The sequence below is a fragment of the Salvelinus namaycush genome, chromosome 22 (genome assembly GCF_016432855.1).
Source record: "Salvelinus namaycush isolate Seneca chromosome 22, SaNama_1.0, whole genome shotgun sequence".
Lineage (NCBI taxonomy): Eukaryota > Metazoa > Chordata > Actinopteri > Salmoniformes > Salmonidae > Salvelinus > Salvelinus namaycush.
The window spans coordinates 5,781,425-5,853,513 of record NC_052328.1 but is presented as its reverse complement, the minus strand read 5'-3'; the positions used below and the strand labels follow the sequence as shown (position 1 = coordinate 5,853,513).

General features: G+C 43.4%; 2 protein-coding genes across 7 annotated transcripts; one reads left to right on the top strand and one right to left on the bottom strand.

Moving 5' to 3' along the window:
- The first annotated feature begins 9,767 nt into the window (after positions 1 to 9,767).
- Positions 9,768 to 11,619, top strand: LOC120017888 (trichohyalin-like). Its single transcript, XM_038960844.1, has 2 exons — positions 9,768 to 11,106; positions 11,394 to 11,619. Exon 1 carries the CDS (start codon positions 9,856 to 9,858, stop codon positions 10,903 to 10,905), a length of 1,050 nt encoding a protein of 349 aa, XP_038816772.1. The 5' UTR covers positions 9,768 to 9,855; the 3' UTR covers positions 10,906 to 11,106; positions 11,394 to 11,619.
- A 7,906-nt stretch (positions 11,620 to 19,525) lies between these two features.
- Positions 19,526 to 68,105, bottom strand: LOC120017479 (kinesin light chain 1-like). 6 transcript variants are annotated; one of them, XM_038960254.1, is made up of 17 exons: positions 67,772 to 68,104; positions 51,693 to 51,962; positions 51,021 to 51,251; positions 42,967 to 43,045; positions 42,283 to 42,511; positions 41,359 to 41,446; positions 40,411 to 40,512; positions 39,592 to 39,765; positions 38,653 to 38,752; positions 35,080 to 35,132; positions 34,762 to 34,829; positions 34,392 to 34,500; positions 32,707 to 32,715; positions 32,195 to 32,353; positions 23,273 to 23,403; positions 22,171 to 22,231; positions 19,526 to 21,393 (listed from the first exon to the last, which is right to left on the bottom strand). In XM_038960254.1, exons 2-17 carry the CDS (start codon positions 51,936 to 51,938, stop codon positions 21,319 to 21,321), a joined length of 1,914 nt encoding a protein of 637 aa, XP_038816182.1. In that variant the 5' UTR covers positions 51,939 to 51,962; positions 67,772 to 68,104; the 3' UTR covers positions 19,526 to 21,318. The 6 variants fall into 6 exon arrangements, with proteins under 6 accessions (XP_038816182.1, XP_038816181.1, XP_038816184.1 ...); XM_038960253.1 differs by having other exon boundaries at positions 42,967 to 43,048; positions 67,772 to 68,102; XM_038960256.1 differs by lacking the exon at positions 32,707 to 32,715 and having other exon boundaries at positions 67,772 to 68,101.
- Between the last annotated feature and the right edge of the window lie 3,984 nt (positions 68,106 to 72,089).

The following is a 72,089-nucleotide window of genomic DNA, read 5'->3' as shown; positions in this document are numbered from 1 at the left end:
GGGATAATGGCGGGGACGCATCTTGATGGGTCGAGCATCACCTGTGTCGATCTCATGCTGCAGCAGATGAGTCTGACCCACCTCTTCCTCACTCAGCGCAAAGCTGTCTCTGAATTCAAACAGCCACTGCCACAACCGTTCCTGCTGCTCGGGGTCAAGACCAACACAGGTCCTCCCCCATATCTCCCTCACTGTAGACGGTGTCCTCTCCTTCTCCCATCTGGGGTAGCTGGGCTGGGGGGGTGTGGCCCGGGCTCACAGAGGGCTTTGTCGTGGAGGTAGCTGGGAGAATGTAACACACAGCCGTAGGTGACAGGGGGGCTGGGGAAAGTCACACACAGATGTGGGGGGGGGGGGGGGGCAGGCAGCCATGAGTCTCTGCTGCTTTAACTGTTGGAGTAAAGGGTATGTTGGGTTGAGTGAATGTGACATTAGGGGGGGCCATGGTGACTGCCGGCCCTCCCTGGAAGCTCAGTGTGCCCCCATTTAGGTCTAACTGGCAGCCTGTGCTCCTAAGAAAGTCCAACCCCAGTATGCAAGGGTCCTGCACAGCCGCCACCCACACAGGATGACGCACAGACCTGCCCCCTACTGTCAGAGTCATTATTCCCTTCCCTTTCATGGGTGCCAGCTCACCTGTGACTGTGCGGAGCTGCACAGTTGTGGGCTCACACTGAGTCCAACCTGGCACAATATCTGGCCTCACCAGGGTTACTGTGGACCCAGTGTCCACCAGGGCAGAGCAGGGCACCCCCTCCACAGTGACAGGGACATGACAAATGTCCACAACACAGGTCCGGCCCACCACAACAACAGGCTCCATCCGCTTGCCCTCGTCTGCTTCTGGGGGAAGTGGAGCCTTGCTTCCACCGTCTGTGCCGGTGGGCTCCTCCTGAAGAAGATGGTGGTTGGGATAGAAAGCCAGGGGTCCGCACTACCCGGTCTATGTGGACCCCGAGCCGTTTCCCTGAGCTGTGGGGGACATGGGGCAATCCCGGCGCAGATGGCCTGGCTGGCCACAACCCCAGCAGACCCTGGGACCAGGGCGTGTGTTTCGTGCCGCCTGTAGCGACACAGCACGAATGAGTTCTGTCATTTCAGCCACCCATGCAGGCTTTTCCGGCTCCGGGCTGCTCTGCCCCCCAGCTCGCACAGAGGGTCTGTCTCCCTGCACCCCCACCAAAGTCCCAGCTGAAGCCCCAGCCCACACCAGCTCCCTCTCCAAAGCCATCTCCAAGGCTATCTGCAATGACTCAAGATGAGCCAGCTGGGTCTGTATGCGCCGCTCCGTAGGAGAGAGCGCCTGTATGAACTGGTCCCGTGCTAGCTCGCTCTGCACGGAGGGGGGCATGTGAGCATGTGCCCGCCGAGAGAGGCTCTCAATGTCATTAGCTAGCACCCGTAGAGGCTCTCCAGGCTGCCTGCATCTATTACTCAGTTTCGGAGCACAGTAGCCCGGGCTGTACACACTGTCCATAGCGCCTCCTCAGTGCTCCCACTAAAGCACCATAATCACGTCTGTCCTCGGGGCTAATCAATATCAAACAGGCCAGAGCTTCATCAGTGAGGCATAAAGCCAACTGCAGTGCCCTATCTTCATTCGACCACCCCCTAAAATGAGCTAACAGTTCAAACTGAGCATGAAAAGCTTCCCAATCCGCCTTACCGGAATACTTCGGGGTCTTAACAGATACGGACGCAGCCGGGAACTGGGCGCCGCCATGTTTGTTTACATCCTGAGCCCCAGATTCCTCGTCCCGCCGGGTTGACGTCACCCCTTCGGTCCGCCAACCAGAATCCACGCGAAGCACAGTTGACGAAGGACTCATGCCGGCTTCAGCCGCCATCACTCTAACGTCCTCCCTCAAGCGGCCTCTGGGCTCCGATGCCCTGGCGATCTCCTCAGCCAGCTGCTCCGACGTCCATGCACACGCACCTCCTTGGCCATAATTGTCCCCTACCTCCACCTTCACTTTCGGGTTTCCTCAAAGCATTTTCAACCCCCGTTCTCACCTACGGTAGCTAGCCATAGAAGTCCACTAGCTAGCTGGCTAACTTTTATCAACGTTTTTACTTCTGACACCAATGTAATGACCTGACTAGATCATAAAGGAACAATTGTCCAGACAGAGGGTTGAGTTTACGAATTGACGGTTTATTAACCCAACTTTACACAGGCTACTGTTTGGCCGTAGCCCACGCCAAATAAACGAAAGATACCCCACAAGCCAACCGTGACCTTCTCTTGTGAAGCCCAGACGTAAGAGAGAGAACAATGGCTAAACCTGGTCTTAACTTCCAATGCTCCATCCCCCTGCCCAACCCCCCTCCACGCCACTCCGCCAACCACCAGGATGCCCGGCATCAGAACATTCCAAGCATCCCCGTGATTGGCAGATAGCAGGTTGATTGGCATGTCGGACCCCGCGAACACTGGCAAGTACAACACAACCCACTAATAGCCTACCACATAACATACCGCTGTCTGTGCGGGTCGCTACAATACTATTTAGCTACCTACATTGATTGATTAATATTCTTATGTAGTGATGTAACCTCCACAAACTACTGGTGTATTCATTAGTCGGATTCCGTTGCAAACGTTTTTGTGTTGCAGTTTGCAACGGAAACAGTTTACTCCAAACATAAAACACTTTCCAAGGACACGTTCAGGTAAGTCCCTCCCCGTTTTAGTTCCGTTTGGTTCCTAGAAAGTAAACGGCTTCCGTTGACAAAACGTTTGCAACAGAAAATGTTTTGCTGCAAATCAGACTAATGAATACACCTCTGGACTAATGGCTCTTTCAATGTGTTCTGCTAAACAGGTTGGACACCACAGGAGGACAAGAACCTGTTATTCTGGGAATGGAAGTACGGCAAGGGTACTCCCTCTATCCCCTTTGACAGCGTACCCTTCATGTTTATCAGACACAAACTGATGGGATGCCACAGGGGCCAGGCAAAGTGTGGATTCAAGAAGAGGCAGGAACTTGAGGATCAAAGGGTGCTACTATTTATGATATTCTGAAATGGCTTTTAAGTGTTCCATGTAGCTACAGATTGTTACACCAGATAATGTGATCTAACAAAATATTTTTGGTATCCGTTACTGGGAGTTACAGGTTAGATACCGTTTGGTGTAGCACAGAGAATTTTCCACCAACCTTATATTGGCAATGCTGTCTTCATCCTTAAGTCTTTGGTTAGATCACATTATCAGGTGTAACAATATGTAGCTAGGATGTATTTTGCATCTAAACCTGAATCGAATTCATTAGGGCACACTATGGAAAAGCGTTAAAAAGCATTGTGCAACTGAAAACGTAAAGGAGCTTTTCTTATTGGAGTAGAGGTTGTCCCTCCCTATTTCATTACATGTTCTTCCATATGGTGCCTAATGAATACGACCCTGGTTCCATCAATGCTTCTATGTGGTTGACCAATCTCAACAACCACAACCAATCTCAACAATTCCATTCTTACCTACCACTAATTTTCTCCAAAATCCTCCAAAAGTTCTACAGCTGCACCATTGAGAGCATCCTGACTGGCTGCATCACAGCTTGGTATGGCATCAGCTTTGTATCCGCAAGGCGCTACAGAGGGTAGTGCGTACGGCCCAGTACATCACTGGAGCAGTGCTACCTGCCATCCAGGACTTCTATACCAGGCGGTGTCAAAAGAAGCCCCTAAAATGATCAGACTCCAGCCACCCATGCCATAGACTGTTCTCTCTGCTACAGCACGGCAAGCGGTACCAATGCAACAAGTCTTGAACCAACAGGACTTTGAACCGCGTCTACCCCCAAGCCTTAAGACTGCTAAATAGTTAATCAAATAGCTACCCAGACTATCTGCATTGACCCTTTTTGCACTAACTCTTTTGACTCATCACATACGCTGCCGCTACTGTTTATTATCTATCCTGTTGCCTAGTCACTTTACCCCTACCTATATGTACATATCTACCTCAATAACCTCGTACCCTTGCACACACGGTTGAGGAGGGTTATGTGCTGTCCCCAGTCCACCTGGCCTTGCTGCTGTTCCAGTTTCAACTGTTCTGCCTGCAGTTATGGAACCCCTACCTGTCCCAGACCTGCTGTTTTCAACTCTTAATGATCGGCTATGAAAAGCCAACTGACATTTATTCCTGATTATTATTTGACCATGCTTGTCATTTATGAACATTTTGAACATCTTGGCTCTCTCTAATTCTCTCCTTCTCTCTTTCTTTCTCTCTCTCGGAGGAACTGAGCCCTAGGACCATACGTCAGGACTACCGGGCATGATGACTCCTTGCTGTCCCCAGTCCACCTGGCCTTGCTGCTGTCCCAGTTTCAACTGTTCTGCCTGCGGTTATGGAACCCCTACCTGTCCCAGACCTGCTGTTTTCAACTCTTAATTATCGGCTATGAAAAGCCAACTGACATTTATTCCTGATTATTATTTGACCATGCTTGTCATTTATGAACATTTTGAACATCTTGGCCATGTTCTGTTATAATCTCCACCCGGCACAGCCAGAAGAGGACTGGCCACCCCTCATATTTCCATCAAACAAGCTCTCCAGACAGACCCAGCCTCGGTGCAGTGGAAGATACAGTATTTCCTCAAAATACCCAGTGTCACTGACCACAAGGGCCATCCTATTGGAAAGGTATTACTATGTTATTACTATACTATGACCATGGGATCTATTGCATTGGACTCTCTTTAGGCTACATAACTAGTGTCTGTATGTCTGTTCGGTAGACAGATGTAATAAAACCTTGATCTCTTAAAATTCCCTGTGGAATACAAGTATCTGACCCTGTAACAGTGGTTAGGGGTATTTTCTCCCTACTTAACAAAAGCCACTCTCTCCTCGTTCCCTCAGGGTGCAGATCAGATGGACGACAGGGTCAAAGGTTACATCCGAGCGTTGGTGCAGCAGGGGGTGAGGAAGGTGAAGGAGGTAAAGAACCAGATGGTCCAGTACGTGTGGACGGAGCTGTTCCGAGACACGACCCCGCTGAGGCGCTTCTTCCCCACAGAGAAAACCATCCATGCCGTCATGGCTCAGGTCATCGCAGAGGAACACTACAGCAACATAGACCTGGTCAACCTGCTGGTGAGAAGGCTGTGCTGCACTCCATCATTCCCACCTATTCATCAGATATTTGGATTGTCTTCTGAGATAAGGCCATTGGGGCTTGTGGTGTTAGCTGTATGTTTTCAATGCAATTTATGAACAGTTTGTATGCACCCTCTTTGAAACACTTGTTTAAAGGGGCATTTTACTGACTATTGTTTCATTAGTCTACTTTTTTATATAGTCCCAAAACATTCTGCATGTCAACATTCATGCTTTCAGTATATATTGCTTTCAGTCTCCTGATGCCCAAAATCAAGCAAGTGAATATGTTGGGTAAGGATAAACCGACAGTTGTGCTGAGCACATGAGGAATTGATACGTTATATTCTTCTAGAATCAATGAGTAAATATCAAGAATTGAAATGACAATTGAATCGTTTCCAAAATCCCAGTCTGTAGCTTTCAGTTTGGATGATTGTGTGTCAGTGCCTGTTTCTGTGCATGATAGAAAGAGACTTGACAAGCCTTTATTATACAATTCAGGAACGCACATGCAGAGTTTTCCACGGATTCAAGAAAAATGAAAATTCATAACAGCTTTGTGGTACGTTATCCTTACATGGGAAGAGCAGAAAGCCACTGAAAATGTTGTCATCCAGACCAGAGCCTGGAGTCTTTCCAGAGACTCCTTTCACCACCAACAAGGCTGTGTTTACTAATTGATCTTTTCACATCAGATCTTTTTCAGAACTGATCTGATTGGTCAAAAGACCAATTAGTGAAAAAAAGATCAGAACTGGGCTGCCTGTCTAAACGCAGCCAGAGTCACTAATTTGGATACATAGTCATTGCCTCCATTGCGATTGTATTTATATTTTAGTAATTTAGCAGACGTTCTCATCCAGAGTGACTTACATGAGCAATTAGGGTAAAGTGCCTTGCTCAAAGGGCAGACAGATTTTTCACCTAGTCGGCTGATTCTAACCAGAAACCTTTCTATTACTGGCCCAACGCTCTTAACCGCTAGGCTACCTTGGCTGGGCCTGGCTGCAAGTGGGTGAGCCCTCCAAGGCCCACCCAATTGCTGCACCCCTGTACAGTCATGTGAAATCCATAGATTAGAGACTAATGAATTCATTTCAATTGACCTCCTTATATGGACTGTAACTCAGTAAATTCTTTGAAGTTGCGTTCATATTGGCCTTCCGATTGGCGCAGCGGTCTAAAGCACTGCATCTCAGTGCAAGAGGCGTCACTACAGTCCCTGGTTTGATTCCAGGCTGTATCACATTCGGCTGTGATTGGGAGTCCCATAGGGTGACAATTGTAAAAATTCTGTAATGTTGCAATTATGCATTCATGCAGGAGGAAATGCAATGATTGCGCTAGTGCATATGCGTGAAAGTGGTCTGCACATTATCCTCGGAGATGCCAAACTCGGGAAAAGTGTCCCCCATATGACGTCACAGTGATGTCATAATGAGTGGAGAAAAAACACCTGCATCAGAGACAGTGCAAAGGTTTTCATACTCTGCCACATCCTGAAGAGTTACCTTGTTGTACAATGTCTACCATTTACTACTGGAATCTACATTGAATTTACAACATGTACAGTTTTTCTTATGAATACATTTCTTTGTTGTTGTCCCATAATTTTCACTGAGCAAAAATGAGTTAATGTCAACGCAAAATTGATTGTGAGGACGAACAAAGGTACTTTTTACATAGTCCTATGTGCATCCCAAATCAACCCTATAAAGTACATTATCGGCCATGGTCAAAAGTAGTACACTATGTAGGGAATAGGGTCCCATCAGAGGACAACCACTCATGATGCATCATGGACAGTAGCTGTGAAGTGATACACATTGCTACAGTGTGGTTTTTACTATGTTTATGAGCTGACTAGTACTAAATATACTGTATTTCAAACATAGAAATGGATAAATTGGTTTATAGGCCTATGTGGCTCTGGTGTTTGCTGTCTGTCAGGGTGGGTGTGGTCTCCCATGGCACCACATTACATCACAATTGTGATGTCATAAATGATTGTATTCTGATATGATGACAGCCTAAATGGTTTGACATAGCGTTACTCTCATATTACGGCAACACTTACAAGTTCAATTCAGGGTCAAAATCATTTCTATATTTTGGATGGTTATTTTTGAAGTGATTGGTAAGTAGTTGTGACCACTTGTGATTTAGTGTGAAAAGGCCTACTTTGTGACACAATTTAATTTAGATGATTTAAATAATAATATTTTGAAGCCATATTGTATCTTTTTCAGGATTACTGTAATTGAAGGAACTATGGGAAAGTTCTCCTTCCCAAGGCTCATCATAAGAATGGTTAGAATCTCTTATCTCTCACCACCCTCATAGTCAAAACTCCAGTGATTTAAAATCATCACTTTGACATATAGGCCTATGAGCTTTTCTAGGATTGAAAATAACAAACTTGTATCACGATAACCTCATTACTGACTGCATGTTTGTCATCATTTTCATTTCTAGCCATGGGCAAATCGGACTGCACAGGACGATTTCTGCACAGAAACTACTGAACTCCACAGGCCCAGAACACACCAGCCTCACAACTCCTCACAACTCCCCAGCCTTAATGTAAGTCCCATCTGCAGGCTAAATCTACGACCCACTAAAGTGGTCCAGACTAATCATGTATGGCCAATCAGTGTAAACTTTGTACTAACTACGGCTTGATCTAGTGTCAACATTATACCTTATTGATATTGTATATCAATGAAATACAATGGAAGGCACATAATAATCCAATGAGTATAATAAAATATACCATGTTCTATTCTCAATATCCCTACTGCCCTAAAGGTGTGTAGGCAGGGCAAGGAGAACACCGATTCAACCCAGAAGAAGAGGAAAAAGAAGAGGCTAAATGAGAAGGGAACCCAGGTTGAACTAGGCATGCGGGAGGATATCCATGACCTTGACCTCGCCCATTGGAGATTGGCTAGACAGACATGGAGAACTGAGCGAGGAAACATGAGGGAGATTAAGGCGCTGTATGGAGAAATATTTAGGCTGCACCAACTCTTGGAGGAGGTAACAAGAGCAGTTTTCTTAAATCAGACTTTCATATAAGTAGATATACTATAGTTGATTTAGATGTTCCCAATCCTGACACACAGAAATGAGATCTAAATAGATAGAATAGTTGAATAAGAAGGCAAGATAAAAACTGAACACTGGAAGTATTCAGAGGAAGGTCTGCATTCTGCACTGGTAGTATTCTCAGGAAGGTCTGCATTCTGCACTGGTAGTATTCTCAGGAAGGTCTGCATTCTGCACTGGTAGTATTATTAAGAAGGTCTGCATTCTGCACTGGTAGTATTCTTAAGAAGGTCTACATTCTGCACTGGTAGTATTCTCAGGAAGGTCTGCATTCTGCACTGGTAGTATTCTCAGGAAGGTCTGCATTCTGCACTGGTAGTATTCTCAGGAAGGTCTGCATTCTGCACTGGTAGTATTATTAAGAAGGTCTGCATTCTGCAATGGTAGTATTCTTAAGAAGGCATGCGTTCTGCACTGGTAGTATTCTTAAGAAGGTCTGCATTCTGCAATGGTAGTATTCTTAGGAAGGTCTGCATTCTTAGACAAAAGTTGAAAAAGAATGGAAGAATTTCTGAATTGGAATGATTCCAAAAGTTCATTTTCCTAATAGGCTAATATACAGTAATAAAACATGTTTTCTCTATGATATTTATTACCCATACACATGTAATTGTTTTAAGATGGTAATAACAATCACCATCAAGCTTTTAAGTAATACAAATGTGTCTGTCATCATACAGATTGGGCTGGATAAAGGGGTGATCAAGCAGCGCTCCACCTCCTCCATTCTTTGTCCCGTCTCCCCGACACTGCCAGCTTTCCCCTGGTACAACCTCCATAGGTACCTCGCCAACAGCCAATCGGAGCCTGACCAGCATGCTGCCGGCACCCAGAAGGACCCATCTAAGAAACACTCAATCTTTCCCCCTCTGGCCACACAGAGCTGCACCTCCCCTGATAAATGGCCTCCTTCTCAGTTCAAGACGTCACACCCACACGCTTCACACCGATTTGCTGTCCCATCCCACCCCCTGGCTTCCGGCCCTCCTGCCCGGATGAGACAGACCCATCCGCATGTCCACCCCAGATCCTCATTGACTGGCCAGGAAAAGGTTAAGGATGAGGTCAACAGGCCAGAGATTGCATCGCCTGAGGAATTGTCTGAGGAAGTTCAACGGAGAGGCGCAGAAATTGCGAATATGTATAAAGCACAGCTGAAAGAGAGGATGGCCCAAAAGAGAAAGGAAGAGATTCTGAAGAAAGGGGTAAACAACGATGACAAGAACGATGACACTGAGGCCTCCTGCTCCTCTGCAGTAAAACACTCCAATACCCCTGCCACAGCCCCCGAGCGCCCGGCCAGCCCAGACGCCACGCCAGTGGCCGCCCGAAAGGACACTCAGGGGGACACCCAGCAGGACCTGGCAGAGGTTGTGAATGTGCTCAAGAGGCAATCATCTGATCTATACCTGCCTGACGACGTTTGTGAGGAGTCACTCACGTGGAAGTCCATTTACGAGGAGCTGTGCCCGCTCGCTCACAGGGTGAACACAGAAGCTGACTACATCAAGGCGCTCCGCGTCATCACTGAGAAGGCTGTGACTCCCTAGTGCTCGTCTGAGGATGATGTGTCTCAGAGTGTGAGTGAGGTCACAAGTCAGGAGGGGAGTAGTGAAAGTGAGGAGAGCATGAGTGGACAACAGCAGAGATGTCTACACCGGGAACCTTATGGTGAGAGGGACAGGAAGGAGATTGATAGTGGTAAAATGGAAGGGAGATATGCAACCGCCAATGCAATGTCTGTGATGGTGAGCCGAGGGAGAGAAGAACTTAATGCCATGAGCTATGCAGACAGGATCAAATATTTCAAGGACGAGGCTAAGAGAAATGAAGAGATGATGAAGATTGAAAGGAGGAAGGAAAAAGCCAGGGACGAAGAGCTCAAAAAGTGGGAAAAGAGACAGAAGAAATTGAAGAAATTGAATGAGGAGGAAAGGAAAAGGACAGAAAATATGGAAAAAAACAAGTTAGAGGAGCAGAGGAAAAGGGAGAAGGCAGAGATGAAACTAAAGATCGAACATGAGAAAAAGAGACAAGAGCAAGAGAAAAAAAGAGAGAAAAAAGAAAGAAAGAAGCAGGAGATGCAACAGAAGGCCCGTGCAAAAGAAGAGAAAAAGAGGGCAGAGGAAGAGAAAAAGATGGAGGAAAAGAGGGCAGAGATGTTGAAAAAGATTGAGAAACAGAGGATGGAGGAGAAGAGGAACAGGGAAAAGGAGAGAATGAAGGTGTTGGAGATGCAGCAAAAGGCACGAGAGAAAGAAGAGAAGAGGAGGAAAGAGGAACAGAAAAGGAGATTGAAGATACAGCAGGAACAAGAGAAGGAGGAACAGAAAAGGCAGACAAGGATACGGGACGAGGATAAGAAGAGAGCAGAGCTTCAAAGAATAAAAGATCACGAGGCCAGGTTCAAGATGGAGATGGAGAAACTGTATGAGAGAGAAGAGAGGAATGCACAGATTGAAAGAGAAAAGAGGCGTGCGCTGTGTCAGAAAAAAGGGCAGACACAGAGAGCAAAACAGGTGGTGGCATACGAGGTCACAGCGTCTACATCTGACGCCTCTGTGCGGAGGGAAGAGAGGGAGCAGCGTCCAGAGACCGCTCCCGCACAGTCTGCGAAGAGGAGAACAAGGAAGAAGCAGAAGAAAGCGGCGGACGAGGCATTGACAACTTTTGAGTAGATGACAAAAGAAAATACTAACAAAAAAAATGAGAAAATAAGCAAAAGGAGGAAAATATTATAAGGAAGCCAGACATGAGGGTGAAGAGGAGGAAACATGAGAGAGGAGGAAGGGAGACCAGAGTGGTTTATCAGGAGGTCAGTAGAAGATACAGAATTCAAGTTCTGATGGACAGAATCAGGAAGGACCATGGGATAAAAGGTAAATGAGATTAGTAGTAAAGAGCTGAGTGGATCAAAAGAAAGTAATGGAAAACACAAGATAAACAGAGGTGAAAACATTTTATAAGAGTAAAAGAGAGGAGATTGAACTAGAATTCCGATGGACATATGGCCAAAATAACTATCTAAATAACTAAGGATGAGCAGAAAAGGAGAAGACCAAGAGCACAGGAAAAAGAGCCAACAGACATGTCAAAAAGAACTGAAGTCTGCCTCTTCTACTTCTCTTTTAAAGTTGCTTTGGTTTCCTTTTGTCCTCTTTCCAAGCCTGTTCAAGTCTGAGATAGATGAAAGAGCAGCCAAAGAACAGATCTGTTGAAGCATCAATAGGAAAGGATGTAAGGGAGGGAGGCAGGAAGAGGAAAACACAGAAGAGCAGATGAGGTAAGTGCTTGGGCTTGTGATGAGAGGATAGGGGCTCCAGAACTGGGGTTCATGATTGAAAATTCTCAGACAAATGTATTACTGTGAATCCCATTCGTTCAATGACTGTTTGATTCATTCCTGACGCGATATAATTGTTTTACAGGAGCACTCTATGTTCTGCTTCCATGTGGATTGACAGCATTGCTTTCATGAGCTCCTGGAGGACACCATGGAGGAAGAGGGTCTATGATAGGCAGTTTGCCATGGCCCTAAATGGGCTTTTGGATGTTAATTCTTCCTGCTTTATATCATACAACTTTACAATAAAAATGAATTGCACGCATCAGCCTTTTCTGTTTGATTGTGATCAGTGCAGTAGTAGTAAGATTGGTGTAAACCCAAGGAATATTCTGGCAGTAGTGTTCAGTTGGTATAAAATAGTGTGATAAGAAATGATCAACATCTTATGAAAACAATATGGAGATGGAAATATCAAAAGAAGTGTTGCATTTACTTAGTAATAGCTATTTCTCCCTCATAGAGAATGGTGTCCTTGTTGTGATCAGTCCATCGACAAATGCATGTATGCGCGCACACACACCCACAGAGAGTTAGTCATGATTTCCCTGAGTCATCAGACTCTGGTGAAGGTTTCTTTGCATATTGAGCAGTCTGTGTTGTATCCTTGCCGGACTCATCTATAACAATCTCGAAGGCCGCCTCTTCTTCTACCCTCTTCACTTTCTCCCCTTTCGCTGCAAGGATTTCCTCAGGGGAAATCTCAGGGGAAATTTTTCCTTTAGGGAAAAAAACATGAATAATAAATAAAAAATATTCAGGAATAATACTCGTCTTAAGGAGGCTACACACTTCATGCAAACAGAGCGAAGGAGCATCGTATATAGTTTGTTCCAAAACTCAAGTACCTACAACTGTGTGAGAAAATGATGCTGCATTTGCGTGAAGTGTGTAGGGCCCTTTAGTCCACACAAACGTTACAGCCTATTAATACGGGATTCACTTATGACTGCAGTTCCATTTCTCTTCTGTGCAAATCACTATCAATAGGGGAAATGAATATCCTTGTGGCCAAAAGTTCTGAGAATGACACAAATATTAATTTCCACAAAGTTTGCTGCTTCAGTGTCTTTAGATATTTTTGTCAGATGTTACTATGGAATACTGAAGTATAATTACAAGCATTTCATAAGTGTCAAAGACTTTTATTGACAATTACATGAAGTTGATGCAAAGAGTCAATAGTGGCAGTGTTGACCCTTCTTTTCAAGACCTCTGCAATCTGCCCTGGCATGCTGTCAATTAACTTCTGGGCCACATCCTGACTGATGGCAGCCCATTCTTGCATAATCAATGCTTGGAGTTTGTCAGAATTTGTGGGTTTTTGTTTGTCCACCCGCCTCTTGAGGATTGACCACAAGTTCTCAATGGTTCAAACAGCTAAACTGAACGAGCTCAACTATGAGCTTCAGGGAAAAGACAAAGACTTGGCACACATGATCAGCGCTGCCGATGCCTTTAAGGCCAAGGTGGGGGGTGTGGGCCTCTCAGCTGAGGAATGGATGGCTGGTGCACTTCTCAAACCTGGAGAAAATGTCGCAAAACATCGGAAACGTAATTTCCCCCCGCAATCATTTTGTGCCCAACTGGAGAAACTGGCATCCGAATTCAACAGCCGTTTTCAGGAGTTAAATGACATAGGGCAGGTTGTTGCATTTATCTCAAATATTTTCCTCCCCATTGAGATTGAGGAGGTGTCCGCCAAATTCCAGTAAGTATTTGCTTTACCAATCGGAGTTGACATGGAGATAATTGAATTGCAAAATGACATCGAGTTGAAAACAAGCTCAAGAGACAGTGACATTTGAGGTCTTGTAAACACTGGAAAGTGTCCCCTCCTTTCATCCTGCGCACTTAAGGTGAAGGCCCACTTTTAATCAACATATCTCTGTGAGATGAAAAATAATCAAGTCAAAGAACAGGTCTTGTCTAACTAATAGACATCTCACAGACAGTGTCAGACTTGCTGTGTCGAACTGTGAGCCAGACTACAGAGCACTTGCTGATCGTGTGCAATCACAGCCGTCACATTGAATGTGTGTGTGGGGAGGGGATCTCATCCACAGCCATCAGAAGGAGTGAGTATTGCCAGTTTGAAATCTGTTGTAGGCTATATCGTTTACAAAAGGATATGATCTGTGTTGTGTGTTGTTTAAAAAGGGGAAATGAAACAGTACTGTACATGATTGGCTTAAGCCTGTAATTGACTGATTATTGAGGTAATGAATGGTATTAGGGCAGTGATTTGTATGAAAATATTTTTTGAATGATGTTATTGATGTTGTTATATTTTGAATGCTAGTTGCACTTACTTGAGTATTTTGAAGTGTCTTGAAATATGTTTAAAAAGTGAAACAGGACTGTACATGGCTTCGGCCTGTAATTGACGGATTATTGAGGTTATATATGAATGATTAATGAGTAGTAGGCCTGTGGAAATATTGAAAAATGTAATATGACTGTCATAAAATGTTGAATGATAGTTGCACTTCTGATTATACTATTTGTTTGTGCTTGTGACTGACAGGTAACACAATAAAGAATGTCAAAGTGGAAATACATTGTGGCCTTGTTTTTTCGTAAGTGGTAGATAATGGTTTAGTTTTGGACTTGGGATGATATTTTAGGGTTGAAAAGGTTGGTGACCACTGGTTTAAACCATTTATTTCTATGTGATGGTGCTGTCCACTCAGTAGTGCTGAATTTTGGCATAGATTTTCCTTTGTACTTCCTAATGTCCGCCATTTGTTTGCCATGCGTCCTTGATAAAAAATATCCTATGCCTTAATTCCAATGCATTCTATTTATAGCATTGTTTACTTTTGTCAGCCAGCTGTTTAGAGCACTCATTGCTTTGGTTTCCAGGTGCACACAGGTAGAATACTGGTGTTCTCCGTGCCATTTTTTAGTCAGCTGTTAGAGGTCATTGCTTTGTTTTTTCAGGTACGTGCGGGTACTGGTGTTCTTTGTGCCATCCGTGGCCAGAAGTTGTAGACTGTTTATTTAGCTTTATTATTTTCTATCAATATTTGTTTTCTTTCCTGGATCAGCTGATGATGGTCGACAATATCACTAGACAACTAACCTACAGCTGGACATCAATGCACATCCAATCCATCCAAAAAGTAGGCTATGTGTTAGTGACAGTAGGCCTATAAGGTGATTATTTTGGTTAGAAGAGTTTAAAGTTCGGTTAGAAGCATTAGATTTTGCAATGGCATAGGCCTACATTATTTTGGATTTGTGTGCCCATGAGAACTGTTTTCACAGCGAAACATAATTAAATGTTACTTAGGCATTGTTACACTTACGGTGCATTTTCTGAGATCTCCAAGATCCATGATTCGTACAGGGTTTAAGTTCAATGTCCTAATTAAATTGTTAAATCCTTAATAATGACAAAGAACACTGTCATAAATGTCATTCATGTATGGAAAAAAGGTAGAGTTTTATGTCACATGATCTGTGAAGACAGCAAGCATTAACTCATGAATTTTGGACAACTCATGAACTAGGGTCTTAAACATGTTTTGATTCAACTCAAGTTTTATCTTGAATGTAGGCTACCTGTTCTGCGTGTGTTCATGTGTGTAAACTTGCCTAGGTTGAGATGGTAGGCTACCGGCAGTGTAGGCCTAGTGGAGGGTAAACGCAAGTAAACGCCGTTTACCTTTTTCAGAAAAATGGATTGAAATTATAGGGAACGCTACATTTTTTACCGCGACCAGCAATCAGTTTACCCACCTATTTTCACTGGCCTATATGAAGTTCATGGTAATACATATTGTAGCCTAGTCTAGTAAATTAGGGTGAATCTCCCGTTTTTCCCGGCAACTTTTCAGGCTACAAAAAAGGTACATTTGTCAGCAAGACGCATCAATTCATGTAGGCCTAATCAATGGCAATCGTTGAATGTCATTAGGCACACTTTTTGGTGTTTTGTAACAGATGTCTGTTTCCATTCATCAAATGGCGCAAGTATGCATGTGGCTTCGATGCTGGAATTACACTATATATATACAAAAGTATGTGTACACCCCTTCCAATTAGTAGATTTGGATATTTCAGCCACACCCGTTGCTGACAGGAGGCCAAACCCTCCCCTAACCCGGACAATGCTGGGCGCACTGCCCCATGGGTCTCCCGGTCGAGGCCGGCTGCGACAGAGCCTGGACTCAAACCCAGAGTCTCTAGAGGCACAGCTAGTACTGCGATGCAGTGCATTAGACCACTGCGCCACTCGGGAGGCCAAGCCCACTACTGTTGTGTCGTCTGCAAACTTGATGATTGAGTTGGAAGCATGCATGGCCACGCAGTCATGAGTGAACAGGGAGTATAGGAGGGGGTTGAGCACGCACCCTTGTGGGGATCCAGTGTTGAGGATCAGCGAAGTGGAGATGTTGTTTCCTACCTTCACCACCTGGGGGTGGCCCGTCAAAGTCCAGGACCCAATTGCACAGGGCGGGGTTTAGACCCAGGTCCTCAAGCTTAGTGATGAGTTCGGAGTGTACTATGGTGTTAAATGCTGAGCTGAAGTCGATGAACAGCATTCTTACCTAGGTATTCCTCTTGTCCAGATGGGATAGGGCAGTGTGCAGTGTGATGGCGATTGCATCGTCTGTGGACCTATTGGGGCAGTATGGAAATTAAGGTGGGTCTAGGGTGGCAGGTAAGTTGGAGGTGATATGATCCTTGACTACTCTCTCAAAGCACTTCATGATGACAGAAGTGAGTGCTATGGGGCGATAGTCATTTAGTTCAGTTATCTTTGCCTTCTTGGGTACAGAAACAATGGTGGATGAAGCATGTGAGGACAGCAGACTGGGATATGAAGAGATTGGAGTACTCTGGAGTACTTCTCCTGTCTTATCCGGTGTCCTGTGTGAATTTAAGTGTGCTCTCTCTAATTCTCTCTTTCTCTCTCTCGGAGGACCTGACCCCTAGGACCATGCCTCAGGACTACCTGGCATGATGACTCCTTGCTGTCCCCAGGCCACCTGGCCGTGCTGCTGCTCCAGTTTCAACTGTTCTGCCTGCGGCTATGGAACCCTGACCTGTTCACCGGACGTGCTACCTGTCCCAGACCTGCTGTTTTCAACTCTCTAGAGACAGCAGGAGCGGTAGAGATACTCTTAATGATCGGCTATGAAAAGCCAACTGACATTTACTCCTGAGGTGCTGACTTGTTGCACCCTCGACAACTACTGTGATTATTATTATTTGACCATGCTGGTCATTTATGAACATTTGAACATCTTGGCCATGTTCTGTTATAATCTCCACCCGGCACAGCCAAAAGAGGACTGGCCATCCCGCATAGCCTGGTTCCTCTCTAGGTTTCTTCCTAGGTTTTGGCCTTTCTAGGGAGTTTTTCCAAGCCACCGTGCTTCTACACCTGCATTGCTTGCTGTTTGGGGTTTTAGGCTGGGTTTCTGTACAGCACTTTGAGATATCAGCTGATGTAAGAAGGGCTATATAAATACATTTGATTTGATTGAATATGTCCGTAAACACACCAGCCAGCTGGTCTGCGCATGCTCTGAGGACGCAGCTAGGGATGCCGTCTGGGCCGGCAGCCTTGTGAGGGTTAACACATTTAAATGTTTTACTCACGTTGGCCCACGGAGAAGGAGTGGGGGGGGGGTCGTAGTCCTTGGTAGCGGGCCACGTCTGTGGCACTGTATTATCCTCAAAGCGGGCAGAGAAGGTGTTTCGTTTTTATGGAAGCAAGACGTCGGTGTCCGTGACATGGCTGGTTTTCTTTTTGTAGTCCGTAATTGCCTGTAGACCCTGCCACATACGTCTCGTGCCTGAGCCGTTGAATCACGACTCCACTTTGTCCCTATACCGACATTACGCTTGTTTGATTGCCTTGCAGAGGGAATAACTACACTGTTTATATTCGGCCATATTCCCAGTCATCTTTCCATTTTTAAATGCAGTGGTTCGCACTTTTCAGTTTTGCGCGAATGCCGCCATCTATCCACGGTTTCTGGTTAGGGTAGGTTTTAATAGTCACAGTGGGTACAACATCTACAATGCACTTCCCTAACTCACCGAATCAGCATATAAATCAATGTTATTCTCTGAGGCTGTCCGAAACATTTCCCAGTCCGCGTGATCAAAACAATCTTGAAGTGTGGATTCCGATTGGTCAGACCAGCGTTGAATAGTTCTAGTCACGGATACATCCTGTTTGAGTTTCTGCCTCTAGGACGGTAGGAGCCAAATAGAGTCGTGGTCGGATTTGCCGAAGGGTGGGCAGAGGAGGGCCTTGTATGCATCGCAGAAGTTAGAGTAGCAGTGATCCATTGTATTGCCTGCACGAGTGCTACAATCAATATGCTGATAGAATTTAGGTAGCCTTGTTCTCAAATTTGCTTTGTTAAAATCCCCAGCTACAATAAATGCAGCATCAGGATATATGGTTTCCAGTTTGCATCGAGTCCAGTGTAATTCCTTGAGGGCCGTTGTGGTATCGGCTTGAGGAGGGATATACACGGCTGTGAAAATAACCCAACGAGAATTCGTGGTCCTCATTTGATTGTAAGGAATTCTAGGTCAGGTGAACAAAAGGACTTGAGTTCCTGTATGTTGTTACGATTACACCATGAGTCGTTAATTATGAAGCATACACCCCCGCCCTTCTTCCCAGAGAGATGTTTATTTCTGTTGGCGCGACGCATAAAGAATCCCGGTGGCTGTACCGACTCCGACAACATATCCCGAGAGCCATGTTTCTGTGAAACAGAGAATTTTACAATCCCGGATGTCTCTCTGGAAAGCAACCCTTGCCCTAATTTTGTCTACCTTGTTATCTAGAGAGTGGACTTTGGCGAGTAATATACTCGGAAGCGGTGGGCGGTGTGCACACCTTCGAAGTCTGACTAGGAGGCCGCCCCATCTACCTCTTCTGCGGCGACGTTGTTTTGGGTCGGCCTCTGGAATCAAATCAAATGCCCTGGGTGGTGGTGCGAACAAAGGATCCTCTACGGGAAAGTCATATTCCTGGTCGTAACGTTGGTAAATTGACGTCGCTCTGATATCCAATAGTTCTTCCCGACTGTATGTAATAACACTTCAGATTTTCTGGGCTAACAATGTAAGAAATAATACATAAAAACAAAGTACTGCATTGTTTCCTAAGGACTAGAAGCGAGGCAACCATCTCTGTCAGCACCGTCTTGCTCACTAATACCTACGTGTTTCAAGCAGACCACCATAGTCTCTGTGCGTCAATACATCACCATGAGAACATTGCCAACATTTATTTTTTCTTTGATACGTTCTTCTGTCCTGCACCTGATAAGTTGGATGTGCATATTGTCGATTCTTTTTCAATCAAAGGATCTGAACATAAGACATTGCAAGTGTTATCAGTTTTGAAAATATAAAGTACTGTACCACTTGCATCTGGAAAATGTACCAAAGTGATTAAAAAAACGTATATTCTAAGGCATCTTTTTAACCCAGTAGGCCTACACCACCTGACTCCAAGGGTGAATTGTAAAACCTAGTCAATTACAAAAGTATGTAGCTGACAGACAGTGATTTGATTATTATCTAATTATATTAGAGATGATCTGCAGGGTGTGAAAAAAATTATATAGTTCAATCCCATCAGATGAAATCAACATTTCTTTGTCACATGCTTCGTAAACAACAGGTGTAGACTAACAGTGAAATGCTTATGTCCTTACGGACAATGCAGAGAGAAAAATAATAACTATTGGAATGAATACACAATGAGTAACAATAACATGCTCTTGCTCTGTTATATTACATTGTAGATACACAGGGTACCAGGTGAGCCACCATCGTGTCAACGGTTATCCCACACTTAGCTCACTAAGTCCTCTATCCAGCTTCATAGTACACCCCTCAGGTGTCTGCCAGTCGAATACACGTCACTTTCTAAAATGTAATATAACAGAGAGCAAGAGAGTTAGGCACAATGGGCAGGGGAACACATTTTTATTGGTAGACAGAAAAGCAGAACCGACAGTGGAAAAGACCGATGTACAGATGACATATCCAGTATAACATGTAAGAACCAAAATAGATACAAGACAGACAGAACCTTACTAGAGCAGATGCATTGCAGCATATTGTTCAGCTGTACCTGAATGGCTTTTAAGTACAAAAGATGAATCGTTTAAATATGGAGAGTAGATAGAAAGAAGCCTTACATCTCACAAACCCTGATTATGAAAAGTGTGGAGAGATATCTGTCAAACTACTATGCAGATACCCAATATGTACCAGTGTTAAAAGGACAACAAAAACAAAGTGTTGAACAAGGTCGTATTCATTAGGGCACACTGTTTCAAAACGTTTCAAGACTTTGTTGTAACGTCAAACGAAAGTGTTTCCTTTTGTACATTTTCAGATAGCTCATAGATAATTTTCTCGGCTACCAAACCTCCCAGTTTGACAGTTTTAAATACCCATGGGGGCCCAGTACAAACAAAATATGTTAATAAATAAAATGTTGCACTCACTACTGTATGTCGCTCTGGAGAAGAGCGTCTGCTAAATGAGTCAAATGTAAATCAAAAGATAGAGACCCATCCAAGAGTTGTGCAAAAGTATCACTCCCAAAAATAATCAGTATGATACATTTCTAAATGTGTGTATATAAGTAACTCCAATTTAAACCATACTCTTAAGAGAGTGCCTGCTGGTGGTGATCATAACATCAGACAGTAAATTCAATGAGCTCATTCTGGGTGGAGCCATCCTGTGAATTCACCGAAATTTTCAAGCATCTTACTTCAGAACACCCATGGCACCAGCGGGTGGCAGCAATGTGCTTAACATCACCCCTGTTATCTATGGCTACTTCCCAAATGGCACCCTATTCTCTATTTAGTATGCTACTTTTGACCAAGGCCCATAGGAGGGCCCTGGTCAAAAGTAGAGCACTATGTAGGGAATAGCGTGCCATTTAGGACACCCTCCTATACTAGTCACACAGTATTTCATTTTATTCTCCCTATTATCCAAAGCGTTCTACCAACACCCTGTCTCCCTAGGAATCTCAATAGGCAACTAAAGGGTTAATAAATCTTAAGGTTATGTAAATCCTGCCAGAATGACAGCAAACCAATCTGTTTTTGTTTTACAAGGTAAAAATGCAAAACAATTTGCAATGTTAAAACAAGGAATAGCAGCACAGGAATACTAAAACCAAAAACGGTAGGATTCATCACAATTAAACAACAAATGTAACTAAAGCGTGTACACACACACACACCTATAGTTATTTACTAAGGATATACAGGAAACATTTCACAAGAGGTGTGTTTCTTGCTGGGTAGTTTCCCAGTCTGATCCCAATAGCCTATAGGGACACACGCCTGTCTCAGGAAATGCCCTGTTTTTAATGTGTCCCATAGCCAACATGCCCTGTATACCTCTAGCCCAGAAAACATTCCCTCACTGGTGGAGGGTGGCAGGGGGGTCTTTGGGAGCAGGTCCCGATTACTGAGAGGGAGAAGCGGGCATGTCTTTGGGGACCAGAGTATCTGAAAGAAACAGGCAACTGCATCTTTGGGTTCAAGGCTCAGAAGACTTTAGAGCAACATGGATGTGTCTTTAGGGCAGTGGTTATGGTAGCCGAGATCGAGGTGTCGCTGTATCTTTGGGCTTCTGGCTCTGGGAGCTGAATTGGCGTAGTAGCTAGATGTTTCTTTGGGGCAGTGGTTATTATGGTGGGCTGAGACAGGAGTAATGTGTTGCTCATTTCTCAGTTTCCGCTGTACAGATCTACAGTGCTGGAGCTCAGGCCACGGCTCTCCTTTAGCCTGCTGATGCCTGGACCCTGAGAAAGAAAGAGAGACAAGAGGAGTTAGAGAGAGGGGCGCATCAATATATGCATCATAATTAAAGGAAAGAAGCTACCACACAAATAAAATAACATTTTATTTATCACATGCGCCGAATACAACTGGTGTAGACTTTACAATGAAATGCTTGTTTACGAACCTTTCCAAACAAGGCAGAGTTTTAAAATTAATGATAAAAAAATGAAATAGTAACTAACATAAGAGGTATAAAATAAAATACACACGAATGGAGCTATATACAGGGAGTACCAGTACCAGATTAATGTATAGAGGTACGAGGTACTTAGAGGTAGATAGTGTATGTACATGAAGGCAGGGTAAAGTGACTAGGCATCTGGATAGATAAGAGTAAAATAAAGAACAGAGTAGCAGCAGCTAATGAGTGTAAAAGTGTGTGTGTGCTAATGTATTGCATATGTATGTTTGTTTGTGTTGTGTCTGTATGCATGTGTGTGCGTATGTGTTGTTTGAAAGTGTGAGGGATTTGTGTGGGAGTGACAGTGTGTGTGTGTGTATACAGATAGTTCGGGTACCATTGGTTGACTATTTAGCAGAAACTGTCTCGGAGCCTGTTGGTCTGAGAGCCGATGCTCCGGTACCATTAGCAGGACGGCGAAGTATACAAAGAATCACTTTTATTACGAACATCTCAGCCTCACTGCTTTCATACCTTAATATATGCATATTACTGTAGCAGTCATATGGATCCCTCATTTCTACATCCCACGGAGCTACTAGACAGGGTCTCTTACCTGGAAGCCATCTAGGTCGCTGGCCTTGTTCAAGTAGTTCAGGGAGGCAGCTCTCTTCATGCTGTTGGAACACCCCCCAAAAAAGTTATTTTAAATGTAACCTTTATTTAACTAGCCAAGTCAGTTAAGAACAAATACTTATTTACAATGAAGACCCACCGGGGAACAGTGGGTTAACTGCCTTGTTCAAGGACAGAATGACAGATTTTCTCAAGCCAGACTTTTGCTAGGACTGTCTGGGAGTGGTCTGAGTCATGGACAAGCCTAGTGGGAGGGATATTTAACCTGAAAACTAGCGGTTATTGGCAGAGGATTGAAACTCTGTTATTGGTCTATTATTATGGTCTACTGTTGGTGACGTCGCCTGGCAAACCAAAACTCCTTGCCACCAAAACAGGCAGAAAATCCAGGTGGTCTTTTCAAACAGGGCTATCACTAAAAGGGCGTCATCATTGTCACAGTATTATTCCAACACAGAAAAATCATGTTTTTGACTACACTGGGCCTTTAAGAACAGCAGACCTGGGTTCAAATACATGCATGTTTAAGTATTTGTATTTTAAATACTTGTGTATTTTTGTTTTTTCAAATAATGTGTCTAAATCAACTACTTCTATTTGAAAGTATTTTCTAATAAGTTCCCATAAATAGCTTACTATTAGAAACTACTTTCAAATACTTGTTTCCAAATACATTATTTCAAATACCCCTAGGATGAAAAAGACCTGGGTTCAATTGCATGGAATATTTGTGTATTTCCAAATATATTAAACTACTTGCATTTAAAAAAAAGTTGAAATATCCAAATGTGAAAGTAATTGAAATAGTATTTGAACCCAGGCCTGAAGGACACAAGAGGTTGTTTGTGATCTGAGCAGGTGTCTGCTTGTGATCTGAACAGGTGTCTGCTTTACCAGATTTTGTCATGTTAATGTGAAAAGTATGTTTCAGCTTTGCCAAGCATCTTGACAGTTTTTTCCCATGACTTTCATCGAGTTCTTTTCATTAGGCACCAAACAGATGAAGTTGGACTATGTCCATTGCAAAATGTCTTCTGCTGTGTGCCCTAAAGAACACGACTCGGTGACGGTGTTGTTCTTACTTGGTGCTGGTTCTGGTTGGTTCTGGAGGTCCATTGCCCTGTAGTTTTTTCACTAGTAGCTCGCTGCTTCTACGCAGGACGTCCCTTAGCTTCCCTAGGGAACCACTGCGCTGTAGCGCCCCACTACCATCCTGTAGATACACCCACATATCAATGACCCTACACATACTGTACACATATACAATCAAAACCAATCAGTAAACACGAAGACAACCACACATCAGGGACCCTATATACATATTAAAATTACACAATCAGCGCAAATCAGTAGACCTGCAGAAAACCACAGCTCATTAAGCTAGCAGGCACTTTCACAATCCACAACCCAATCCACTCACTCCACATTGATTAAATAGATGTGGCATTACTGGGTTATCAGTTATTTTGTGTTCATTTCAGATTGAAGTTGACATGAATACGCTTGTGGCATAGGCCAATTAGTATTTCCTGTAGGCAGGGGATCCTTTTTTTATTTTTTTAAACGTGGCCATCTTTATGGAATAGAGGTAAAAGGTACACAAGTAGAAGAGGTGTATGAATGTTTATTTCACTATAGAAGTGGTCTACAGTGGGCTCCACCTGTCAATCCATGCATCACTTTCATCCAGACGTGTCTGTCCCACATAACAGGTCCCTCTGGATCCAAACCAGACTTTGGTAGCATCTTTTGAACTGGACACTTTTCACAGCACTTCGATATAAAAGTGATTTTCATAGCATTTTCACTAACCCTAACCTCAGTCTCGTAACCTGCTACGATAATTCTACTAACCTGCTGCGTACATTTTCATGACCAGGAAGATGTGCAGAGAGAAATGACACCTCACAAATTAAAAACTTTATTTGGGAATACCAACAAGCATTGATGCAACAATCACAATGCAAGAAGAAATGGTAAACATTATGCAGTCCTACATTCTAAGATGGTGCTTATAGAGCTTGCCATGGAGTTTACTTCTGCCCTAGGAAACAGAAGTTCACACTATATAACATCAATTACAGGCAACTTTAATAATTAATCAGCATTCCACTATAACAATAATAATGTCATAATTACATGATGAACATTGTCGTTTCTCTCCCTCTTTTTCAGTGTTGCTTGCATTCTTAAAAGTATGCTTTAGGGTTAGGAATGGCAAAGGACATTTCAAAAGCCTGTGTGATGAGTGCCTTATCAAATCCATAAAATATCATTACTACATTTACGCATAATATGGAAATTAGATTACATTCAGTTAGTTAAACACTTAAGATAATGATCTTAAAACAGCACTGACTATGGGTTTTGCGGTTCTAAAAGAGGTCTAGTCAAAATGGACAATGTTCACCTGTAATGAACTGTGTGATGTAAGGGGTAGGGAAGGCAACATATTAAAACACACAAATACACACATGCAATGATTCATATGTTTCCTCAAAATGGCAACACTAATATGTCCTATAAGTCGCAACACCAACATATTCAAAGGCAATATGAAGCAGGCAATGAAGAGCCCACGTGGTCACTAACTTGCCCTTGGTCTCAGAGGTTAAAAAAAATCTCATTTGAAGGCAACAGATGTGCTGTTGCTTCGAAACAGGGATGTTTTGGTAACGTTACATGTTGGTTCTGTTACAGTAGCCTTTAACCAGATAATGTGCCACTATTCCCTTTTTGAAATGTAACCTATGCACGGTAAACAATAGGCCTACAGTATGTAAAATGCTATGCATCAAAGGAGGGAGAGCAGTCTAGCCAAGAAGAACTCGAGCTCTAGGGAAATTGAAGGTGACAAGGACAGTTTGCTTATAAAGCTGCTGTATTACACAGGCTGAAAATGCTGCAGTGTGTTTTAGTCCATCAAGACAAACAGGCAGCGGTTACTATAAGACCACATATTGGTAGTATAGTAGGTTGACATACCACCGCCTTCTTCGGCAGTCAATACACAGCAAGCATAATAAAAGTTGTAAATAAGAAGAAAAACACTCAATTAAAAATGAATAGGAAAAAAATATATAAAAAGAGGATAAGTTTGAAACCCCAGCATCCCCACTTTTGTCAGAGTTAGCCAACCTAACATACCAAAGTCATAAGCATTTATTACAATACAGTACCTTTTTAAAACTGCTCAGGCATATGGTTACACTTCAAAATGATGAAATTAACTTTAAGGAAGCAAATTCATATTTTAAGATACAGGCACCAAGTCTGTCAACTGCAGACCCCAAGCCATTTTGTATTTGATCACAGACTATTTTCACCTGCCAGCTGCTTACAGTCCTGGGAGTGTGCGTGTACGCTATAGAAGGCAAAGCCACTCCAACACAAATACAGACTGAGGCCAATGCAAAGCAACAGTGAAGTCCTGATGGGAGATGTAAGATGCAGACAGTCAAACCACAGCTATGTTGTGAGGGCAAAAGCACAGGTGTTGTCATGGTAACAGACTGGCGTTTTGGGCAGATGTTAAGGGCTGTGGGAGCAGTTGCAGGTCATTGTCCAAAACCACTCTGGCATTTCTGCTTTGCTCTGTGTTCCCAACGGGCCACCGTATTTCCAAACACTTACCCCTTCTATCATGCCATTATTAAATACAGTTGAATATTACAGATGCATGTTAGAAGAAGACTGAGGTGGAGAGAGAGAGAGTTGGTGAGTTTTAGAGGAGAATGTGATAGGCATGACTTCATGTTATGGGAATAGGCAGAGAAAATTCTGACGAAGGAGCAAGACAGGGTTAGTGAAAGAAAAGGGTGAAAAGAGAAAGAGGGATCAGAGGGAAGAGGAAACCAAACATCCCAACGGTTGTCAGTACAGGGACAGAGGTGACGACAGGGAGCAGTCTCGCCGAGGACACCGGGAATGGCAGAGGAGGAGCTTTTCATTTGGTGGTAGGAGAGAACAGAAGGCCAAAGGGAATCGACAAAAACATCCTTTACTATTTTGGTTGGGGAAGAGGAGAGAAGGATGGAGGAATAATCTTGATGTGGCTTAGGCCTGAAGGAAAGAGGAAAAACACACAAACAAACATATGATTAAAAAGCTCTGGGGTGGGGGCATCTTAATTATCCTAATGAGAACCTTGGCAAAATCTGCACTGCAGTATGATCTACTCTTGATGTAAAATAGAATCCATCTTAATTTGCATGGTATACATGTTTAAATAGAAAGGAAGCATGCTTATGTTGAGACTTATGTGGCTCTGCCTTCCTATTCGAAGCGCAGAAATAAATGTGTAGGCCTATGCGTTTATCGATGTACTTTTACAGCTTCACCATAAAATAGCAAATTAATGACTGGCAATCAAATCAAATCAAGTAGCCTTTCCGAACACATGAAATTCATCCACTGACCTAAATAGCCTGCAGCATCACAGCTGTGTTTTGTTTGATGAATGAATAAACAGTGGGCAGTTTCTGGATGGTGCTACAGCCTCCCTCCACCTACAGGGCTGGTCAGTGATGTTACTATTGTGTCTGTGTGCAGTCAGTCACTGTGACTCAGCTGTTTGCTGTACCGTCTCTGTGGGTGGACTTGGCACAGCGAGCCCAGCCAGTGACGGTGCACTGCAGACTGAAGGGCATTTGCAAGCATCAGCACTTCAGCAGCACAGTCATCGAACTAACAAATTGAGAGGCTGGGTAAAGAGAGAGGTGTCTGTACTGACCATGGCTAATACACCTGAAAATCTATCCATCTCTCTATCCATATGATATACTGCTGTGAAGAAACCAGCAGTGGCACAAGAGAGGAATATGTATAGGCCTGATCATATGAATGCAGGACAGCTAATTGTTATGAACATATCTTCAATTGTAATGAATAAACATTTTTGTTATAGATATGTTAGATAACATAAGGTAGACTATGTTAAGTGATAACAGCCCAAATTGTAACCCCCACCCCCTACTAGGCTACCTTATAATACATGAGATATAATAGCTCTGATATTCTAGTCTGTTTTCTGACATAATGACCCCGCCCCAACCCCCCCCAGCTTTGGTCCAACCTTAGTAGAATGCCGGAATCAAGAGGAAGAGTACAATCCACTGAATGAAGGAGGAACATTTGATGGACAGGCTGATTGGTTGCCATGGCAAGGGTAATCATCAAAAGGGTAGGTTAGTAGTTGCACAAACAGAAAGAGAAGGGAACTTGAAGAGGATGACATGCATAGACGATGCAAAAAAGGCACCTACATCACAAGCACATTCAAATCATGCATTTTTCACAGGCACACATACTGAGACAAGTTCTTCATAACTACAGGATACGACCACAACACTTGCTTCCATGCTGCACAGAAAATCCCCACTACCCTCCGTGTACCGCTCTCGAACACTTGTTCAACACAGTGAGAAAGGAGTAAGGATGTAAGAGGGAAGGGACCTTGCGCCAACAATGCTGTTTTTAGCATACTTATATTTTGTCATAACTGGTAATGCAGTAAATAGGCTATTCAATATACACTGAGTATACCAACCATTAAGAACACATTCCTAATATTGAGTTGCACCCCCCCCCTCTTTTGCCCTTAGAACAGCCTCAATTCGTCTGGGCATGGACTCCACAAGGTGTCAAAAGCGTTCCACAGGGATGCTGGCCCATGTTAACTCCAATGCTTCCCACAGTTGTGTCAAGTTGCCTGGATGTCCTTTGGGTGGTGGACCAGTCTTGATACACGTGAAACTGTTGAGCGTGGAAAAACCCAGCAGCGTTGCAGTTCTTGACACAAACCGGTGCGCCTGGCACCTACTACCATACCCCATTCTAAAGGCACTTTTGTCTTGCCCGTTCACCCTCTGAATGGCACACATACTCAATTGTCTCAAGGCCTTCCCTTTATCTACACTGATTGAAGTGGATTTAACAAGTGACATCAATAAGGGATCATGGGCATACCAGGTGAAAACTACGCCATGGAACGCGGTGTCCCTAATGTTTTGTATACTCAGTGAGTCACACACTAGCCTTTACACTGCACAAAGGAGTCAGAATCCAGAAGACAAGATCACGTTTCAACAAACCAACTGTATTGCACTTCGAACGATTCAAAGTGAAAGACGTCTGACCTATTGACCCAGGAGGAGCCAAGAAAAGTTTTCTAATGAAAAAAGACACAGCTTATGAATCAATGTAGGTGATGAACTGGTAGTAAGTACCACACCAGAATTATACATGGAAGTGATGAGCATCCCATACTCAAAATGAGTTAAGAAAACAGCATAATTATGCTTAGAAGGAACCTTTTATTGTAGAATTTGACATGTTCTTACAGTTGTATGAAATATTGATTGATTCTCTATTCATGCTTTCATTGCAATGGATGGACGGAATTGAATCTGAAGAGTTTCCCCCTTGATTGCCATGATATTATTTCAACAGCTATGGCCATCACAAGGATGATAAACGCGAGCATTCACCAACCAAGATTTACCTTGAGGAGACCCGGCACAAACCTCAATAAATGTATGGGCTGCTGTGAACCTCATTGGACAACTTAGTAGTGTGATCTATCAAAATCAATTTGTAGCAATCTCATTGGCAGAACTCAAGCGGATGAGTGAGCTTTGTCATCTTCTTACAAGATCATTAAATTACACCTATGTGAACGGTCTGATATGGTACTAGGTCCGCAGAATTCCTGTAGGAGACTGAATTTTGGCAAATGGAAAACATATATTTTTTAAACCCTCTGCATATCCGAATAATTGAGTTCAGACTGTGATAGCAAGCATCATATTTGTTCAGCCATCATACACGATTCAACAAATATATACTCTACCCTTCTTCAAAAGATCAATTCCAGATCCGAAAATAATGACATGAACATATGCAGAAGATAACGGAAAGGATTATGATGACACGTGAATCAGCCGCAGCACAGCAGGTGGTTAATGGGTAATGTAGTGCAGTTCAAACCAACGGAACACGACACGTTAAACATTGCTGGCCTGTGTTAAAAAGGTGAGCCTCGCAGCCTAGCAGTTGTGGAACATGCGCGTTTGGGAGGGGTGCAGTGAGGAGTGGCTGGGTGTGCTAGTGAAAGAAGGAGGCACAGACTCAGACTGGGGATCTCAGGGCAGTACCAGAGAAGGGCATCCCAAATACCACCCTACAGTGTGTCCCCTATACTCATTTGGCTAAATCACATATATAAAACTGGTAAAGTATATATATATATATATACATACACAGTATCAGTCAAAAGTTTGGACACCTACGCATTCAAGAGTTTCTTTATTTTAACTATTTTCTACATTGTAGAATAATACTGAAGACATCAAAACCATGAAATAACATGTTTTCGCTTTGCCATTATGGGGTATTGTGTAGATTGCAAAGTATTTTTTTTATTTAATCAATTTTAGAATAAGGCTGTATGTAAAATAACCAAATGTGGAAAAGTCAAAGACTATTTATATATTTTTAAGGATGGTAAAACGTTGACCTTCAATTGGCGGACAGATAGCCTTACATTCTCTTGCAAAATGTCTTGATAAACTTGGGAATTCATTTTTCTGTCGATGATTGCAAGCTGTCCAGGCCCTTAGGTAGCAAACTGACCCAAACCATGATGCTCCCGCCACCATACTTTAGAGTTTGGATGAGGTTTTGATGTTGGTGTGCTGTGCCTTTTTTTCTCCACACATAGTGTTGTGTGTTCCTTCCAAACAACTCAACTTTAGTTTAATCTGTCCATAGAATATTTTCCAGGTGCACTTTTGCAAACTTCAACTTTTGAACAGCAGTGGCTTTTTCCGTGGTGTCCTCCCATGAACACCATTCTTGTTTAGTGTTTTACGTATCGTATACTCGTCAACAGAGATGTTAGCATTCAACTGAAATGTGTCTTCCACGTTTAACCCAACCCCTCTGAATCAGAGAGGTGCAGGGCACTGCCTTAAATCGACATCCATGTCATCGGCGCCCGGGGAACAGTGAGGGCCCTGGCGGAGTGGTGCCAGGAAAATAACCTCTCCCTCAACGTCGACCAAATGAAGGAGCTGATCGTGGACTTCAGGAAAGAGCAGAGGGAGCACGCCCCTATCCACATCGACAGGAGAAGGTGGAAAGCTTCACATTCCTCGGCGTACACATCACTGACAATCTGAAATGGTCCACCCACACAGACAGTGTGGTGAAGAAGGTGCAAGAGCCTCTTCAACCTCAGGAGGCTGAAGAAATTAGGCATGGTCCCTAAGAAACTTTTACAGATGCACAACTGAGAGCATCCTGTCGGGCTGCATCATCAAATGCACCGCCCGCAACCGCAGGCCTCACCATAGGGTGGTGCGGTCTGCCCAACGCATCACCGGGGGCACACTGCCTGTCCTCCAGGACACCTATAGCACCCGATGTCACAGGAAGGCCAAAAAGATCATCAAGTACAACAACCCCCCGGGCCAGAGCCTGTCCAACCCGCTATCATCCAGAAGGCGAGGTGCATCAAAGCTGTGACTGAGAGACTGAAAAACAGCTTCCATCTCAAGGTCATCAGGCTGTTAAATAGCCATCACTAGCCGGCTTCCACCCGGTTACTTAACCCTGCACCTTAGAGGCTGCTGCCCTGTATACATAGACATGGAATCACTGGCCACTTTAATAATGGAACATTAGTCACTTGAACAATGTTTACATACGGCTTTACTCATGTATATACTGTATTCTACTCTACTGTATTTTAGTCAATGTCACTCCGACATTGCTCATCCTAATATTTATATGTATTTCTTAATTCCATGATTTTACTTTTAGATTTGTGTATTGTTAGATACTACTAGGGGTGGCAGGTAGCCTAGTGGTTAGAGCATTGGGTTGTTGGATCGAATCCCCGAGCTGACAAGGTAAAAATCTGTCGTTCTGCCCCTGAACAAGGCAGTTAACCCACTGTTCCTAGGCTGTCATTGTAAATAAGAATTTGTTCTTAACCGACTTGCCTAGTTAAATAAAGGTGAAATAAAAAAATAAAAAAATGTGTATGTGACCAATAAAATAAAATTTGATAACTGCCTTGCTCAGGGGCAGAACGGCTTATTTTTTTACCTTGACAGCTCGGGGATTCGGTCCAACAACCTTTCGGTTACTGGCCCAACACTTCTACCCGCCAGGCTACCTGCCACCCCTATACTAATCAAGCTGTGAGCCATCAGATTGACACATTAGCTAGGTGTCAGCCTGGTGAATTAGCCTGGTGAATTCTGTAAAAAGGGATTCTGCCTTCCCAGGATGCCCCAGAGTGAACCTGTGCCATTTGTTTCTCTCCTGTTTAAGCAACATCGGCAACATTTAACAAAACTGTTGGATATTAAAACGAGAAATAAAATACTTCAACAAGCGCCACCCAAAAAATGTAACACATACAAAGCCAGCAGTTAAAATGAACAGGAGTTACACATCAGGTTATGCCAGCACTCAATCAGCTTTGTACCTTTCCAAAAAGGATTTACAGGTGACGCTTTGGTGAGGACAGGGCAATAATACAGAGAGCTGGCTGACTGATACAGTATATATATCTGGAATAGAATTCCTTATAGATGCATCTCCAGGACCAGGGGTGAACAGCCTTGATTGCCTTGCACACATACTGTACTACTGATGACACTGTCAGCCTCCCAAATGTTTCATGCTTCACCCGAAATGTGCGCTTCGGGCGACGGTACACACCCTCTCATGGATTTAACTCCCTCCAGCAAATGCTTACACACCAATCCAATGCTTTTAAATCCATGATAGGTAGTGCGCAAGTACACAATTCGGGAAAAGTGTGTAGAATTGGTACACAACCACTGTATGCAGTGTGCAGTGTTTAAGATTAGGGCTGCGGGGGGTGTGCAACCTGTACCAGCCCATCAGCGTACTGTGTATAATTGCTCTGTCCATCATTAAGGCCACCGGAATTTAGGGGACTGAATAAATTGATGTGGATTTGTACTCACCCCGTTCCACTCTACGCCCATACTCACTTCCTCGACGGTCTCAGAGCCGCTCTCGTACTTGACGCTGGACAGGCTGTCCCGGCTCCTCCGCCTCTCCCTGTCCCCCTCGCCATCCTTTAAGATCTCCACCACACGTGTCTGTTGGATGGGGTCTATGCCCTGGGGGAGGTACCAAAGACAGGCGCCACAGACACACACACACACACAGACAAATACACACAAACAAACAAACACATGCATACACACGCAAACCCACACTTTAAGAAATCACTAACCTTGAACAATTAAATGGCTAGCTAGTGCATTCTGGTACAGTTCGGCTGTGAAATTAGAGTGGAATTACAGAGGGTGCTATGTGATATTTGTTCCACTGCCTCAGGCATTCTGCTGGTGCATGGAGACAATGGAGCCACTACAGAGACATGGACACCACAATGACAGTTACATGAGAGTGATGTTAGTAGGGATACATGGAGACTATTGACAGTTCCTGTTATAATTAAACCACTTACTGTGTTGATCTGCATCCAAAGCATGGTAGAGAGAGGAAAAAATAGCATGAGATTCTTTGCCCATACTATGAGCAGGTAATGCATACTGTACCAACTTACGCAATAGATGTGCACTAATGGTTTATTGGTATGAGGAAATATTTATTCAAATCATACAAGTATTCAAGTATCACAAAAGCATTGTAGCTTTAGGCATATACAGTGACTATAGAAAGTCTACATCCCCTCAAACTTTTTTCACTTTTTGTCATTGATCTACACCAAATACTCCATAATGTCAAAGTGATTTCATTTTTTTTTAAACTAAAGTAGTCATTTCATAAGTTTTCACCTCCTTTGTTTAGACAAGACTAAATTAGTTCAGCGGTCAAATGTGGCTTAAATTATTTTTTTCCGCATATGTTGATGTTGGGGTGGTGCTGGAGATGACGAATATGAAGCTGGCATTTTTTTTCACATTTCCCTTTAACAAATCACAAGCTATATGTATTGACCGTGTGAAATAGAGATTGACGTGATCGTTGAATGACTAACCCTTGCTCTGTCCCCCATACAACAACTGTAAGGTCCCTTGAATATCAAGCACATTCAACTACAAAGACCAGGGAGCTTTTCGATGGGTAACAATAAATCCGACATTGAATATATCTTCAAGCATGGTCAAGTAAATAATTATGCTGTGGATGATGTATTAAACCACCCAGACACATCAGTGATGTCACCATGAGGCCATTGGTGATTTTAAAACAGCTACAGAGTTCAACGGCTGTGATGGGAGAAAAGAATATGGATCAACACATTGTAGTGACTCCAAAATAAATGACCTAAATGACACAGTGAAAAGAATCCAAAATATCTCAAAACAAGGCACTAAATTAATACTACATTAAACAGGGAAAGGGAATAAACTTTTTCTAAATGCAAATCCTTATGTTTGGGGCAAATCCAACAACACTGAGTAACTGCCTATTTACAGTGTTTTCGAAGCATGGTGGTAGATGAATCATGGTATGGGTATGTTTGACATCGGCAAAGCCTGGGGAGTTTTTCAGGATAAAAAATAAACTTGGAGGCAAGCACAGGCAAAAACCAGAGGAAAACCTGTTTCAGTCTGCTTTACACCAGACACTGGGAGAGGAATTCACCTTTCAGCAGGACAACCTACAACAAAGCCAAATCTACACGGTTTCTTACCAAGAAGACAGGGAATATTCCTGATTTGCCAATTTACTCTTTTCACTAAAATCTGCTTGAAAATCTATGGCAAGCCTTGAAAATTGCAGTCTAGCCATGATCCCAACCCCTTGACAGAGCTTAAAGAATTTTGAAAATAATAATTGGCAAATATTGCACAATACAGGTGTGCAAAGCTCTTATGAGACTTACCCAAGAAGACTTACAGCTGTAATCGCCGCCAAAGGTGTTCCTAACATGCATCGACTCAGGGGCGTGAATACTTATCTAATCAAAGTATATTCATGTTTTATTTTTTCATTAAACTTTTAGACATATTTAAATGTTTCATCCACTTTGGAATTAGAGCGTATTTTGTGTAGATTGTTGACAAAAAAATTACAATTAAACCCATTTTAATCCCTCGGTGTCCTGAGTTAACAGTGTCATCCGTGGTCATTTGTGTACATTATACACTGTGTGAGTATTTATAGCTACAGTATTATCCTGACCTGCTTGCGGGACCTCATGGCACACTCCTCCAGGGTCTCAGCGGCCTCTAGCTTGCCCTGTCGGCGGTACAGAGCTCCCAGGTTTCTCAAGGTGGTGTTCACTGTCGGGCTAGAGGGCCGACAGACACAGCAGTGGTCACTCATAATCATGACAGGTGTGTGTGCAGTAGGCTACACCGTAGGTTTGCAAGTTCAGAACATGAGATTAATCTCTTTTAATAACGCTATGCATAATTGACAAAACTACATTGCCCTGTTATATTGAAACCTTTGAAATACATCATCTCAATATCTGTTTGAATAGGGACAAGACTAATGACTTAATGTGTTGTCTCAGCTAAGTCATCACAATTCGTGGCTCTTGGCTCACCTGTTCACTTTGCAGGCCTTGTACCAGCCTCCATACTCGCCGTACGGGGTGTTGTCTCTGTGCTTGCCCTGGAATCAAATCAAAGTTATTGGTCGCATACACAGATTTTCCAATGTTACCGCAGGTGCAGCGAAATGCTTATGTTTCTATCTCCAACAGTGTAGTAATTAAAAGAGAGAAGGAGAGACGAATGGAAGTGGAACTTCAGACAGTAACTATAACATTCGTGCTGTTATACAGGTAGGTGTTATAGAGCTCCACCTAGTATGGCCTTAGGTACACATGTGAGATCAGAGTAGGTAAATACACAAAACCCACCTTACTCATCTCCTCTCTCTCTTCGGCATGCATCCAGATGGGTTTGTTCTCAGCTGCAGATAAAGACAGAGGAGAGGTGTTCTGTACAAAGTTGTCAGGCTGACCACAAACAGACATATACAGTGCCTTCTGAATACTTTCCGACCGCTTGACTTTTCCAACTTATTCTGAAATGGATTCAATAAAAAAAGCTTCAGCAATCTACACACAATACCCCATAATGACAAAGCAAAAACAGTGTTACACACACACAGTTCAGACCCTTTGCTATGAGACTCAGAATTGAACTCTGGTGCATCCTGTTTGCATTGATCAACATTGAGATGTTCTTACAACTTGATTGGAGTCCACCTGTGGTACATTTAATTGATTGGACATGATTTAGAAAAGCACACACCTGTCTATATAAGTTCCCACAGTTGACATCGCATATCAGAGCAAAAACCAAGCCATGAGGTCGAAGGAATTGTCCAGAGAGCTAAGAGACAGGATCGTGTTGAGGAACAGATCTGGGGAAGGGTACCAGAACATTTCTGCAGTATTGCAGGTCCCCAAAAGACACAGTGGCCTCCAGCATTCTTAAATGAAAGAAGTTTGGAACTACCAAGATTCTTCCTAGAGCTGGCCGCCCGGCTAAACTGAGCAATCGGGGGAGATGGGCCTTGGCCAGGGAGGTGACCAAGAACCCGATGGACACTGACAGAGCTCCAGAGTTCCTCTGTGGAGATGGGAGAACTTTCCAGAAGGACAACCATCTCTGCAGCACTCCACCAATCAGGCCTTTATGGTAGAGTGGTCAGACGGAAGCCACTCCTCAGTAAAAGGCACATGCCAGCCCACTTGGAGTTTGCCAAAAGACACCGAAAGACTCTCAGACTATGAGAAACAAGATTATCTTGAACCCTTTGGCCTGAATGCCAAGCGTCCTGTCTGGAGGAAACCTGGTACCATCCCTACGGTGTAGCATGGTGGTGGCAGCATCATGCTATTGCAATGTTTTTCAGCGGCAGGGACTGTGAGACTAGTCAGGAGCGAGGCAAAGATGAACGGAGCAAAGTCCAGAGAACTCCTTGATGAAAACCTGCTCCAGAGCGCTCAGGACCTCAGACTGGGGCAAAGGTTTACCTTCCAACAGGACAACGACCCTAAGCACACAGCCAAGACAACGCAGAAGTGGCTTTGGGACAATTCTCTGAAGGTCCCAGCCAGAGCCCGGACTTGAACCCAATCGAACATCTCTGAAGAGTACTGAAAATAGCTCTGCAGCGATCCTCCCCATCCAACCTGACAGCGCTTGAGAGGATCTGCAGAGAAAAACGTGAGAAACTCCCCAAATACAGGTGTGCCAAGCTTGTTGCATCATACCCAGAAGACTTGAAGCTGTAATCGCTGCCAAAAGGTGCTTCAACAAAGTACTGAGTAAAGGGTCAGAATATACTTAAGTAAATGTGATATTTCCCCCCAAAAAATTTGACATATGCAAAAATGTCTAAAAAGCCGTTTTTGCTTTGTCATTATGGGGTAGTGTGTGTAGATTGACGAGGAGGGGAAAAAAGTTTTAATCAATTTCAGAATAAGGCTGTAACGTAACAAAATGTGGAGAAAGTCTAGGGGTCTGAAAACTTTCCGAATGCACTGTATATGGTCTGAGGACCAGGCAGTGCACCTCTCATTTCTATTCTTTAAAGTGTGTGACGCAGCATTCTTCAGATGGAATAAAAGTTGTCATTTTAAAGTGTCATTGTTTCAAACCAATAGGTATTCTGAACTATTAATAATCAAGACTTGGGACTTTCACAAGAAATTGACTGTACCATTAACATTTCTCCTAGATGAAATGTAACCTGCTAAATACAGTTTCTCTCATTGAAACTAGACCAATCAAGTAAGTTATTTTGCAAGCTGAGACAGAGGTCACAAATACACCCCATTTTAAGAATAAAAAGACAAAGATAATATATGACACATGGTAAAATTGATATACTCCACCTACTGTGTCTAAACTTCACGAAACCAACAGAAACAAAGAGTTGCCTTGTCCCAATTCATGAACAAGCCTAGAGGCAATTTCGAGAATCCACCAAACTCTTTTAGTTTTGCTCTGTCAGCTTTAATGTTCCCTTGTGCCAAGTCGCACCTCTTTCTATTTTTGTACAAAAGCGACATTCTAAAGTAGGATATCGAATCGCTCGAGGCAGACCATTAAATAGCAGAGTTTAACCAAGTTTATCGTAAAAGGAATAAGAGCAAGGAAACCTAATATGTTAAACCGGGAAAACCCCTCTTTATTTTGTTCAGAATCGTCTCTTGAAAAATCCTATCATCCTCTGACTGGTGAGCGAGCCTCGCCTTGACGAATCAACGGCACTCTGTCCATTTTTTAACCCGGTGTCCGTCCGTGACCCTGCTCGCTGGGGAAAGACGAGCGGTAAGACAAGAGGCATATCGAGAAGATTTGCATGTTGTAAAAACATAACATCTTCTTTCTAAGGGAGCCTTGCCCTACTACCTCCACCAGCTGCTCATATCTTGATTATAGAAAACTACAGGTAAATGCCAAAATATTGGAAACACTTGAGTAAATGAGGAATACAAAGTATATTGAAAGCAGGTGCTGCCACACAGGTACGCTTCCGGAGTTAATTAAGCAATTAACATCCCATCATGCTTAGGGTCATGTATAAAAATGCCGGGCAGGCCGTTATTTTAGCTACTATGGCTATGCCTCCATAGGATGACAAATCCCCCATCCACAGGGCACGGGTGGTCATTGAATGGTTTGATGAGCATGAACACAGTGGAAACCATATAACGTGGCTGTCTCAGTCACCAGATCTCAACCCAACACTTCTGGGAGATTCTGGAGTGGCAACTGAGACAGTGTTTTCCACCACAATCAACAAAATACCAAATTATGGACTTTATGGAAAAATAGTGTTGCATCCCTCCAGTAGAGTTCCAGACATTTGTATAAATCTATGCCAAGGTGCATTTAAGGTGGCCTAACACCCTATTAAGACACTTTATTATTATTTGACCCTGCTGGTCATCTATGAATATTTGAACATCTTGGCCATGTTCTGTTATAATCTCCACCCGGCACAGCCAGAAGAGGACTGGCCACCCCTCATAGCCTGGTTCCTCTCTAGGTTTCTTCCTAGGTTCTGGCCTTTCTAGGGAGTTTTTCCTAGCCACCGTGCTTCTACACCTGCATTGCTTGCTGTTTGGGGTTTTAGGCTGTAATTCTGTACAGCACTTTGTGACATCAGCTGATGTAAGAAGGGCTTTATAAATACATTTGATTGATTGACTTTGTTGGCGTTTCCTTTATTTTGGCAGTTACTTGTATATTCCCCTTCCGAGGTAAGCGCTTAATTGAAAAGCATTGATGTAGGAAATGCAATTTGGCTCATATCCAACCTTAATTGACTCCACCATATACATTCCTCCTACAGATAACCATTAACTAGCAACCAGACTGCGGACCTTCTCCTTTCCATAGGTTACCTGCTGATTAACAGTATTTCAAATCAGAACCCATCAGATCATACAGTAGAACTCAGTTCTTCTTACCATCGACAGAGCCAAACTCTTTCTCATGGGCACGGGTCAGAATCTCTTTGTACAGAATCTCAGCCTCTTTGTATTTCCCCTGTTTGAGAAAGCAGGATGCCTGGAGAGAAAAGAGGAGAGAAAAAAAGTACTTATCAATGTTGTATCAAAACGAGGGTATTGAATCACACTGTGTTCCCAGAAAGAACATGGCCAATCCATCCATCCACATATTTCCCCAGTGTAGTTCAGGGGCTCATGAACAATGATATAGCACTACTGCGCCTGCCTCTGGGTCTCAATGAATCATAAAGCAGACAAGATATGAGTGGGCGGACGAGACTAGCTACGGGACTCTGAAAGCTGGCAGAGAATAGACAAAGCCCCAGTGGCCTTGTGCAGTGCACCAGTTTGCTTTACATACTAATTGAGACCGTTTTCCCCCTGTTTGTAGAGCGACGAGTTCAATTAACTACAAAGCAAAGGTGCCGCTGTGTGTCAATCACGCTGTGAATGTGACGCAAACTCTAAAAGTGGAAAATCCTTGGTTTCTTTTCTCTGAATACCAATATAGATGGTTCCTCCTGGACTGAATCAAATTCTGTGTCTTTCAGAATACGAACTTTGAAACTCCACAGCTGAATGTGAAGTGATGCTTTTATTTAAAATCTATCAAAACGCATTCAGCGTTTCAGCATCTACAACTGTAATTACAAGCCACTCCCACAGGAACATAACTAATCTAGATACACAGAAACCCTGACTCTAACCAAACATGCAAGTTCAAACTAATCCACACATGGTTTATATGGGTGTGATTTTGTAAGCGAATGTCTATGCACATTATCATTTGTTTTTTAAAATTGGACAAGTCCAGGTAGTCCATCTCCCTGTTTCAGTCAATTTTCTTCAGTTTGGTGCATATTGAACACCACCCAAGTGTTGCCCAGTAGTACTCACCAGGTTGTTCTTGGTCTTGGCCACATTGGCATCGTCAGGACCCAGTCTGCACTCGTAGATCTCCAGGGCGCGGCAGTAGTAATACTCCACCTCCTCATACTTGCCCTGGTTCTGACACAGCAGGGCCAGGTTGTTCAGCTGCTTGGCCACATCTGGGTGGTCCTTGCCCAGTACCTGAGAGGGACAAAAACATAAGAGGTATATGTATTTATATGTCGTTTGGCAACCAGGAAGGTCAATACAGTATCCATGTAATTATCTATATGGTTGCATGAACAAATCACATTATCAAAACGTCAAAATAACAGAAATTCAACCAAAACCGTTATAAAACGGTCAAATAAAAACTGCCAAAACGTTATCACAAATCAGTAGCTTTTTCTAAGCGTATTATACAACTATCTTAGTGCTGCAGGCAGAGAGCTTAACTGTTTTGTTGTCTACCATTTAAGTACGTCTCAACCTTTGATCGTGTTCTAATCTGCTTAATTAAATAATATCCCCAAGTCTATTTCAGCAGTCAACATCAGGTTTCTCCACTCAAAAGAAGCAAATCTAATAAAACCCAGATCAATATGGAGCGAGCTGTTTGGGGCTCTGAGGCACAGAACGTATCTGCTACGTTACGTCTGCACTGTTCTTGCTCTCTTTTCTTCCAAACCCCTCTCTCCTTGGTAATTATAATCATCACGTCACCGGAATTTCATTCTGCGAGAGTTTCTATCAGAACTGAGGCCTAGATAAGTGTGTGTTTTCAGGTGATCTGAGCAATATTATGTCAGGGTAGCAATAGATAAGAGGTCCAGGGATATGGCCTACCTTTTCTCTTATCTCCAAAGCTCTCTTGCACAGTGGCTCGGCCTCCTTGTACTTGCCCCTCTTTCCATAGAGCACGGCCAGGTTGTTGAGTGTAGCAGCAACCTGGATGACAGGAACAAACACAACGAGGATTAGACTACTTGGAGTTGTCACGAACCAGCAACCATTTTTATATAGTATCAATATTTCCATCTATGTCATCAGGTGATGTATCAAGACCATAACATGGATATTGCCCAGTCTAACATGTTTTAGCTATCTGTCACTTGGGTCTGGTATAAGTGAGATTCCTATAGCCAACAGTGTTTTCATTAGTTTGTCTAGAGGACCAGGGAGAGAGTGGGAGGGGGGGTTCAGGGCATGGCACCTAGCGCATGCTTCAAATTGACTTCCTCCAACCCTTATTCTTTAACAAAAACATAGTCATCCTTCCTTTCTCTTGACTACACCAGCAGCGTACGGGTCTATGTCCCAAATGGCACCACACATAAAGCACTCTAGGGGCCCTGGTCAAAAGTATTGCACTAAATAGAGAATAGGGTTCCATTTGGGATGCAGCCTATTGTTATGGATCATTCTCATGGATGTTGATGAAGTGGTCATAAACATCTAAGGACCATTTCTCTGTGTGTGAAGTTGTTTTGGAAATGCATTAGCTCTGGGTTTAGGTGAAAGGGTATTGAACAGTTGTGATTGATGACCTTCAGGTAAGAGACTAGCAACATAAATCCATATCAGGAATTGATGTGGATAAAGCAAGAAATGCATATAGAGACGTAGTGTGGGACGGTAACTAAGGCGGGCTGTACATTATTGGCTCCCCAGTGACAAAGCCCACCAAGCCATTCTGGCTATTATGAACTAACACCTGATGACAAATCTTTTTATTCCACATATGGGTCAGTCTGTCCACATAGTGTGGTTGTCATGAAGACGGTCCTTGCTTACAGCAGGGTGGTCTTTGCCGAGAGTCTTCTCCCGGATGGACAGAGCGTCGTTGAGCAGGTGGGCAGCCTCTTTGTATTTGTTCTGATCCCTAGAGAGAGAGAGAGAGCGCGAGATCCGATATAATCTCAGCATACTAGCACACCGCAAAGTCATAATGGGCTGTCTTCACTGCATCCATTGAAATGCAGAAATTAAGACAGATTAGTATATAAGCAATGAAGGATTAACACTACAAATCCTACAAAGACTGCAAATAGGAAAACCTAGCAAGGCAAACTGAACAACATAACAGGCAAACCATGCAGCATTGTCCCTAGGCACAAACTAGGCACAAACAAAACAGAAGAAAACTGAATGAAACAGGGTGGGACTTCGTAGTCTTGTCCAATATAAAATCTTGTTACAAAACACTTTAAAGGCCCAGTGCAGTCAAAATGCAGTCTTTCCTGTTTTTTGCATCATATTGTACAACTGCTGGTGAAACTAACACTAAAAGTGTGAGAACATTTGATCAGTGTTATTTCTTGATAGTTGCCAGTTGAAAATACAATTTACACAGGACCTACACAGGACCTTCTAATCAGCAGGTTTGCATGGGCAGGAATTTCAGCATTCCATGGTGACACCACCATGCGGTAAATTGGTTAATAGGCCAATAAGAGTTCCAAACCACTGCTAATAACATAGTTTTCAGTTTGCCCCTCCCAACTCAGACCACTACCAGACAGTCCTAGCTAAATTCTTGCTTGAGAAAAGTGTCATGCTAAAAAGCTATTTACGCCCATTTTAAAGTAAGGTACTTCAATTGTTACCCAGAAACGATTTGATATAGAAAAAAATGTCTGCATTGGGCCTTTAAAACATTGTCTGCTAGGTGCCCTAATGAACACGACCCTGGTATAGCAAGGGAATGCCAGGCCTCACCTGTAGACAAGGGCCAGTATATTGAGCATGGTGGCGACATCAGGGTGGTCGTGTCCGGAGGTCTTCTCCAGGTCCTCCAGGGCCTGTTTGCAGAGGGGCACGGCCACCTCGTAGCGCCCCTGGGAGGCATACTGGATCACCAGATTGTGGAGGGTCCTCAGGCGGGCTGGGATCTCATAGCCTCCCTGTTGGGCTGCGGCCACCGCAGCACTGTTGTGCTGGTGCTGCACTGTGGGGGTGAAGGAAGGAGGGGACACAGAGCAAAGGTCATGTCAACAGGAAGACGAAGGACACTGGTTGACCTTATTATTGGTAACAAACAGTGCAGTGAAAGACTGAAATGTTGCCACAATAAACAATGTGCAGAGGTAATTGTGTGTGTGAGGGAGAAATCTTTTCTACAACAGTGCATTTTTTAATTGTAGTTGAGTAGCAAAACTCCAATAATACATTACAAGCCAAGGATCTACAATTATATCTAAGACTGTGTCCCAAATGGCAGGCTATGGGCCCTTGTCAAAAGTAGTCCACTTGATAGGGTAGAGGGTAGGCTGACATTATTGTTATCCTTTATTTAACCACAGAGGTCACATTGAGATTAACATGTCTTTTACATTTGGGATGCATCCTAAAAAAAGTACCGAGATCTCATGGATGGCTAGTAATGATGTCAGTGGTTCTTACTGCCTTGGCCTTGCTCCTCTTCATCGTTGGGGAAGAGATCATCCAGAGAGTCCTTTGGGGGCTCGCCGTCCTTCTCCTCCTGCTGAGAGACACATCCCCAGTCATTAGCCTAATTAACACAAGCACTTACCTACCTGAGCAATACACAGCATGAGAGACAGCCACGTAAAATCAGAATATTATATTGTGGAGTGAGAGCAATGTAAAATCTGAATATTATATTGTGATCGAGTGAGGGTGGGTGTGTGATGGCCGGTATATTCCTGCTTGTTGGCTACATCTGCTGGCCAGGAGAGAGGGTGGCCCGGAATGGTAAGAGCCTAATTACCCACACCTGATTATAATTAGCTTGGAGGATGGGTGGTGGCTGTTTTTAACCTGGCTTTGGCCAGATCTGCTTGTGTCCCTGGAGCAGCAAGAGCTGAAATGCTGAGCCCTCTAATGCGGAGAGGGATATCAGACCCAACGGAACAAGAACCTACCGGACGTTACTTGGCCGTAGACCTGACCCCAGTAAGAACAAGACTGCTAGATTTCTGTTTTATATGCCGGCAAACAGCTTAGCTGTCCAGTAGCGGAGACGGACCGGAAGAATCATGTAGAAAGGCTCGGTTTTTGGTTTTGCTACCCAGCACTGTTGCCCATTGTGTTTTTTTTTTACTGAATAAAAGTCCTGGATAGTTTCCCTGGAGAGAAGGTCCACCTTGGTCGAAGCTTGTGCTACTTCACATTATCGTCACTTGTGGGCCAGCCCGGCACCCCTGACCGCTACACTGGTGGAGAATGCAGGCATTAAATCTCTGGGTTTGGAGTGCTAAGTGACAAAAGACTGAAGTAATTCCATATCATAGAGAACCTCAAGCAGCTGGCTCATGACAGCCAGGCCCAGTATGACATACACAGGGAGTTCATTACAGAGTGAAAATCAAAATGCTAGGTTCCTAGTCCATTTACAGACCATCACCACTGGTGCTCCACAGGCAACCCCAGCCAGTGGACCCAAACTGGGAAGGCTCCTGTTGAAAATGACAGAGGTGGATGATGTGGAAGCCTACCTCTCAGCCTCAGAGAACCGCAACACGGAAGGGTTGGCCCGAGAGCACCTGGGCTGGGCTGCATGGACCCTTCCTGGCTAGAGATGCACACCGGTCCTACTATGACCTATCAGATGATTAAGCTAAAGACAACAAGGTGGTTAAGGCAGCGATTCTGGCCCAGCATGGCTACACGTTGATGAGCCAGGTCTTGAAGTTCCATGAATGGACCTTTGTTCCCATCCAGTCAGTTAGGGCCCAGATGCACTACCTTATCCGGCTGGCGAAGGCCTGTTTGCAGAGTGACCCCTCAGGGCCTAGTGTGGAGGAGAATGGTAACGGACCACTTCCTACGGGCCAAGAAGATGGCCAGCCAGGGCAATCCACAATCCGTGTACCAACTAGTCCTCCTAGTGGATAGCCACCAGACCACAATGGATATGCTGAAGTCTGGTAAGACGGACAAGACTGAGGGTAAGCTAAGGTAACAACCAGAGAGACCCCTGCCTCACGCCCAGAGGGGGAGCCTCCCCGACAACGTATGTTCGGGCTAAGCCCAGACCCAAGTTATGCGTGTAGAAATAAACCCATGCCCACTCCACAGATCCAGTTGGGGGGAGGCCCTGTCACTTAATGACCTGTTGTTAGGAGTCACCAGCCCCCACATTCCCAACCAAAGTAGATGGAGATGCAGAAGCCCTGTTGGACACCGGCAGTACGGTGTCGTTGATACAGCCACAGCTAGTAGGTGAGCACAATCGTACCCCAGAGAATTCCATGGTAGTGTCCTGCATTCATAGGGACACCAAGGAGTATAACACGGCAGTGGTGAAGCTTACAACCCCTTAAGGGAACTATCAACTTTAAGTATGGGTAGTGCCCAACCTCCCGGTACCCCTTCAGCACACTTCAAAAATCCTCTAATCGCTCTTCCTATTATAGATGTCCCCTTTGAGAGAATCGCAATGGACCTGGTGGGGCCCCTGGTGAAGTCCACCAAAGGGCACCAATACATCCTTGTGATTCTAGACTATGCCATACACTAACCAGAGGCCAGTCCCATAAGAACTATGACCTTGAAAGGGATTGCCAAGGAACTGGTGATGTTCTTCAGAGGAGTTGCCTGTCCGCACAGAAGCATCTCGAAAGGTTGCTGCCATCAACACGCAGCTTACAAAACTACAGCGGCAAGAGATGGGGGAACTAGTGGACGAGAGCAGGGACATCTCTCCCTTCCCAGGGTGCACAACCTTGAAGCACCACCACATCCACACAGAACCCAGAAAGTTAACATTATGGCCTTACAGGGTCCTAGAGGCCAGACTGGAGGCCATCAAAAAGGAGGACCACCAGATGCTAAAGATGGGGATTATCGAGCCTTCCCAGAGTAAAGAGTGCAGCCCGATCTTCTTAGTGCCAAAGCCGGACGGGTGAGTAAGGTTTTGCAGTGACTACTGAAAACGAAATAGGATATCAAAATGTGACGCTTATCCTATGCCCGGTGTAGATGAGCTGACTGACCGCCTTGGCAGCGACCAGTATATCAGCACCCTGGATCTTACTAAGGGGTACTGGCAGGTTTGCGTGGCTCCAAAAAGGGGGGAGAAGACTGCCTTTGCCACACATACAGGGCTGTACCATTACACGGTTCTACCCTTCGGCCTGCATGGAGCTTCGCGTACGTTTGAGGCTAACGGCTAGGGTCCAGAGACCCCACAGTGAGTACTCGGCAGCATAATTGGACGACGTGCTAGGGCTGTACACAAAGTGGGAATCTCACCTGAAGCAGCTCAACGCTCTCTTGGAGGTACTTCGCAGAGCAGGTCCAACCGCCAATGCAAAAAAATGCAGGCTGGGACTTGAGTAAGGAGAGTACCTGGCATCACCATCGGGAGGGGCAAAGTCAAACTGCTAGAGAAGAAAGCTCAAGCCATCCGACAGTGGCCACGGACCCAAACCAAGTCTCAGGTAAAAACCTTTGATAGGCTAACCAGCAATTAACGTAGGTTCATTCCTAACTATGCAACTGTAGCTGGTCCTTTCACAGACCTGACCATAAAAGCCCCAGCCCAGCCGGGTCAGGTGGACTGACAAAGCGGAAGAAGCCTTCCAGAACCTGAAGGAGGCCCTGTGTTCCAGACTGGTCTTGGTGATGCCAGACTTTGGAGAGATGGTGGTCCAGACTGATGCCTCAGACAAATGGGTGGGTGCAGTCTTGTCCCAATAAATACGCATGGAGGAGCATACCATCCTATAGAATCAGCCGGAAGCTGTATCCACGAGACCAAATACTCAGAGGAGAAAGAGTGCCTAGCGGTGCAGTGGGCATTGAAGAAATTAAAGTACCTCCTGGGACGACACTCACGCTGGTCACGGACTATGCTCCTCTGGTCTGGATGTCCAGGAACAAGGAGACCAACGATAGTGACCAGGTGGTTTCTCTCACACCAACAGTATCGTTTCTCTGTTGTCCACAGATCTGGGTCGAAATACAGGAATGCAGACGCACTGTCCCGCCACTATATTCCTTCTCATTGGCTACATCAGCTGGCCAGGAGAGGGGGTGGCCTGAATTCACACATCTGAATATAATTAGCTTGGAAGTTGGGTGGAGACTGTTTTTAACCTGGCTTTGGCCAGATCTGCTTGTGTCCCTGGTGCAGCAAGAGCTGAAATGCTGAGTCCTCCAATGCTGAAAGGGATATAAGACCAAAACGGGACAAGAACTTACCGGACATTACTTGGCTGTAGACCTGACCCCAGTAAGGAGAAGTCTGTTAGATAAATGTTTTGTTTGATATGCCGGTAAACAGCTTAGCTGTCCGGTAGCAGAGGGACCAGAAAGACATGTAGAAAGGCTAAAAAGGAGGAGCTAGGTTTTTGGTTTGGTTTTATTGTTACCCAGCGCTGTGGCACATTCTGTTAATTAACACAAGTCCTGGGTAGTTTCCCTGGAGAAAAAGTCCGCCTTGGTCTAAGTTTGTGCTACTTCACACTTGTGGGCCAGCCCGGCACCCCTGACCGCTACAATATTAAAATCCCTCATGGCAATCATTCAGTCAAGTGCCACTAGAATAGATAGAGACCGAGAATGACAAGCGTATTCATCTAATAATCTAAACAGCTGCGTGCTGAACACATGACAGAATGTCTGCTGAGCAGCTGGCAGGCGGTTTCTTTACCAGCCATGTTGGAAAATTCTTGCATTCACTGAAATGTTATCAGTACATATTCATCAGATATTCTGAAAACCAGAGATATTTTTTCGTTCATAATCTCAAGACCAGTGGGGGGAAAAACCTGAACCATTTGGTTCCTTTCAAAATTCAGTTACGTTTTATGAACTAATGACACGACCCAGGAGATATTTTAAATTCTATATTGTCAGCGTCCTTCAAGAACCCTACGGGGAAAATCGCACATCCATATGCATTTAAACATTTTCTTAGCCAGGCAACCTTTTCAAAGACCTTAAAATAAATAGCAGGGTGAGGGTTGTGGTCCCAGAGGAGTTTAATCTGGAACAGGTCCTGCTGCTTAGTTAAGCTTAGTCATTGCTTGGGCCATTACAGCTTGTGACTGACTGAGGAGAAAGTCGGCTGCATTCAATGACATTCAGTAACGTTGCAGATATAAATTTAACGAATCAACCTGACAATGGCCAATTCTATATGACAGAAAATCATATCTGTCCTACAAAATGCATTTCTATCTGAATGTTGTGTAACATTGCACCCTTCTAAAACAGATCCACGAATACAGTCAGGGTCATTTTCATTATGCATTAAACAGAAGAGATAAAAAGGGCTGAAAAGGGGAGCGACAACCTAGACTTGTCCAATAAGAAACATTATTTTTCGTTGCAAAACAATTTGCATGCCCTAGTTAACATAACCCAGGGGGGTTCATTCCAACCACTGGATCAATGAGGCCCTGACCAATCACTTTCCAGGAAGGCCATGCAGGTCATTTCCCCTCATTTCTTGTTAACAAACTAGAGTTTTGTCAAGTCGGTTAGGACATCTACTTTGTGCATGACACAAGTCATTTTTCCAACAATTGTTTACAGACTCACTGTTTCACAATTCCAGTGAGTCAGAAGTTTACATACACTAAGTTGACTGTGCCTTTAAACAGTTTGGAAAATTCCAGAAAATTATGTCATGGGTTTAGAAGCTTCTGATAGGCTAATTGACATAATTTGAGTCAATTGGAGTTATGGATGTATTTCAAGGCCTACCTTCAAACTCTGCCTCTTTGCTTGACATCATGGGAAATTCAAAAGAAATCAGCCAAGACCTCAAAAAAAAATTGTAGACAAGTCTGGTTCATCCTTGGGAGCGATTTCCAAATGCCTGAAGGTACCACGTTCATCTGTACAAACAATAGTACGCAAGTATAAACACCATGGGACCACGCAGCCGCCATACCGCTCAGGAAGGAGATGCGTTCGGTCTCTTAGAGAAGAACGTACTTTGGTTTGAAAAGTGAAAATCAATTCCAGAACAGCAAAGGACCTTGAAGATGCTGGAGGAAACAGGTACAAAAGTATATATCCACAGTAAAACGAGTCCTATATCGTCATAACCTGATAGACCGCTCAGCAAGGAAGAAGCCACTGCTCCAAAACTGCCATAAAAAAGGCCAAACTACAGTTTGCAACTGCACATGGGGACAAAGATTGTATTTGTTGGAGAAATGTCCTCTGGTCTGATGAAACAAAAATAGAACTGTTTGGCTATAATGACCATCGTTATGTTTGGAGGAAAAAAGGGGTAGGCTTGTAAGCCAAAGAACACCATCCCAACTGTGAAGCACAATGGTGGCAGCATCATGTTGTGGGGGTGCTTTGCTGCAGGAGGGACTGGTGCACTTCAGAAAATAGATGAGGAAAAGTACGTGGATACATAGAAGCAACATCTCAAGACATCAGTCAGGAAGTTAAAGCTTGGTCGCAATTGGGTCTTCCAAATGGACAATGACCCCAAGCATACTTCCAAAGTTGTGATAAAAGGACAACAAATTCAAGGTATTGGACTGGCCATCACAAAGCCCTGACTTCAATCCTATAGAAAATCTGTGGGCAGAACTGAGAAAGCATGTGCGAGCAAGTAGGCCTACAAACCTGACTCAGTTACAACAGTTCTGTCAGGAGGAATGGGCCAAAATTCACCCAACTTATTGTGGGAAGCTTGTGGAATGCTTCCCAAAACGTTTGCCCCAAGTTAAACAATTTAAAAGGCAATGCTACCAAATACTAATTGAGTGTATGTAAACTTCTGACCCACTGGGAATGTGATGAAAGAAATTAAAGATATAATAAATCATTCTCTCTACTATTATTCTGACATTTTACATTCTTAAAATAAAGCAGTGATCCTAACTGACCTAATAGAGGGGATTTATACTAGGATTAAAACTGAGTTTAAATATATTTGGCTAAGGTGTATGTAAACTTCTGACTTCAACTGTATATATATATATTTATTTATTTATTTATTTATTTATATACACATACATACATACACACAGTCCCAGTCAAAAGTTGCAAACCTACAAGGGTTTTTCTTTATTTTTACTATTTTCTACATTGTAGAATAATAGTGAAGACATCAAAACTATGAAATAACACGCACTCATGTAGTAGCCAGAAAGTGTTAACAAATCAAAATATATTTTAGATTCTTCAGAGTAGCCACTCTGCCTTGATGACAGCCTTGCACACTCTTGGCATTCTCTCACACAGCTTCGCCTGGAATGCTTTTCCAACACTCTTGAAGGAGTTCCCACATATGCTGAGCACTTGTTGGCTGCTTTTCCTTCACTCTGCGATCCAACTCATCCCAAACCATCTCAATTGGGTTGGGGTCGGGTGATTGTGGAGGCCAGGTCATCTGATGCAGCACTCCATCGCTCTCCTTCTTGGCCAAATAGCCCTTACACAGCATGGAGGTGTGTTTTGGGTCATTGTCCTAATGAAAAACAAATGATAGTCCCACTAAGCGCAAATCAGATGGGATGGCGTATCACTGCAGAATGATGTAGTAGCCATGCTGGTTAAGTGGGCCTTGAATTCTAAATAACTTAGTGTCACCAGCAAAGCACTCCCACACCATCACACCTCTTCCATGCTTCACGGTGGGAACCACAAGTGGAGATAATCCGTTCACCTACTCTGCGTCTCACAAAGACACTGCGTTTGGAACCAAAAATCTCTACATTTCCACCGGTCTAATGTCCATTGCTCGTGTTTCTTGGCCCAAGCAAGTCTCTTCTTCTTATTGGTGTCCTTTAGTAGTGGTTTCTTTGCAGCAATTCAACCATAAAGGCCACACAGTCTCCTATGAACAGCTGATGTTGAGATGTGTCTTACTTTATTTGGGCTGCATTTTCTGAGGCTGGTAACTCTAATGAACTTATCCTCCACAGCAGAGGTAACTCTGGGTCTTCCTTTCCTGTGGCGGTCCTCATGAGAGCCAGTTTCATCATAGCGCTTGATGGTCTTGCGAGTGCACTTGAAGAAACCTTCAAAGTTCTTAATTTTCCTCATTAACTGACCTTCATGTCTTAAAGTAATGACGGACTGTCATTTCTCTTTGCTTATTTGAGGTGTTCTTGCCATAATATGGACTTGGTCTTTTACCAAGTAGGGCTATCTTCCGTATACCACCCCTACCTTGTCACAACACAACTGATTGGCTCAACCGCATTAATTTCCACAAATGAACTTAAGGCACACCTGTTAATTGAAATGCATTCAAGGCGACTACGTCATGAAGCTGGTTGAGATAATGCCAAGAGTCTGCAAAGCTGTCAAGGGTGGCTACTTTGAAGAATCTCAAATATAAAACATATTTTGATTTGTTTAACACTTTTTTGGTTACTACATGATCCCATAGTTTATGTCTACTATTATTCTACAATGTAAAAATAAAGAAAAACTCTTGAATGAGTAGGTTTGTCCAAACTTTTGACTGGTATTGTACGTGCATACGTGAATCCACACATTTGTTAACTCACAGAGGGTGAGACGTCCTCGTCGTACTTCTTGAGCTGGTTCATGAACTCCAGGTGCTTCTTCTCCTCCTCCAGCTGTGCCACGCTCTGCTCACTCTTCTGCAGCTTCTGCTGGGTGTTGGCCAGCTCGTCCCTCAGCCACTGGTTCTCCTGGCACAGCCGACGCACCTGGGCTCGCAGCTTCTGCTTTTCAGACTCCACCGCGTTTAAGTGGTTGGACAGGGCCATCATCACCTGAGGAGAAGAGGGGAGGAGGTTATCAGACCACTGCACATCAGTAGCTGTCCATGGTTCTCTTCAGTCCGCTTTCATCTTAGTTCTCCCTGGTTCCTCAGATGGAGAAATAGCATGAGGAGGTAAGAGAACAAGGCAATGGCAGAGAGAGCCTTGTGAAAGACAGAGACCCTAACAGACAACTAGCTGTGTTAAGGGTGAATCATGATGACTGATTTCCTAAGCTTGGTCTAATATACTGTAGGTTAAGTTGCTGTGAAATATAAATACCCTCAGAAGTTGAAGCAGCAACCAACTTGAGTCATTTGCAGAGAATCTGATCCCAGATCTGTTATACTGTCTACCTCTAGCCAATGGTCATTTTAACACCAAATACATTTTGAAGACAGCATTAAATAGACGTGGGACCAAACTACTCAGCTCCTCCCTCAGCTCACATACCTGTGCTTCTCCAAGGCCCAGCTCGATCATCTCCACAGACTTGCGCAGAAGGCTGGACTTCTCGTGCACCAGGTTAGCCTCATCTTTCTTCAGGCACTTGATGGTCTCCAGCAGGCTGTGCAGGATGGAGTTGTGCTCATTCTTCAGTGCCTCCAGGCCCTGGATCACCAGCTTGGTGTTGGAGATTATCTCCTCCTGGGACAGTTTCTCCAGCTTCTCTTCCCTTGGGTACACCATCGTGGACATCGTCTAGTCTACCGTAAGGGGGACCTGCGGGAGAGGAAGGGGGGAAACAGAGGAGGACAAGGGTGGGTTAATGTCTTGGAAGAGAGGATATATATATATATATATATATATATCTACCTCTCTCTATGGTTGCAAAATTCCCATAACTTTCCAAATTTAAAGAAAACTTGGTTGGAAGACTCCCCGGAATCTGAAGTTTTGCAAGGTAGATGGGCCCACTCAATGTCAGGTGAAAGGAAATGTCAATTAAATAAAACTATGCATCCCAGTGGGGCAATTATTGCAGGGCATATTAGAAGACAAGTAAACAACACATTTGATTAGTATTCCAACACAGCAGAGTTTATTTACACAGAGCCTATTAAGCCGGGCGTACAATACATAATTATGGCCCCGATTTAGCTATCGCAGAGAAGTTTGAGATCCAGCGTCAAAATCCCCATGACGTTGCCGACACTCGTTTAATGCGAGGAGGTCAGAGACACAATCTGAGGGCTACCAATCCCATCTGAGCCTCCCCAGACGTCCCAATATTTTAATAACATGTTAGATAAAAAATTGAACATCGGCACAAAATCTGCAATACTCTTGTAGTATGAGATGTGCAACTGCAAGTTGAGAACTGTGATGAGCAATAGCTAATGAGAGCACGCCAGAGAGGAACCCAAATATGATGAAGTTGTATCGCATCACCCAGAATGTGTAGACTCTTGAACAGGAGTGATGACTACTATGTGTTCGTACTTGCCTTTAACCAAAGAGTCAAATCGTTACATCTCTGAAGTTCAATCTAAATCACAGTGTTTTCGCGAGACAGCGTGGCATCGAGAATTCTCACGACCAGGTGAAGAATCTTGTATTAAGTGACCCCCGTCTGTACAACATTGTTTTAATGTGCGCACCACTACATTGGCAGGACAAAAAAACGACAGGAAAGACGGTTGTTTAAATTGAGAGGCTCGGCGATGTTAGGATTTTGAAAGCGGGGTAGTGTACACCTCGCATAAGCCTAACAGTCCCTATCCAGAGAGAGACGGGAGAGGGTTTGACTTGATTGAAGTTCCAGAGCCAAAGCACAGCACCTCCTTCACTTCCCATGCTATCCATGTCAAAGTTTTAAAGCCTCAACCTCTGGCCTCAATTACAACGGATTCAATCTTCACACTACTGATCAGTGCGCACTGTCTCAGCAGTCAGTGTCAGTCAGGTATGACAAGAGTGGAGCTGGGTAGTGTCAAATCTATACTGAACAAAAATATAAAACGCAACATATTAAGTGTTTGCCAAGATAATCCATCCACCTGACAAATGTGGCATATCAAGAATCTGACAAACAGCATGATTACACAGGTGCACCTTGTGCTGGGGATAATAGGACACTAATACACTAATAGGACACAATACCACAGATGTATCAAGTTGAGGGAGCATGTAATTGCCATGCTGACTGCAGGACTGTCCACTAGAGCTGTTGACAGATAATGTTATGTTAATTTATCTACCATAAGCTGCGTCCAACATTGTACCATAAGCCACATCCGGCCACCTGGACAGCTGATGAAAATATGGGTTTTCACAACCGAAGAATTTCTGCACAAACAATCAGAAACCGTCTCAGGGAAGCTCATCTGCATGCTCGTTGTCCTCACCAAGGTCTTGACCTGATTGCAGTTCGGCATCGTAACCGTCTTCAGTGGGCAAATGTTCAGCGTCGACGGCCACTGGCACGCTGGAGAAGTGAGCTCTTCACGGATGAATCCCGGTTTCAACTGTACCCGGGCAGATGGCGTGTATGGCGTAGTGTGGGGGCAAGCGGTTTGCTGATGTCAATGTTGTGAACAGAGTGCCCCATGGTGGCGGTGGGGTTATGGAATGGGCAGGCATAAGCTATGTACAACGAACAAAATTGCATTTTATCAATGGCAATTTGAAAGGACAAGAGATCCCGTAACAAGATCCGCCGCCATCCCCTCATGTTTCAGCATGATAATGCACGGCCCCATGTCGCAAAGATCTGTACACAATTCCTGGAGCTGAAAATATCCCAGTTCTTCCATGGCCTGCATACTCAGACATGTCACCCATTGAGCATGTTTGGGATGCTCTGGATTGACGCGTACAACAGCATGTTCCAGTTCCCGCCAATATCCAGCAACTTCTCACAGTCACTGAAGAGTGGGAGAACATTACACAGGCCACAATCGACAGCCTGATCAAACCTATGCGAATGAGATGTGTTGCGCTGCATGAGGCAAATGGTCACACCAGATACTGACTGGTTGTCTTTTTTTCTTTTAAAGCTATCTGTGACCAACCGATGCATATCTGTATTCCCAGTCATGTGAAATCCATAGATTAAGGCCTAGTTAATTTACTTATATTGACAGATTTCCTTATATGAACTGTGACTCAGTAGAACATTTGAAATTGTTGCATGTTGAGTTTATATTTTTGTTCAATGTAGATTTAAAAAAAAACATGAACACAAAACATCCATCTACAGCTCAGTGGCTCAGTGAACCCGCCCTTCACAGTGACAGGCAGGCACGATGTCACCTCTCTGCTCCAGTCATGACACAGTAAGCGTAAGACTGAGGATGCGTGACTGACAAATTAACAGATTTTCTGGACATACAAGAAGAGATGAAAGGATTCAGAGACTTCATCAGTAAGATGGGTCATTGGGGCTGTTCAAATTATGCCATGACTAACAAATGTACTCGGATTAGGCTAGGCTACTAACTGCACAAAGTGAGTCACTACTGCAGCTTTAATGAGTAGCCTATGCAAAACATTACTCACTGTTCTGTGTGGCCTTGATAGAAGAATGTTAGAACCAGCCTTATCACAGATAACCACAACGGCAAAACAATTAAGAAAATTGTATGCAAAAACAGACAAGACAAAAATGATTTACAAACTATAGGCCTGTAGGCTGTAACACTGGCCTTGTTTACTTCTCAGCTGCTCTTATTCTTATAATTTGTATAGACTTCATGTACACTACAGTATGTGGAAGGTGAACTTGTCCATAGACCTGCTTTCCCTGATGAACAGCCGTGGGGGAGAATGGGATAGGAGAATTCTAGTGGATAGGCAAATTCTAATGGATAGGCTGGCAGGCGGGAACGCTTTTGGGCCAATCCCAATAACACCAGGTTCAGAGCAGGACAGGGCTGCAGTTGGCCGGCTGTGGACACACAGATTAGAGGTTGACCAATTAAATCGGCATGGCTGATTAATTAGGGCCGATTTCAAGTTCTCATAACAAATCGGTAATCTGCCTTTTTGGACACCGATTACATTGCAATCCACGAGGAGACTGCGTGGCAGGCTGACCACCTGTTACGCGAGTGCAGCATCAAAAGGACCTCGTGGCTACAAGGAACCAAGGTAAATTGCTAGCTAGCATTAAACTTATTAAAAAAAACAATCAATCTTCACAATCACTAATTAACTACACATGGTTGATGATATTACTAGGTTAACTAGCTTGTCCTGCATTGCATATAATTAATGTTAATTTATCATCGAATCACAGTCTACTTCAACTTCGCCAAACGGGTGATGATTTAACAAAAGCGCATTTGCGAAAAAAAGCACAATCGTTGCACAAATGTACCTAACCATAAACATCAATGCCTTTCTTAAAATCAATACACAGAAGTATATTTCTTTAAACCTGCAAATTTAGTTAAAATAAATGTTGTTAGCAGGCAATATTTACTAGAGAAATTGTCACTTCTCTTGTGTTCAGTGCAAGCAGAGTCAGGGTATATGCAGTAGTTTTCGCCGCCTGTCTCGTTGAACTGTGTGAAGACCATTTCTTCCTAACAAAGACCGTAATTAAATTGCCAGAATTTTACATAATTATGACATAACATTGACGGTTGTGCAAACTAACAGCAATATTTAGACATAAGGTTTCCACTCGTTCGATAAAATACGGAACGGTTCCGTATTTCACTGAAAGAATAAAGTTTAGTTTTCAAAATGATAGTTTACGGATTTGACCATATTAATGACCAAAGGCTCGTAATCTAAGTTTCATTATTTATTTGAGACTAAATTGATTATGTATTATATTAAGTTAGAATAAAAGTGGTCATATATATATATATATATATATATATACATATACATACACACACACAAAAAATTAAAATAGTAAAATCTAACGATTAAATCGGTATCGGCTTTTTTTGGTCCTCCAATAAAATCGGTATCGGCGTTGAAAAATCATAAAATCGGTCGACCTCTAACACAGATGGAGCCTTATGAAGGGTATCTGTCTAATGCCAGGCTGTGGACTTCAGTGACAGGAAGGCATCCCGCTGCCTGACTGAATGACTGGCTGGCTGACTCAGTCATGGATAGCGGACGGCATGAATCATGAGCAGTTGGAGGAATGAATGGTCAGGTCACTTAAAATGACATACAGTTGAAGTAAGAAGTTTACATACACCTTAGCCAAATACATTTAAACTCAGTTTTTCACAATTCCTGACATTTAATCCAAGCATAAATCCCCTGTCTTAAGTCAGTTAGGATCACTGCTTTATTTTAAGAATGTGAAATGTCAGAATAATAGTAGAGAGAATTATTTATTACAGCTTTCATTTCTTTCATCACATTCCCAGTTGGTCAGAAGTTTACATACACTCAATTAGTATATGGTAGCATTGCCTTTAAATTGATTAACTTGGGTCAAACGTTTCAGGTAGCCTTCCACAAGCTTCCCACAATAAGTTGGGTGAATTTTGTCCCATTCCTCCTGACAGAGCTGGTGTAACTGAGTCAGGTTTGTTGTCCTCCTTGCATACACAAGCTTTTTCAGTTCTGCCCACACATTTTCTATAGGATTGAGGTCAGGGCTTTGTGATGGCCACTCCAATACCTTGACGTTGTTGTCCTTAAGCCATTTTGCCACTTTGGAAGTATGCTTGGGGTCATTGTCAATTTGGAAGACTCATTTGCGACCAAGCTTCAACTTCCTGACTGATGTCTTCAGATGTTGCTTCAATATATTGTTGCTTCAATATATTCACAATTTTCCTCCCTCATGATGCCATCTATTTTGTGAAGTGCACCAGTACCTCCTACAGCAAAGCACCCCCACAACATGATGCTGCCATCCCCGTGCTTCACGGTTGGGATGGTGTTCTTCAGGTTGCAAGCCTCCCCTTTTTTCTCCAAACGTAAATGGTCATTATGGCCAAACAGTTATTATTTTATTTATTTATTTTTGTTTCATCAGATCAGAGGTCATTTCTCCAAAAAGTACCATCTTTGTCCCCATGTGCAGTTGCAAACCATAGCCTGGCTTTTTTATGGCGGTTTTGGAGCAGTGGCTTTTTCCTTGCTGAGCGGCCTTTCAGGTTATGTCAATATAGGACTCATTTTACTGTGGATATATACCTGTTTACCTTGTACCTGTTTCCTCCAGCATCTTCACAAGGTCATTTGCTGTTGTTCTGGGAATGATTTGCACTTTTCGCACTAAAGTACATTCATCTCTAGGAGACGGAACGCGGATGATCGGACGGAACGCGGATTCATCCCAAGGATGAACCAGACTTGTGGAGGTCTACAATTTTTTTTCTGGGGTCTTGGCTGATTTCTTTTGATTTTCCCACGATGTCAAGCAAAGAGGCACTGAGTTTGAAGGTAGGCCTTGAAAAACATCCACAGGTACACATCCAATTGACTGAAATGTCATTTAGCCAATCAGAAGCTTCTAAAGCCATGACATAATTTTCTGGAATTTGCCAAGCTGTTTAAGCCTACACAGGGTGCCAGTCGTAAGACTGTGCTATATTATTAAAGAATATGTTGGTAGTAAGGCATTAAGGTGTTTCAAGTCTTTGAGGTCACTGTTCCTGCAACATTGTTTTGACCACATTCACACTTTCTTATGGTTTAAACATATTGCAGATGGTTGTTGTAGAGCTAACTGATCTGTCAAAAGTGCCTGAAGTCCCCAGTACAGAAAGGAGCAGAGTATGACCTTAGAAAATGTCACAGTCCACATGTCAGTAGCCCAGTTCTGACATTTTACCTTAGTATGGGTGTCCAATCAAACATCTTTTGACCAATGGGTAAAATGTTTGTGTAGATAGTCATCTAAGAAAACCAGTGACCCAACCTTATGTCTCTATCATAATCCGTTTTAAAAGTGACAGGCTCACCGTTGAACTTGTTATCTTGCGTCTCGAATCCGGAGGACATAAAACAATAGAGGTGTGTGTGTGTGTGTGTATGTATATATATATATATATATATATATATATAGCTCTCAGCAAAAAAAATAACGTCCCTTTGTCAGGACCCTGTCTTTCAAAGATAATTTGTAAAAATCCAAATAACTTCACAGATCTTCATTGTAAATGCAGTTAAATTGCAACGAGAGGACACTGTCTAGACATACACTACATAACCAAAAGTATGTGGTCACCTGCTTGTCAAACATCTCATTCCAAAATCATGGACATTAATATGGAGTTGGTCCCCCTTTGCTGCTATTCCAGCCTCCACTCTTCTGGGAAGGATTTCCACTAGATGTTGGAACATTTCTGCGGGAACTTACTTCCATTGAGCTACAAGAGCATTAGTGAAGTCGGGCACTGATGTTGGGCGAGTAGGCCTGGGTCGCAGTCAGCGTTCCAATTCATCCCAAAGGTGTTCGATGCGGTTGAAGTCAGGGCTCTGTGCTAGACTTTATACACCTGTCAGCAACAGTTGTGACTGAAATAGCCGAATCCACTAATTTGAAGGGGTGTCCACATACTTGTGTACATAGTGTATCTCAGAAGGGCCAGGCCATGAATGAATAGGAAACAAGTCTCAAAATGAAGCCAGTCAGCAGACAAGAAGAAGCATGTTTATAGGAGTGCTGGAATTGCCTACAAAATGTACAGAAAGAGCGTGGTGGCTTACAAGGTGCTTGTAAGGTGCTCAAGGTGTGTTTACTTTCAAGACAAGAAACCTGCAAAACCTGCTTCTTTGCAACTACAGGCTAATCCTGTAGGCTAATGAAATACCAGGTGACTCCAGCAGTAGCATAGCCAGAACCGCTGACTTCTACACTTTGCCATTGAGCAAAGAGAAACATTTGCAGTTTTATAGCTAATCTCATGCAATTCTACACATTTTGCCATGAAGCTGAGAGAAAAGGGTGGCGTTTTAAAGCTAATTAAAGTTCAATTATAGGTGTGTGTTGACGGTGATAAAGGCAATGGATTATGAGCAGTTGTGTTTGCTAAGTGAACAAATGAAGTAGGCAGTGGCATGGTGCATATAGCCAAAGAAGGGCAGTAACATATGCCTTAATGCAGTCATATTTGTGGCTTGTTGGGGGTGTGGCTTTCAGTTTATTTTTGGCCACCCATCCCATGAGAGTGAATGTCATTCAAGTTAATCTGAATGTCATTTCAGTGCACTGCTATGAATTCTGATGGTGTTTGCGTGTTTAGGTAAAAATAAATACATGTCCCATTTGGAACATTGACAAGTAGAGCATAAAAAAAAAACTTTTTGTTGTTGTTGCGCAATGTGATTGGGTGGGCCTGACTCCCCAGTGGGTGGGCTGGACTCCAGTAGTTTGACTTCTTATCGAAGGTTAAAACGTCAGTGGCAGAGAAGGATGTGGCTGTGTGCGAACAATAACTTTGCATAGGCTAGTAGTCTATAGGCCTTATCTTGCTTTACAAACAAAAGTACTGTATAAATTCCCCTTGCTTAGGCCTAGGCTATATGACAAAGTTCTACCTGAACAGAAAATGACAGTCAAACTAAGCCAGGAGGAGCCAAACGATTAGGGTAGATTTTGAAATCAACTGCTAACACACACACACGCGCAAACACAAACTTTAATCCAGTGAACAGAGGAGAAGGGGGATTTAGAAAAACCCTGGATAGAGTGAGAGAATATTACAAGCCTCTCACCAAGGTTGCACTGAAAGGAAAAAAAAGGTATTACAAACACGAAACAGCAGTGCCACAGAAGCTACGGCGATGTTTCTGGTTGATGTGGTGCTCAAAGCTTCTACTTGCCCAAGCTAATATTTCTATGCTATTTGAGCTCAAACGATGAAACACATTCACAAATCAGACTGTTGGGGCTAATAAACTCCCACTGTGAGACGCAGTGGAGTGCCACTGCTATGGATAAAAGGATACACGTCTCAGAGGCTCACAGCAGTGACAGACTAACCAGGGTCTCAGACAACAACAAAAAAGGCGTGAGCTATTGTTTCAAGCTCCTCAAGCGGTAAGGTATCACTGTGCAACAGTGTAAGAACAAAACCCCTTGAGGTATGATTGCTCTATCAAGGACTTCTAGCTACTCCAGTAAATGGGTATGAGATCATCAAGAGCAGTGAAAGCTCAAACAGAATTCTTACTGGTATGTAAGGACTCCTCTAGAATCCAACCGTTTAAAATGCAAAATAACCAACAAAAAAAAGGGGTTTGGGAGGCAAGTTGAAGTTTGTCATGAGTATTTCCCAGGAAGCAGAACTGAGCGATTTCTGTTAGATCAGCCAGTTGCAAAGTCAAAATTGCCTATACTATAAAAATGTATGAAAACATGATAATTTAAGGTTAGGCATAGCACTGTGGTTAAGGTTAAGTTTAAAATCAGATGTTATGACTTTGTGGCTGTACCAGCTAGTGACCACTCTGCAGTGCTGCCTCCAGTACTGGAGTCATCCCAATAAATGCCAACCTGCGTTAGGGAGGGGGGTAAGTGGATGGTGTAGTAGGGTAAGCATTAGACAATCACATACCAGAATACATTTCTAGGCCTAGGCTATATTCCTTCCAAACAAGTGTTTTTTGGGGTTTTTATTTTTTTTGTTTACAATGTGACCTAGTCATTACCATTGATTACCAGGTACTAGGTGGTGTAATAGATGCAAGCAAGCTAGCGTTCATGACCTTTTTCCATACCAGCACCAGAGGGTCTCCAGTGATTATGGTAAAGTAGGCTCTAGTGCAGGGCTCTCCACCCTGTTCCTGGAGAGCTACCCTCCTGTAAGGTTAGTTACAACTGGGGTTGAAACAAACTGAGTCAGCTTATCAAAAAGCTAATTATTAGAATCAAGTTGCACTAGATTAGGGTGGAGAGAACACCTACTGGAGGATAACTCTCCAGAAACCGGGTTGGAGTGCCCTGTTCTAAGCGCAATTTTATTTGGGGGGGGGGGGGGGGGGGGGAGTGTGTCTCCATCACCCAGGGTGACACGAAAGACTTGTGAGCAGAATCAACAACCTCTGCATAATCAAAAGTTGCTTTGTAAGGTGTTAACTGCGGAAGATGTTAGTCCATGTGCACAGTTAGCCATTGTTATATAAAATGACACCCTCAAGTCAGAGCAGGTCTGTAATCCCCTATCAGGGTGCCAAGGAATTCCATTGTAGGTTTATCTGAGGCAATGAGGTTTGCACAGTACAGTAGCTACTACAATAGTCTGCGGGCATGCTTAGACATGCTAACACCTATAAGCAAAAACACAGACTATCACGCGCCACTCCTAATGAGAAAGTGATGCTCGTTAGTAACACCACACTGCAGGACCCTGCATGATAGCCTACTCCTGCCCATATGTAGGCTAAAGATTTACTAGTTCTGTTAATAAGCAGATGGGATAAGAAAAGTGGGAGATGGTGGCCCATGTGCTAATGATGATGATATCCAAGCAGTTCAAGCAAAGTAGCTACATTGTAGAAGAAAGGTAAGATGAATCAAGTCCTACATAATTATCCTGATGCTTACATCTAACCTAGTAACAAACTTTACCGATATATAACCTAGGTTGAATCTAATCACACAGAAGAAAATCAATGAGTATAATTTCCATCAGAACATTCTTCAGGCAAAATACTAGGCTAAATGACATGTTGGCAGTATTTTGCTAGACATGACACTAACCAGACATACGGTTATCAAAACATCTAAAACATCTCCCTGGTGTTTTTAGTTAACTTGACATGGACGACGTAGAAAGGCCCACATCTAAACATTCCAGCAGAAAAATAACCAGACGCAGCGAAAACCATTTAAAACGCTGAGAAAATGTGTTTCATAAGAAACCTCATACCAAAATGTCCTGGTCTGAGAGTGATTCCTAAACACCGGCACTAAACACAATCTATTAAGTCCCTGTACCGATAATATGTACCGACGTTGAAATGAAGCCAACTCAGTGGACCAGAAAACCAACCTCCGTTTCGGCAACAGATGATCAGATCCTCAATCACTCGGCACAGGGAGAGGCTGATGAAATAATGACTCCGTCACCAGCAATACACCCCGAGCACAGTCACCGTAGCAACAGCATCACAGAAAGACAAAGGTTAATCCAAACAGAAAGAGACTGAGTGAGACTCCTTGGGATGAGGGAAGAGAATCACTGAATGAATGGAAACAGCTAGGCAGGGATAGAAAGGAAGGAGTGTGTGTCTGTGGTGGAGAGGATGGGAGAGCTCTGTGCCTGCAGGACTGTGACCTTCCCACTGACTGAGAACAGCCAGCCTCAGCATGTGGTTACGGAGCAGGCATCAGAGTGTGGAGCCCCACCCTCACAGAGGAGCAGGTCAGGTGGGGGTAGGGGGAGGGGAGAGGGAGCTGTCCTGATCAAGAGAGCAGACACTGCCTCTGCTCTGCAGCCACCACCATGCACAAAACACGAGCAATATTGGGACTCTGCATGCACAGGTTTGGGCACGTTTGCCAGTTCACATTCGCATACCATTATCCAGGTGGAGTAAGTTCATGCAGACATAATGCAGGCTATTTAACAAAAACAGACATTCAGGCCACAAAGAATACACAAACACTTAGCCTAGGCTACAGTAGGCTAACTACAATTTTTCTTCAATCACAGTATTCTCAAAATAAAGCTAGTAGCAGTGCTATTTTGGTTATTATAGTTTGACATTCTGCATCAATAATATGGGCAACATTTTATTATTGATAATGAAAGGAGTGGAAATGTTGTTCTCTTGTCATATAATTGCTACATTTAATATAAATATAGCATTAAAAATCATTTCCCAGATATTTTTGGGGGGGCTATTGGCTGCACAGATCAAGGTCACTGGCTTATATGGAGTCCCGCTGCAGAATTCTGTGGTAGCCATGCTGGTTAATTTTGCCTTGAATTCTAAATAAATCACTGACAGTGTCACCTGCAAAGAACCACCACACCACCTCCTCCATGGCGGGAACCACACATGCAGAGATCATCCGTTCACCTACTCTGCGTCTCACAAAGGCACGGTGGTTGGAACCAAAAATCTCACATTTGGACTCATCAGACCAAAGGACAGATTTCACCGGTCTAATGTCCATTGCTCGTATCTCTTCATCTTATTGATGTCCTTTAGTAGTGGTTTCTTCGCAGAAATTTGACCATGAAGGCCTGATTCACGCAGTCTCCCCTGAACTGCTTTGCTTTATCTTGGCCAGGTCGTAGTTGCAAATGAGAACTTGTTCTCAACTAGCCTACCTGTTTAAATAAAGGTGGAAAAAAAAATGTTGATGTGTATGTTACTTGAACTCTGAAGCATTTATTTGGGCTGCAATCTGAGGTGCAGTTAATTGTCCATTTCTGAGGCTGGTAACTCTAATGAACTTATCCTCCGCAGCAGAGGTAACTCTGGGTCTTCCTTTCCTGTGGCAGTCCTCATGAGTCATTTTCATCATAGCACTTGATGGTTTTTGTGACTACACTTGAAGAAACTTGAAATTTTCCGGAATGACTGACCTTCATATCTTAAAATAATGAACTGTCGTTTCTCTTCGCTTATTTGAGCTGTTCGTGCCATAATATGGACTTGGTCTTTTACCAAATAGGACTATCTAATGTATACCACCCCTACCTTATCACAACTGATTGGCTCAAACACATTAAGGAAATAAATTCCACAAATTAACAAGGCACACCTGTTAATTGAAATGCATTCCAGGTGACTAACTCATGAAGCTGGTTGAGAGAATGCCAAGAATGTGCAAAGCTGTCAAGGCAAACGGTGGCTATTTGAAGAATATCAAATATATTTGTGATTTGTTTAACACTTTTTTTGGGTTACTACATGAGTCCATGTTTTATTTCATAGTTTTGATGTCTTCACTATTATTTTACAATGTAGAAAAATAGTAAAAAGAAACTCTGGAATGAGTAGGCGAGACCAAACTTGACTGGTACCGTATATTCCAGACCAACATTGCTCATTCTAATACTTTATAAATTTGTTACATTTATTTACTTTACCATTTTGGATTGTGTGTATTGCTAGGTATTACTGCACTGTTGGAACAAGCATTCCGCTGCACCTGCGATAACAACTAATAAACTTTTAGTTGATAGTGAGTGTTTGGGTGCAGGTTGACGTCTGTCTTGAATCTTGCCCTGGAGGCAGAACTGAGCGATTTCCGCCAGATGGGCCGGCTACAAAGTAAAAATTGGCTATATCGTAAAAATGTATGAAAAATTAAGACTGAAAAGCACATTTTTAGTTAAGGTGAGGCATTAGGGTTAGCAGTTTGGTTAAGGTTAGGTTTAAAATCTTATTTTATGATATTGTGGCTGGCTGATCCAGCTAGTGACCACTTCGCAAAGCTGCCTCCAGGGCAAGATTAATGACAATACATGTCAACCTGCTGTTTGGGTGTGGTACGCTTTAGCCTGACATCTCGGCTTTGAACTAACTCACCACCCATGATATAGCCAAAACATCAATAGGCTATGAGCTTACTCTGAAAATGACCATTTGTTACAACAATAAAGAGAGAGAACAGGAGCACTGCAAAAACAAGCCAGTTTGACTGAAACCAAGACCTCTGTACCATCTCTCCAGAGAAGCATTTCCTGTCCGCTTGCTCTGGCTGCTGAACACCAGTAGATCATTAAATCTTCCTGTTTACTGCACACACACACACATCTCTTCCTCCCCAGTGGTACCAGACACAAAGAAACGTCAGCCAACTGGGAGGGTGTGGCAGGACATGGGACAGCTGAGAGGGAAGTGCCCATGATACAGCTCCAATTCAATAATCTGCCCTATAAGCCCCTGCCAGACCGCTTTAGGGAAGGTTTGATGGGGTCTGTTTGAGGTAGGCTGGTAGACATTGTGCTCTCTGTAGTCTGTAGTGCAGACAGTGGCCTCACAGATAAAATATCAAAAGAGTTAAGTGTATTGCTAAAGCGAGCCAGATGTGCAGCAAATCAGATGGCACAGCATATTTGTTGGCTTCTCTGTACACGTATTGTTTGTTTACAATATAGTGATGGTTGGCTTCATATGCACAGATATGAAGACAGGCAAATACTGTGAGACTATTTGGGTGAAAGCTAATGCCGAATGTTATGTCATAACGCCTTACTCTTAAAACTAGTTAGCTAGATTCATTTGGTAATGGGCAGTAGCAGTGCTATTACCATTACCCCCCCCACCAACAAAAAGCCATATTACGACCGATGTGCTGTGATAACTAGATTGTTTGCTCTATAACCTTTAAATTCATATGCCTTGTGACCCGTGATATATAGGTCTAAAGGCCGACGCAATAAGACAGTGGCCGAATAAATTCAACCAAACCTTTGTTTTATCACAAAACTGGATAACAACCTCGGTCCAGTGAAGTACACAAAGCATATTGCATGTACAGTAACAGACAGTTACAATACCTACAGCATGGTCAAGCAAGTTAATGTTCCTAACATTTTCGGACCACTAAACTATTGATTTAGAACCACAGAGAGTTACCGTAAATCGCAAAGGAAACAGGAGCTGCCTCCACTATTCCAGCACCATTTCAACATCAAATCACCTATGCTTAGTCTAATACAGTGTCTTCACTGACATGTTCAACCTCTCCCTAACCGAGTCTAATACCTGCATGTTTCAAGCAGACCACCATAGTCCCTGTGCACAAGAAAGAGAATGTAACCTGCCTAAGTGACTACCGCCCCGTAGCACTCACGTCAGTAGCCTTGAAGTGCTTTGAAAGGCTGGTCATGGCTCACATCAACACCATCATCCCAGAAACCCTAGACCCAATCCAATTTGCATACCAACAGATGACACAATCTCAATCGCTCTCCCCACTGCCCTTTCCCACCTGGACAAAAGGAACACCCATGTGAGAATGCTGTTCATTGACTACAGCTCAGCGTTCAACACCATAGCGCCCACTAAGCTCATCACTAAGCGAAGGACCCTGGGACTAAGCACCTCCCTCTGCAACTGGATCCTGAACTTCCTGACAGGCTGTCCACAGGTGGTAAGTGTAGGCAACAACACATCTACCACGCTACTCAACACTGGGGCCCCTCAGGGGTGCGTGCTTAGTCCCCTCTGTTCACCCACGACTGTGTGGGCAAGCACAACTCCAACACCATCATTTAGTTTGCTGACGACAACGGTGGTAAGCCTGATCACCGACAACTGCTTAACCAATTAAAATGTTACACTGCTGCTACTAGCTGTTTATTATCTTTGCATAGTCCCTTTACCCCTACCTACATGTAGAAATTACCGACTAACCTGTACCCCCAAACATTGGCTCGGTACCGGTACCCCTGTATATAGCCTCAGCATTGTTATTTTGTGTAACTTTGTTTGTTTATTTTAACTTTTGTTTATTTAGTAAATATTTTCTTAAACTGGCATTGTTGGTTAAAGACTTGTAAGTAAGCATTTCATGGTAAGGTCTACTGTTGTATTCAGCACGTGACAAAATGCCCTTTTATTTGAGTAGCTAGCAAGCAACAAGACATGCCAAATAACCTAAAAACACATGTGGGCAAATCAATCAGATTTGACCATTCAGACAAGTCACATGGCCAGGAATCAGATTTGTATCCGAGGCTAGATTTCCTATTAAGGTGGTTTGAAATGTGGCTTGAAATATACAACTCCATGTGCTTTTTGGATGTGCAGGAAAAAGAACTGATTCGAATATGCAAATAAATAGATTTGGAGTCACTTCAAACTGCCATCGTGAACATGGCTTTAGCCTGAATCACAACCATTCCTGGAAGTATTGTGATGCTGCATCTCTTGGTTTAGAAAGTGATGACATAATGAGGAAAAAATATGTATAGGTGGCACTAGTCACAACCACTAGCTGCGTTCAGGGAACAAGGAACGGTTATCCAACAGGGAACTCTGAAAAATACAAGGTCAAATAATGATGTCCTTTATCTCGATGTCGGAGCTCTAGAAAGAGGTCCGAGTTCGAGTTGGATAACCGTTCAAATCACTTAAGTCGGAGATATTCAAGTTCCCAGTTGTTTTGAACGGGGCATTGATTGAGTACAGCTACGGCTGGTAGTGACTTTTCGTATCAGGTTAGGAGAGCATTTTCGCTAAGCCTTTTCCTAACCTTAACCTAATTCACCTAGTTAGCTAGGTTCATTATCTTAACCTGCTGCGTAAGTTCTTACCTGCTACGAAAAAGTCACTTCCAATCGTAGCTGTAGTAGTTATTCCACAGCTTGAACAATGACTAAATCTTTGGTTATACCACTTAGCAGCCTATTTTATCCATGAAGATTATAGGTAGATACTAGTACATACCTAATGCGATAAAATTGGTTGCTACAAAAACAATGCGAAATGCTTCACGCCAGTTCAGAGAAAGCTATCTAATGAATGTTTGCTAGCATCAGGCTAGACTGACACCACAACCTTTTTATTGAGAATAAACTGTAAATCACCAGCAAAACACAATAACGGAGTGACATGACTTATTCTAATAATATACGTTTATGGCAGTCACACGTTGACGTTAAGAAAAATAAAATTAATATCGAACTTGGACTCACCGAGAGCTGAGACTAACAGCTGGACCAGTCCCTTTAAATCCAAAATGTCCTCTGGAAACGCGTATGCTCCCAGCAGGCTTTGCGTGCGGGTAAAATTACGTCATATTTTGTTTTCACCAGTTTGCTGGGCGGAGCATGGGTTATTCTTCTTCTGTATATTGGCGTTCGCGCACTTTACCCACAGATAAGCTGTGTTCGAATACTCATTCTAACCGCACAAACCGTACTATTCGTGACGTAATTGAGCATGTAGTATGCTTAATGGTAATAGTATGAATAGAGTTAGTATGCCAAAAGTTCCCGGATGTCGTACTACATTCGCCAAAATACGAAGTATACAAGCAGTGGACACTATTCCGTGCTCTTAGGGCCCATAATGCAAATGTTCAGAAAATGGGCGTGGCTTCACAACGTTATCAGATTTGAAGAAAATGGCAAAAGTCCCACAAGAGGGGATACAAATTTATTGCTTTAACTAATTATGACAAATATTAAGAAAATGTTGAGCAATGTAATAAAGTAATAACTTTTCAAATAAGTTATGCTACACATTAAGTGTACAAACCGCATATTATATCATTACAGCAGTAGGTATGTTAGCTAGCTACCTAACGTTAGTTGGCTACTAATACATCTTACTTGCCAGTATATTAACTATATGCTTGCTATCTAATAGACTGCTACGCCACTAAGGCACTGCATCTCAGTGCAAGAGGCATCACTACAGTCCCTGGTTCGAATCCAGACTGTATCACATCCGGCCGTGATTGGGAGTCCCATTAGGGGTAGGCCGTCATTGTAAATAAGAATTTGTTCTTAACTGACTTGCCTGGTTAAATAAAATAAACTATCCAATGTTTATTGACTTGACTATTCACGTCATTCTTAGCTAAGTGCTAAAGTTGTTGTGCGTTCTCAATGGACATAAATTCGCTCTTAGCTATCTACTCCGATTTCAGAGCACTCTCTTATTAGTGTGCCAAAGCGCAGAATAACTGATGAATTTACTAATGCTCAACACCTGCTGAGCATTCAACACCATAGTGCCCTCAAAGCCCATCAATAAGCTAAGGACCCTGGGACTAAACACCACCCTCTGCAACTGGATCCTGGACTTCCTGACGGGCCTGAAGGGTAGGTAACAACACATCCACCAAGCTGATCCTCAACACAGGGGCCCCTCAGGGGTGCGTGCTCAGTCCCCTCCTATACTCCCTGTTCACTCATAACTGTACGGCCAGACACGACTCCAACACCATCATTAAGTTTGCAGATGACACAACAGTGGTTGGCCTGATCACCTACAATGACGAGACAGCCTTTGGGAAGGAGGTCAGAGATCTGGTCGTGTGCTGCAAGGACAAAAACCTCTCTCTCAACGTGATCAAGACAAAGGAGATGATTGTGGACTACAGGAAAAGGAGGACTGAGCACGCCCCCATTCTCATCGACGGGGCTGTAGTGGAGTAGGTTGAAAGTGCCGTTGTGTCCACATCACCAAAAAACTAACATGGTCCAAGCAAACCAAGACACTCGTGAAGAGGGCACGACAAAACCTCTTCCCCTCCAGGAGACTGAAAATATTTGGCATGGGTCCTCAGATTTTCAAAAGGTTCTACAGCTGCACCATCGAGAGCATCCTGACTGGTTGCATCACTGCCTGGTATTGCAACTGCTCGTCCTCCGATCGCAAGGCAATACAGAGGGTAATGCGTACGGCCCAGTACATCACTGGGGCCAAACTACCTGCCATCCAGGACCTCTATACCAGGCGGTGTCAGAGGAAGGCCCTAAAAATGATCAAAGACTCCAGCCACCCTAGTCATAGACTGTTCTCTCTGCTACCGCACGGCAAGCGGTAACCAGAGCGCCAAGTCTAGGTCCAAGAGGCTTCTAAACAGCTTCTACCCCCAAGCCATAAGACTCCTGAACATCTAATGAAATGGCTACCCAGACTATTTGCATTGCCCGCCCTCTTTTACACCGCTGCTACTCTCTGTTATTATCTATGCATAGTCACTTTAATAACTCGACCTACATGTACATATTACCTCAATTACCTTGACTAACCGGTGCCCCCGCACATTGACTCTGTATAGGTACCCCCTGTATATAGTCTCGCTATTGTTATTTTACTGCTGCTCTTTAACTACTTGTTACTTTTATTTCTTATTCTTATTCATATTTTTTAAACTGCATTGTTGGTTAGGGGCTTGTAAGTAAGCATTTTACTGTAAGGTCTACTACACCTGTTGTATTCGGCGCATGTGACTAATACAATTTGTTTTGATTTGATTTGATATGGCTGGTGAAAAGCGTAATTAAATTGTTGCCAGCAGCACAGTTAGCCACCAATGCTCTGGATAACATGAAAACAGCCTAACCAGCTCTGCTAGTGTGAGTAAAATGGTCAGAGTGAGGTGTTCTCTCCTTTGTGTCTGGAAGTATCTAGCCAGCAACTCTGCTCCTCTGCCAGAGAGTCCAGAGTGCGCTCTGAATGCTTCCAGAGGGAAATGCTCAGAATTTACTAACAGACAATCTGACAACGCTCTGAATTTTCAAACAACCAGAGCGCACTCTGGCACTCCAGATAAAATGTACAAACACATTCGAAATCGCAAAATGTCTAGCTAGTTAATTGTTACGCTAACAATCTGGGGAGAGGTTGCATAGCAACAGCATCAACTTCCGGTAGACAGGCGTAGACAGGCGTATGCTCTACTGAAAGGAGACCGTTTGTTTACAGTATACTAAAATGAAGTAATAGTATGTAGTATATACTCATTAAGTATGTTAGTATGGGTATTCGAACACAGCCATAGTTCTAAAAATCTTTGACTTTAGTGTACATCCCGTAACCTAGTGAGCGGGATGGAAACAGGATTCCCCCCACAGCGGAACAAACTACCAAAAACTACCAAACAACCAAAAATAAAATAAAATAAATCAAACAACTTTTCTGTTAAAAAGAAATCAGCTCTGATCCCTACACAGGCTCAATGGGAGCCTGGGAGGGCACGCCGTCTTCCGGCACCAGTACACATCGCCAGTACACACAAGTCTTCAGATGTATAATCCTTAAGTCTCCCGAACCTTTCTGCCACAGCCACAATAATGTCCAGTTTATTTGACTTCTTTGAGACTGGAATTGTACAGTTGGAATCGAGACTGGAATCATATCTTCACTAGCTTCACTTGTTTTCTCAACTCTTTTAATTGCAACCGCATAGGAGATTCGATTGACCGCTCTAACTTTTGCCACCTCAATATCCTTCACCCTTAGAAGGCACTCCAGAAACTCGGGATCATGATGCTTACCACGATTGCAACACTGTCGTCCTTCTACACATTGTTCTTCAGTATACTCTGTCTGCACACACTTGAAACATGGCCAAATCCTTACTTCTTTTTACACTGCAGCGGTTTGGCGATGAAAGCTCTTACAGCGTATCTTACATAACCAAGCTTCACATGCGTAGGTAGGTGCTATTTATTAAAAAAAACAACAGGACCAACAGATTTTCTTATTTTTCTCCATTCACCCTCAACGGGTCAGACGCTGGGTACCAACCACACCAGGAATTATTTTCAGGTATTCAACCTGAACATCCATTGTCACCCCTGAGATGACTCCTTTGATGGGTGCCCTGCTCTGAAGTTCAAAGCACAATACTTTTGTTGTCCGGATTCTTTTGAGGCTCACTGCAGTCTTCCTCTTGTTCTTCAGAAATACATATATTAATCAAAATAAGACCCTCTGAAAGACTCAACCTTTCCCAGTGCACACTTCACCATTTTCAACACCTCAAACGGGTCTCCCAAATATGCATCCTTACTCAACAAACGCATCCCAACAAGGAACGATTCATTATCATTCATACACGTATCCTCCACTCCAATTTTAGACAATTTCCTTTTTGTTCCAGTTTTTGACACTGCAGTTGTCCAGTCAACTTTGTTCGACGGGCTGCTTGATTCGAACTCAGCATCCACTTTAGCCATCTGTCCGGGGGAATTGGTTTGGCCTTACAGTACATTAAGTAATATCAAAGATTTCTTTTAACTAACCCAAGATAGACCACATCCTGTAGTTTCCAATGGGTGGCTAGTGCCGAGTGGGCAGGATCAAGTGTGGGATAGTTTTTTCACGTTTATCCTCCCTCTTAGTGCTTTCAAAACAGCTGGGAACTTGGAAAAAAACAAGGTCAAATCATGACGTCAGTGATCTTCAGGTCAGAAAGTCGGAGCTCTAGAAAGAGGCCGAAGTTTCCAACTTGGTATTCCAAGTTTTCAGTTATTATGAGCGCAGCCTCTGCTC

Coding starts and splice junctions, on each gene's coding strand:
- LOC120017888 (XM_038960844.1), top strand. CDS start 9,856: ATGAGTGGACAACAGCAGAGATGTCTACACCGGGAACCTTATGGTGAG.
- LOC120017479 (XM_038960253.1), bottom strand. CDS start 51,938: ATGTCCACGATGGTGTACCCAAGGGAAGAGAAGCTGGAGAAACTGTCC. Junction 42,512..42,966: donor AGAGGAGCAAGGCCAAGGCA/GTAAGAACCACT, acceptor TCACCCCCACAG/TGCAGCACCAGCACAACAGT. Junction 21,394..22,170: donor GCGACCTAGATGGCTTCCAG/GTAAGAGACCCT, acceptor TTTCTTTCTCAG/GGTCCAGGCATCAGCAGGCT.